Below are 72,089 nucleotides of genomic sequence, written 5' to 3'. Positions count from 1 at the left end.
TACTTGCATTAACCACTTCAATACAGGGCACATTTATCCTCTTCCAGCCCAGGCAAATTTTTAGCTTTCAGCTCTGTCACACTTTGAATGACAATTGAGTGGTCATGCAACACTGTACCCATATGACATTTTTATCATTTTTTTCACACAAATAGAGCTTTCTCTTGGTGGTATTTAACCATCACTGTTTTTTTTTTTTTTTTGCTAAATAAACTAAAAAAGACTGAAAATTTTGGAAAAAAAACAAAAACGAGTTTTCTTAGTTTCTGTTATAAAATTTTGCAAATAAGTTATTGTTCTTCATAAATTTAGCACACAATGTATTCTGCTACATTTCTTTGGTGAAAATAACCCAAATCAGTGTTTGTTATTTAGTCTGGAAAAAAAGTTATAAAGTCCACAAATTATTATATATACAATATCTAAAACTTGATCAATTCTGATGTGCTGACATCTCATTTCTTGAGGCCCTAAAATGGCAGGACAGTACAAATACCCCCAAATGACCCCTTTTTTGGAAGAAGACAGTCCAAGTTATTTAGTATGAAGCATGGTGGGCTTTTTGAAGTCGTAATTGTTTGTCATAATTTTTTTTAAGATGAAGAAATTACATTTTTTTTTCCACAACTTTTTTTTTTTTTTTACATACTGTCACCACTGTTATCATGTAACTGGTGTGGCAGTGATCAGGAATACTAACTGGTGACAGTACGAGCAAAAAAAAGGATTTTACTGAATGAAACTGAATCAGTTTGTTTCTATGTGATTAGCTGTGATTGATCAAAAGCTGATCACATGGTACAGATGGGCTGTGATTGACCCTGTCTGTACCATGTGATCAAATTGACCAGTCAAAGCTCCAAATCATTTGGTAAAGGGGGGATTATGGTGTGGAGTTGTTTGTCAGGGATTGGGGTTGGCCCCTTTGGGGTGGAGGAACTTAATTGGCATGCACAGAGTCCTGACCTAAACCGGATAGAACACCTTTGGGATGAATTTGAGCGGAGACTGCGAGCCAGGCCTTCTCGTCTGAATCAGTGCCTGACCTCACAAATGCGCAGGCCAGTTCCTCCACCACAAACTCGCTCATCCATGTCATTATGGACTTTGCTTTGTGCGCTGGTGTGCAGTCATATTGGAACAGGAAGGGGCCATCCACAAACTGTTCCCACAAATTTGGGAGCATGAAATTGTCCAAAATGTCTTGGTATGCTGACGTCTTAAGAGTTCCATTCACTGGAGCTAAGGGGCCAAGCCCAACCCTTGAAAAGCAACCCCACACCATATTCCCTCCTTCACCAAATGATTTGGACTAGTGCACAAAGCAAGGTCCATAAAGACGATTTTGGGATGGAGGAACTTGACTGGCCTGCAAAGAGTCCCGACCTCAACCCTGATAAAACACCTTTTGGGATGAATTAGAGCAGAGACTGCAAGCCAGGCCTTCTTGTCCATATCAGTGCCTGACCTTACAAATGCGCTTTTGGAAGAATGGTCAAACATTACCATAGACGCACTCCTAAACCTTGTGAAAAGCCTTCCTAGAAGAGTTGAAGCTGTTATAGCTGCAAAGGGTGGGCCAACTCAATATTGAACCCTACGGACTAAAAAATGGATGCCATTAAAGTTCATGTGCATGTAAAGGCAGACATCCCAATGCTTTTGGTAATATAGTGTATGTATGTACTTATATATACTATGTATGTATATATATATATATATAGAGAGAGAGAGAGAGACCATAACAAGGGTGGAGGGTAATGGAAATGTACTAGTCTAAATGGAATATGATTTTACTTTTATCAAATTTGTTATTTTAAAATGTGCAAAAAAAAAAAGAGATGTCTTTTTTTTTTTAATAAATTATTTTTTTTTTACTTTTGTCAATTTATTGATCAGCTGACAGCATACACAACTACAACTCTAAAATTCCTTTTGCTTGGCATCTCTGTATAAGAGATGCTGTACATTTTTGTGTTGTTTAGATCCTTTGAGCATGCCTTCCAAAATGCAAAAAAAATTGTGAGGCTAATAATGTGCTGCAGCCAGCATCGGTAGATTGCGTGTGGAGTGTAAGCATGGAACGACCACTATCGTTCCGAACATCATCAATTTTTTTTATGACGAATCGCACTGGGTGTGGCTCTTTGCTGATATCACTTTCACTTATTGAAACACACGCTGACACTCAGGGTGATGTTGGTGTAGCGGTGGTTCCTGGCTAACACAACACACGCTGTCTTCTGGTGCACACTACAGTGAAATGATGGATGTCTTTAATGTTTTTAATAAATGATATTAAGCTGTGAGAGCTCTGTTTTCTGCCTCTTGCACCTTTCTCTTCCTTGATGTTGTGGAACCTGGAGAATTCATAAGGAGACTAACAAGAGTGAATTTTGACCAATCAACTTATAAGAGGTCTGTAATAAATGGTGAGTGGTTGGTGTAGCTGGAATCATTTATTGGGCATACAGTGCTTACGGTTTGGAATGGAGAGTGTGGCACAAATTACTTGAAGCAAAGCTTACAGAAGATTACACATATATTTATATGCATTGGGAGGGCTTTTTTGCACATTGCACTTTAATGCCCCGTACACACGGTCGGATTTTCCGATGGACAATGTCTGATCGGAGCGTGTTGTCGGAAATTCCGACCGTGTGTGGGCGCCATCGGACATTTTCCATCGGATTTTCCGACACACAAAGTTGGACAGCAGGAGATAGAATTTTCCGACAACAAAATCCGATCGCGTCAATTCCGACCGTGTGTGGCCTGTTCCGACGCACAAAGTGCCACGCATGCTCAGAAGAAATTCCGACACGGGACAGCTCGTTCTGGTAAACTTAGCGTTCGCAATGGATACAGCACTTTCGTCACGCTGCAATGTTCAAAATGGTTTAATACAGTGCACTCTCTTCTTCTTTATAATGTGACAAGAATTAAGTAGTTTTGCTGCTCATATTCACACACACTTCTCACAAACTTCTTTCGTTACTATTTATCGGGATTCCCTCAATATATTTTGATTTCTCACATCTGACAACATATTTTTTTTTTTTTTGGCTTTAATGTAGATTCTTTTTTTGTGTTTCTCTTTTTTAATTTTTTTTTTTGATGATTTTGATTTGTACTCCCGAAAATGTTTGTGTGTTTTTTGTGACAAGTTCCCACAACACCACTAATATGTTGTTCTATTTAATCTGTAGGAGATTGTTTGGTGTTGTTGTCCCTTGTTAATTTCACATTTTATGTTTTTAGAAATGTACCTGAATCGTCACCAACAAACTGTCCTTTTTGGATGAAAACACACACAGGAGAGTAGAATTTACCGAAAAAATTTTATTAAGGGGTCACAACTATAAAAAAACAAAGAGGGAGGCAACGCTGGAGAAACTGCAGAAATTGGCGAAGCCTTGGACCCCCAGGGCAGACATCAATTATTTAAAAGCAAAATTGGTGGCCTGAGGAGTCCATATCTAAGGGAGGGCAGTCTGGTCCAGAAGTCCCAGAGATCCGGAAAGCAGCAGATGACATCTGTGTCCCCAGGCTGTGGTCATACGAGAGACTGCAGCTTTTGTCAGACCAGACTGAACCCAGGGCAATCACTCTTTGGTCTTCCTTCCACGCTTCCTTACAGGCTTTGGCTGTGGTGGTGGAGTTGTGGCAGCAGGAGGAGGAGGAGGATCGTCGATCTCAATGACATCCGTCTTGGGTGTCAGTTCCTCACTCTCCCCCTTACGAAGGACTTTATAAATCAGGTCCTCAGAGATCTTGCGTTGGCCCTCCTGCATGCCCTGCAATTTGGTGGCAGCCATGCAGGCAAAGGCCTCTTCAGGACTAGGGAAGGCTCTGAGGGACGCCGAAGCCTCCTGGATCAGCCTGTATGCTGAATCCTGCACAGGACTGGGAGTCATCTTCCTGGCTCGTTTATGTGGCAGGCGGAGGGGAGGAACCTGAGACTCAGTCAGGCTGCGACTTGTCCCAGGCTTCTCTTGGCTGACACTTAGCCCCGCCTCCTCCTGGCTGCCACTAATCCCCGCCTCCTCCTGGCTGACACTAATCCCCGCCTCCTCCTGGCTGCCACATTCCACAGCCTCCTCCTGGCTGAGGTTTTCCTGTGTATGAAAAAGGGACATAGTTTTAGTATTTTTTACATCAATCACACACAATTTTCACCTCCTGACTGCTGCAAATTGAATGTTAACAAGTATAACAGACTATCCTTCTGAGCCCAGCATTTTGCATTCTTGTCCCAATTTTGGGTGCCCACTACTGTCTATTGATATGTAAAACACTTTTTTTAATCAGCAATTAGTGATCAATACTAACATCTAGTAAACATCATTTATTTATTGCCCAGAAATCTGTAGAAGAATGCTATACCTGACTCCAGCTGGGCTCCTCCACTTCTTCCTGGCTGGAAGGCCCAGGTTGGACATCAGAAGCCTCAGCTGGGATGGAAGGAAGTGTGGAAGGAAGGGTGGAGAGGGATTCCCTGACTTCAGTGTGGTCTGACAGAAATCGCAGTCTCTCGTAGTACCACAGCCTGGGGACATAAATGTCATCTGCTGCAGCTCCGGACCTCTGGGAATCTGTGACCTTCTTGCGCTCCCTAAGATACGTGCTCCTCAGGCCACCAATTTTAGCTTTTAAATAAGGGATGGTTGCTGTGGGGACCACCGGCTTCACCAACTCCAGCAGTTTCTCCAGCGCTGCCTGCCTCTTCTGTTTGTGATTATAGTGGGGGTGTCTCACTTGCCACAGACAGGGCAGCTCCCTGTACTTGTCAATGAACAGGGGCAGGAAATTGTGGTCGTTGAACCCATCCATTTTCTCTGCAAGACACAACACAAGACAAACCCTAATGTCAGGCCAAACTCCCCTAATCTTGTTACAATATAGGCTTCCATTTCGAAGCAGTATAGGCTCAAATTTAGATCCTACCTTCGTTAGCACGATCGGCGTCTCCGATGCTCCTTCCTCCGCTCACAGATCGTACGTAAGACGCGCGCGTTAAGATTTATACACACTGCGCATGGGTATAACTCCGCCCGCCCCTGACATTCTTTCTAGTCTATTCCCCGCCCCTTTTCGTTCGGCGCAGTGGGGGAAGAGCACATGGCGGATAGACAGCAGGATCGTGCTAATTACAGCAACGAGGAGGAGGAGGAGAGGCCGGAGCCTGAAACGTCCCGATCCAGAAGGAGATTAAAGGACTCAAATATGTCCTTTGAGGAGATGTTGGAGATGGTGGATATCCTGAAGAAGGCCGACTATGATGGAAAGTATGGGCCTTACCCCAACCACAATGTCCGAAAGGCCAAGATCATGGCGAAAGTGGTCAGGAGTCTGCACCGGAAATTCGGGGTACGACGATCGAAAGATCAGCTCAGGAAGCGGTGGTCGGACCTGAAATTACGAGAACATGAGCAGTACAGAAAGATCCGGAGAGTGCTGCAAAAAAGTAAGTATTTGTGCTGTGTTCCTATTTTTTTTGTGTTTATTACGTTCGTGCTGCTCCATGTGCTTTTAGGAACTGTTGTACAGTTTAAAATGGCAACTTTCATGTTCATGGGCACATTATTCGTTCGGATCACACATTTTTAATTCGGACGATAAAATACCATTGTTTAGGCCATATGCATTTGGCCACCATTTTGACGCCCTATACTTGTCTTCAAAGAATTGGGTTGTGTAGATGGCTTTGTTACTAGAATGAAATGCAAACTAGATTCTGTGTAAGGAGAGGACACTCAGCAGCTGTTTTCACATCTGGACGCTGGAGCACTAGTGTGGGACCCCAGAACACCATTTTTATTAGGGGGGCCACACAGGTGCTCCAGTGTATACTATAGGGGGGGCTACATCTGTGAAGCTTATACTAAACAGGTAAAGTATTGCAGGTTGACAAAGGGCATTCCAAAAATTACAACTTGGAACTCTGCTAAAATAGATCATTGTACCCCACTTCCAAGCAATGTTTCATCTTTCTAGTTCTGCCATCAAATATCTGTGTGCTAATTATACCATTTTTGTTTTACATAGGGGAGAAAAGACTCGGAGGACACCCCTCATCCGAGGAGACCAGAGCCCCCCCCCCCCCTGGAAGAAGGGGAAATACCCCCAACACAAGATGAGCAGGAGGAAGAAGACGTGGTGGAACTAGTCACCACAACAGGTGAGTGTCTGCAACCACAGGCTCAGATAAGAGATGGATGGCGGCATTTTTTTGAAACCTAATTTATTTTGGGTTTCCTCTCTTTTTAGGTGATCGGGAGGTTGTGGATGAAGATCCTTTCACATCCGAAAGTGCCCAGATCCTGATCGGGGAGATCATGGGGTGTAATTTACAATTGGAAAACATCAAGCAAAACATCAATGATGTTATTCCCAAATATAAAAACATCATTGATGTTTTGGGGCGAGTTTAAAACCCCTCCAAATCACTTTCTTCTTTTGTGTGCTACAATGTGCGAAATGTTTTTGTGATTTTTCCCAAAGCCAAATTTGGAGGATGCACACAATGTGTCAACATTGTGCTATCTGCCATCACGGGAGATCAATGGACGCGTTTTGGTGGTGCAACCCCTTCCTCAATAATAAAGTAGCGGTGAGGAAGGGCTTTCTCCCCCAAAACACATCCCTTGATCCCCCGTGATGGCAGGTCGCACATGTTGACATTGTGAAATTGGTGTGCATCTTCCAAATTTGGCTTTTCCAGGGGTGATTTCCCCCCATCTGAACGCAATATCAAACACAGTTCCTAAATACTCATGTCTGATATTGCCTTCCAGTTCTACCAAAAGTGAACTTTGTAAGATCAAGATTTGTGTCTTTCTTGTGGGTTTTACACAGGCCTGTTTTCTATAAAATGCACATTTTGATTTTGGATAATGACACCACAAAAATTGTTATACAACAAACATGTTGGTTTGTCAGAAAAACCTTTGGTAAATGCACATGTGATTGTGCAGGTATTAAAAAGATTGTTCATCAAGAATGTGTGGATTATTGTCTCAACACTACAACACTTTTGGGGTGATGTAATTGTTGTTTTATGAAAAAATGGGGGTAATTTCCTAAGGGCAAATCCTCTTTGCACTACAAGTGCAGTTTCAGTGCAGTTGCAAGTGCACTTGTAGTGAAAAGTGTCTTTGCATTTAGTAAATAACAGCCAACAGTGCTTTGTATAAGGTTACACAATCACGACATTTTCTGCACTCCACACATTTCTGTCAGGGTCAGCTAAAACAAACACAAGCAGTAAATGTCCACAAAGAAGAGCCTGGGGGGAGATGCCTGTCGAGAACTTGAGGTCCTGCAGGCTTCTCCCTGTGGCCAAATACCGCAGGGTAGCGACGAGCCTCTGCTCCGGAGTGATGGCTTGCCTCATGCAGGTATCCTGCCTGCTGATATAGGGGGTCAGCGAAGCCAACAAACGGTAAAACACGGGGTCCGTCATCCTGAGAAAGTTCCTGAAATCATCAGGATTATTCTCACGGATCTCACAGAGCAAAGGCATATGAGAGAACTGGTCACGCTGAAGCAACCAATTCTTGGTCCATGAACTCCTCTCCACCCTGTTCATGGACTGGACTTGTGTCAAGGTCAGGACCCCAACACCAAGCCCCCGCACAGCACGAACTCTACGAGGAGTACGCATACGAAACATAGCTAGAAAACGGTCGGCTGCTCAGAACGAAGTAACAGAACGCACTGAAGAACAGCAAGGCCTGTGAAGAGCGACCTGAAAAACAGCAACGAGCAGGCAAGATCACACAGAAAACTCCGATACGAACTGACTGCACGCACTGAAGAGCAGATACAAACCCACAAGCACAAACTGAACGGCAGAAAACGATCTGAAAGCCACGAGTCTGAAAAAGCGCGAATCGTCTCTCACCAAACTTTTACTAACACGAGATTAGCAAAAGGAGCCCAAAGGGTGCCGCGCTTGGTTCTGAACCGGCCTTTTCTAGTCTCGTCGTACGTGGTGTACGTGACCGCGTGGTTGTCGATCGGAAATTCCGACAACTTTGTGCGACCGTGTGTAGGCAAAACAAGTTTGAGCCAACATCCGTCGGAAAAAATCCTAGGATTTTGTTGTCGGAATGTCCAAACAAAGTCCGACCGTGTGTACGCCCTATAAGAGCACGGTTTGATGCGGGCTTTGCACATTGCACTTTATGTTAATTGGAATTACTATAGCACTGCACTTTATAGGGACTGATGAGAAGGAGTATATTACTGTGTATAATGCTTTGCACTGTCATAGCTCTCAACTGTCCCTAATTTGGAGGGACTGTCCCTGATTTGGAACAAAGTCCCTCTGTCCCTCCTTCCTCCTCATTTGGCCCCATACACCTTTCATCCAATTTCTAAATTGCTGCATTTATAAATTTTAAAAGGCAATAAAAAGGAATAGTAGTGGTAAAAAAAGCATTTGGGGGTTTAACTGATCTTTTTTTTTTGTATAATTCTTCTTTAAAGGAGCGTGACAGGGGACGTGTCCTATGCCAACATACTTTTGCTAATAGGTGTCCCTCATTCCCATCTCAAAAAGTTGGGAGGTATGCACTGTGTACATATAAATAACTTTTGAAATCATTTGGCATACTTATTTATCCTTGTTTGATATTTTTGTCACTTCATTGTGATTTAATTGAGCACTGCATTTGTTGTTTAACATGACATTTGTGGTAAGAAAGTAGATGTTAATTTTGGGCCTACTTAATATGAACCTCATTCAAATTTTGCTAATAGGCTGGAGTTGGGCTACAAGTTAAAAAAAAGCATATCATATTGCTAGTGGGAGCATCAAGTTTGTCCTATGATGGGGTGGCATGGAGCCAGGAATTTAGAGCGGTTGTAAAGCTTAACAATTTTTTTCCAAAAAAACAAATGTCATACACCCCTGCTCTGTGCAATAGTATTGCACCAAGTGGTCCCAAACCTCCTCTTCTAGGGTCCCCTGCCGGCACTGTAGGCCAGTGGTTCTCAACCTCAGTCCTCTTAAATAAAATAGCTGTCCAAAATACCAAACCATTGACTCAGATTTAAAGCACCTGTGCAAGATAAAGGAAAACCTGCAAACATGGCCTGTTGGGGATACTTGAGGTTGAGAATCACTGCTCTAGGCTACTCCTCTTCTCAGTATGCCACCATAGGAAGCTGCTTCCTATGGGGTTGCACCTGCGGGCTCGCTCCCAAGCTGGGCTATGTGCGTCCATGGCCACACACACACTGCGGCTCGGTCCCACCTCCCGCTCTTTGTTCACAGGATTTGACTGACATCAGCAGAAGCCAATGGCTCCCTCTGCTGCCGAGTCTCCTGTGAGAAGTGAGAGTGGAGATAAGCTGTTGCAGATCGGCACAGCGCTGGATTGAGATCAGGTAAGTATAAAGGGGTGTTCAGGGGGGGGTAAGGGGGCGAAACAAACACTGGGATATGTTTACTTTAATGCAGGGAATGCATTAAGGTAAAAAATGTCCAGGCTTCAGAACCCCTTTAAGTGAAACTAAAGAAAGATCATGACAGCCAGATAGTTTGAAGAAAACAGCAGGAATACATTGTGAACGCCAACATCAATCTTATCAAACGGACTATGATTTAGAGCTGCCTGGTGTCCTTGCAGTGCTGTGGTCCTGGGTCCAGCTCATGCTTGGCATATTTGCAAATACTTTAGTTACATTAACTTTTCTGAAGTCAGCCACGACTCTTTACACAATAATAAATCCTCACAGCACAGAAGAACAAATTGTCATAACAAATTGTGAAATTTGACTGATTTCCCAGGATAGAGATTTTATTGTTTCATAATTACACCATTTTTCTATAAGAAAAAACAAAAACAAAAGTTTTATTCTGCTGTAAAGAAAATTGCTAGGAATAATCGGCTGATTGGTCTACCACCTTTCTTCCTGAAACAGCTCCAGTATACAGTTAAAAATAAGGGTGGTACCTAAAAAAAACGTAGAGCAAATATCTATTATCCTGGTGTCCGTCCTTCGAAGTCTGCGGGAAGACTGAATTGTGGACCTCCTATGTCCCCTGCAGCACTCACAAGTTACTTCCACCCACCTTCACATCAATATTGCTTCCAGAAGGAACCAGCAAGCATTGTGGGTGACCTGGGACACTGACACTTTTTTTTTTTCAGGTGCCACCTTTAGGGCCGGTTCACACCAGAATGTGGTGCGTTCCATCCGTGTTTCCCCGCATGCGGGTGCCAATGTATTGTTAACGGCACCCCAAAACGCAAACAGCATTTGAATAACACACTTCATGTTTACAAAGAATCTTAAATTTACTTCGTAAACTACTAGTCCCATCAATCTACCATGCTTTGCTTCATGTCTATGCTTTTTTAATGGTTGCAGCCATGTTGTCACACAGGTTGGACTGTTCTATATTAACCGCTTCAGCCCCGGAATATTTTACCCCCTTCCTGACCAGAGCACTTTTTACAATTTGGCACTGCGTCGATTTAACTGACAATTGCGCAGTCGTGTGATGCTGTACCCAAACTAAATTTGCCTTTTCCCACAAATAGAGCTTTCTTTTGGTGGTATTTGATCACCTCTGTGGTTTTTCTTTTTTGTGTTATAAACAAAAAAAGCGACAATTTTGAAAAAAAACTATATTTTTTATTTTTTGCTATAATAAATAGCCACAGTTGAAAAAAAAAAAAAAGTATTCATTAGTTTAGGCAGATATGTATTCTTCTACATATTTTTGGTAATAAAAAAATCGCAATAAGTGTATATTGATTCGTTTGAGCAAAAGTTATAGCGTCTACAAAATAGGGGATAGATTTATGGCATTTTTATTATTATTATTTTTTTTTTACTAGTAATGGTGGTGATCTGCGATTTTTTTTGGGACTGCGACATTGCGGTGGACAGATCGGACACTTTTGACACATTTTTGGGACCATTGACATTTATACAGCAATCAGAGCTATAAAAATGCACTGATTACTGTGCAAATGTGTCAGAAACCATGAATCAGACCGAGACAGAAGTACAGTTAAATCACACTTGTTTAATAATAAAAGTAAATAGAACAAATGCAGTCAAAACATAGTCAAATTTCGGTAACCGGAATGGATAGTCAGACAAGCCAGAAATTCAGGAAGCCAGGGAACAGCGTAGTGGAACAGCAAGCAGGATCTGGAGCCAGAAAGAATGTCAGTCATGCAAATCTTTAACAGGAATGCAGGAGTCTCTGTGATGTTGACCAGGGCGAAGGCAGAGATCATCTGGGCTGGAAGGCTTAAATAGGCAGGACTGACAAGCAGGATAACATCAACAGGTGAGTCACTGTGGAGAGATAGAAGCTGGCAATTAGCCAACAGCTGAGCGACAAAATGTCACTGGCAGGGAAGGGGTTAACACTAGGGGGCGATCAAGGGGTTAAATGTGTTCCCTCATTAGTGTTTCTAACTGTATGGGGATAGGACTGACTGGTGGAGTCAAATCGTTGTTCCTACTTAGTAGGAACAAACGATATGTCTCCTCTCCCCTGACGGAACACACACAAATCCCCTTCTTGGCACTCGAGCACGTGATAGCGGGTAGCCGGCAGCAATCGTGCCCGCCGGTCATGCGCATCGGGACCCCTGCCGGTCAGCGGGTGCGTGCCCCCTAGCAGGTCCTAAAGGGTATGACGTACCCATATTGGGTTTTGCCCAGCAGTGCAATTTTGCCGCAGTATATAGACATGAGCCGGTTAGGAACCAGTTAAAGTGGTTGTAAACCTCAGACATGAAATATGAACAAAGCATATCCCGCTATAGTGTACACTTGTCTCAGGAGCACTAAGTGTAATTTCTCTCTGCTGCTTTGTTCCTTTTCTATCAGCATGAGTCACTTCTGACAAGTTTTCCTGACACCAAGAGAAAAAAGACGACAGGGGAGGGACCTCCAGCTGATTGACAGCCCCAGCTCTATTTCTGTGTGCTGTGTGAAGGGGCTGTGGCTGTTGCCTCCAATCAGCTCTCAAAACTCTCCTCACTGAGCTCTGCAGTGTCTATTTTCAGCTCCATGCCCCCTTTTTCTGACAATTCACACATGTTTTATAAATTCTGGACTTTGAATGGATGTAGAAAAGAGAATATACAAATAAACAGGTTCAACTTACATAGGAGGATTTGTGTCATCTCTGTGAATCACCTGAGGTCAGGCATTTTACTGGGTATATGTGAGGGTGTACAACCACTTTAATCCAACTACCAATATCCAATAGACTTTAAACATGTCTGTCTTTGTTCAATACTTGGTGGATTGATGGGACTAGTAGTTTACAACGTATTCTTTGTGCTAAAGACTTCTGTATGACAGTCTAAACAACTACCAAATGCAGTTACTATGAATAAACACACAAAAACTTCCTTTGTCTTCTTGTCTGAGCCAAATCCTCATAAACTTGTGTCTCCCATACTCTCTCCCCCCTCACAGATACTGTGGCACACAGTAACAGAGGCAGTGCTGTCAGTCCAGAAAGCAGTGGGTAGGACTAGGTGTGGCCAAGGGCTGATTGACAAGCTGCAGGCTTGTGAATCAACCATGACAATGCTGATAGCAACACCCCTTGTAACATTTTTTCATCCCACTGTTGTCCAAGCAAGCACAGCCTACATGAGACTGGGAACTCTGCTCTGAGGAGCAGTGCAGCATTGTTGCCACACCATTATAGGAAGCTGCATTAGGTGGACTTCACTGGCAGGATCAACAGGTATTAGTAAAACTCTGCAGGGAGGCTAAGGTAAAATGTAATATATATATATAATTAGGTGCTGTAATATACACTATATTGTCAAAAGTATTGTGACGCCTGCCTTTACATGTACATAAACTTTAATGGCATCCCAGTCTTAGTCTGTAGGGTTCATAATTGAGTTGGCCCACCCTTTGCAGCTATAACAGCTTCAACTCTTCTGGGACAACTGTCCATAAGGTTTAGGAGTGTGTCTATGGCAATGTTTGACCATTCTTCAAGAAGCGCATTTGTGAGGTCAGGCACTGATGTTGAATGAGAAGGCCTGGCTTCCTCAACCCCAAACTCGCTCATCCATGTCTTTATGGATCTTGCTTTGTGCACTGGTGTGCAATCATGTTGGAACAGGAAGGGGCCATCCCACAAAGTTGGGAGCATGAAATTATCCAAAAAGTCTTGGTATGCTGATGCCTTAAGAGGTCCCTTCACTGGAACTAAGGGGCCAAGCCCAACCCCTGAAAAACAACCCCACACAATAATCCCCCCTCCACCAAATGATTTGGACCAGTGCACAAAGCAAATGGGTGGAGGAACCTGACTGGCCTAGACAGAGTCCTTACCTGAACCTGATAAAACACCTTTGGGGTGAATTAGAGCGGAGATTGCGAGCCAGGCCTTCTCGTCCAACATCAGAGCCTGACCTCACAAATGTGCTTCTGGAAGAATGGTCAAACATTCCCATAGACACACTCCTAAACCTTGTGGACAGCCTTTCTAGAAGAGTTGAACCTGTTATAGTTGTAAATAAAATTGAAAACCATTTATCATTTTCCTTCCACATTTTTGGTTGTAACATGACAAAATGTGGAAAATTGTAAGGGGTATGAATACTTTTTCAAGGCAATGTAGGTCCTGTCCCGCCCCCAGCCTATGACTGGACAGTGAAGTAAGCAGTATGAACTTGCCTCTCTGTCATTTTTCTGTTTCCTCCTATTGGCATGCTTCCTACACTACAACTTATTGGCTCCTTGTGCTGCTTCTACCTCTGCTGTATAGAGACTGTAAGAAGCTAATATTACATGAAATTCAAGTACTTACACACACACCTAAAAAAAACCTATTTAAAGGTGTGTAAACCCTTTCTTGGCGGTATTCCAGAGTGTGGCTCGGGGTTAAATTTCAGTACCATTAGCGGTAACCCTGAGCCACACTCGGGATTACATCTCAGGATCCAGGAAGAGGTTACTTACCTTGTCCCCGGGATCCCACGATGTACTTCCGCTGTGTCCGGCGGCCGGATCCTCCGCCCGATGCTCTGTGTCCCAGGTTCCGTTCCCTGCGAAAAAAAAAAGTATAAAACACAACACATACACAATACAGTGTAATCTTATTGGATTACATTACTAGTATCAAATCATTTGACCTCAGTTTGTCCCTAGTGCTTTGTTCAGTGCCCTGCCTGCAGTTTTACCATTCTTTCTGACATTCTTTCTGCGCAATACTGTTTTTTTATTTAAAAAAAAGTTTTCAGAGGCAGCAAACTTTGAACACACATCCAGCGCTGAGGACTTCTAACTGTCCAGATCCATGTGCCAAAGGCACCCTCCAACAGGATCATTCCACAACTATTTTTACTAGCAGCCCTGATGAAGGGAGAGTATCTAGTCCCCCGAAACTCGTTGGCCTCTTTTTATTGCTGAAGCTTCAAATAAAATACAAATGAATTATCTCTTTGATCACGGGGTGCTCCTTTATCCTCATTTCTTCTACATTACACGCAGAGTCGACTGCAAGGACGCACATCGATGTAGCAGCCCAAGCCCATAACAGGGCTCATAACCACCTTTTTCCTAACTGGGTACGGACTTCTGGAAACAAATTATTTCCCTCTGCCCACACCCTACCAATCGACAACACTGACTGATAGAGTTAGTCCCGTGCGATCTACACCCATTCTTCTCAACCATGTGAATGCCATGACAGTATTGTTAGGGTTACCATTAGGGTTAAGGTTAAAATTGGGGTTAATTCTAAACTTAGAGTTACTTTTAGGATGAGGATAGCATTCAGGTTGTGTATTTAGTATTATTCTGATAGTAAATATATGTTCATGTAATTTGGTATTCGGTTACATTTTGTCAGTTTGTTATGTATGTTCTTAGCTTTAAAGAGAGATTGTAACCTTTCCCATTGAGGTCAAAGTGACAGCATCTCCCCCAATTTAGATATACTTACCTTACCAGGGCTCCTCCACAGTTTCTTCATCCTACACAGGTGGCATTCAAAAAAATCACTCATGGAGATCAGGGTAAGGTGGGGGGGTGACATCACTCCTTTGGTGATGTGATTGCCTATTAGACCTAATCACTATCACAGATGAGGGGGTTATATGCCCCATATCCAGATGTGGAGGTTGAAGAAGTGCTAAGGAAAACATAGCTGGGTCGGGGGACAGGAAGAGGGGTCCTTTGCAGAAACACTGTCACTTGGCTGGCATGAGCATGGTGACATGGTCGATTTAGGCCCTGTTGCTGTGCAATATAGCTTTGCATTCAACAAATCAACAAATCCAGGTAATTGGCATGACGGTGATGCTAGGGTTACAGTTAGGGTTAGCATTAGGGTTAGTGCTACTAATAGGAGTGCTGATTACCACTTTAAAGCTTATTGAAAGCCTGCTGAAGCTTGCTAGTAGCTTGCTTAGAGTGACAATCAACACTCCCATTAGGATCTGTTTTCAACATTTACAAACTGGAGTGCTTTAAAAGCTTTAGACCTAGAACTAGATGTGTACTGTCACTTACCTTATCAGCACACTTGTTCCAAGTCAACCCAATGTAATAAAACAAAATGGTCAACAGTGCAGCCAAGCAACTAACATTTTCAGAATGGAGAAGCCAGCACTGGCATCCTCCATGTTTGTTTTCTTTAGCAAAAAACTCTAGGTGTGCGCAAAATGTAATTACTTATCTTTTTTACCCTTATGCTATACCTGTATGATAGAGAAAGAGAAGAGAAAGGCCTGCTTGAAAGACAAAGCTTTTTGTTTGCATTTATTCAAGCTTAGCCAGTGGCGGTTGTGTAGTCTGAACCTACAGTGAGCACACCGAAAATCAGCAACTGCAAATTAAAATAGCTTCTCTGAGCAATAAATTCCAGGAACTACTAAAGCTCAAATGTAAAGATGAACGCAATAGACTAGAGATGTAGAACTACAGCTGATATCTGTCCTGCCTGGAGTTCTCCTTTAGATTATAATTTAATTTATTCCTTCAAATATACTGTGTGTGTATATATAACTCAACACACAGCCATTAATAATGAAAAAGAGGAACCTTGCGCCAAACAATAATTTGTGAAACAATCCTAATATATATAGCTGTTCCCCAAAACAATAAAAAAACACTGTGCCATTTGAAAAATGGGTGATAGGGGGCGCTGTGTGATAATAATATGTGCCTTATCTCAAAGACCATATGACTTGGATAAAGTGACATGTGCAAAAAAAGTGCAGATAAGGTAATTAATACCTATCTGAAAAAATGCTATAAACCATATATGAATAAATCAATTCAAATATAAAGTGCAACAATAAATATGCAAATAAAACATAATATTTTTTGTTCAAAAAATATAACAGTGAAAATGTCCATAGTGAAAATTAATGATGATTAAAATCTTGATGGCAGAGAGGAAATCCTTCACCGTATAACATAAAACAACACCAGAAGTGCTCAGATATGAAAGCTGCTCATCAGATGGCTATGACCTCTTTACTTGAAAAGATGGTCTAATGCACTGTAGGGAAATCCTGTTAGGAACCCTTAGTTAATGGATGAAGCCTCTGCACTGTGTCCTCCTCTCCTCCAAATGATCTCATAAGGAAACAGAAAGACAATCCATAGCGCATACCTCACAACTGTCTCTGATTTCGAGGGACTGTCCCTGATATGTCCCTCTAACCCTCTTTCCTCCTCATTTGTTCCTCATTTTGGTCTGATCTATATATTTGTATACAATATGAATGTTTTATCTTTCAAAAACTGTTTCCCAGTGCTAAACCTTTCATCCAATTTCTAAATTGCTACATTTGTAAATTTCAAAGCCAGTATGAAGGAAAAGTAGTGGTAAAAAAAAGCCCTTGTGGGTTTAACTAATCTTTTATTTTTTATTTCTCCTTTAAGGGGGCGTGGCAGGGGATGTGTCCTATGACTACATACTTTTGGCAATAGGTGTCCCTAATCAAAAAGTTGGGAGGTATGCATAGCGCAATGCTGTTTTTTTATTTAAAAATATACAAACAAAAAGCGGGGTGCCTGATTACATTGGTGGGTGCCTTAGCCTGGCATTGAGGATAGTCTGCATGAATTACGATAGAAGAGCTGTTCACCGCTGGGCTCACGTCCAAGCTGGCGTGCGTTCCACTCGGGCTAGGAGAGAAACCGAAAGCTGGGATCCAGAAATGGCGTGACCGGAAGCATCTCCTTAATGTCTAAACCGCTGGCAAGAAAAGTGAGTACACCCCTAAGTAAAAATGTCCAAGTTGGGCCCAAAGTGTCCACCATTTTGTGTGGCCACCATTCTTTTCCAGCACTGCCTTATCCCTCTTGGGCATGGAGTTCACCAGAGCTTCACAGGTTGCCACTGGAGTCCTCTTCCATTCCTCCATGAAGACATTACGGAGCTGGTGGATGTTAGAGACCTTGCGCTCCTCCACCTTCCCTTTGAGGATGCCCCACAGATACTCAATAGGGTTTAGGTCTGGAGACATGCTTGGCCAGTCCATCACCTTTACCCTCAGCTTGTTTAGCAGTGGTCGTCTTGAAGGTGTGTTTGTACCACGGTGACATAAGGAACTTCTGCCTTGTATTAGGGTCTTTGGTTTGAATCCTAACAAGGACACTATTTGTATGGCGTTTGCATGTTTTTTCTGTGCTTCCTCTGGGTTTCTGTGTTTCCTCTGGGTAGTTCTACACAACTCAAAGACATGCTGTAAGTTTATTTATCTCAGCTGATTGTACCCAAGATGACACCTCACCTCGCCTGCTTTTAAGCCCCCCGGGAGAAAGGTGTTGTAGAAATACAAGTTCTAAAAAAATGTAGTATTGGTGAATTATCCCATGTAATGATTGTATGACCTAAGGTGGTGACAAGGCTACATCTAATCCCACAGAAAGTTGAGAACTATAGTTCTGTGATTGTATTGCTCTTTCTGTGTGCAATTTTATTCTTGAATAATTGATTACTGCACTTTATTCTGTAAATTAAGCACTAGGTGGTGTCTTGAGGTTGTGTGCTATGCACTAATTTAGTTGGAGGGCTTTTTGGGTATTTTAATCCCTTTTTACTATAACCTTTAGTTATATTCTCTCTATGGTCTCTAACGCAGCCCATACACTGATCTTTTTTTTTTCCTTCAACTGGCGGGTTGAAAAAAATAAATAAAAAATGATTCCCCTATCCACACATTTGAGGTGGATGGGGGAATCCCTCCTGCTGTCATATTGCATTCTGACAGCGGGGAGCTATAGTCGCCCACACTGATGGTTCAGGAAAGACCCAACAGGCTGGTTGTACACCAGTTGATCAATAGATCGACTGGTGTACAACTAGCTTACCCATACATGAATCAAAACTTGGCTGGTCCCTGCTGAACAGGCCAAATTTCGATCCATGTATGGCTGGCTTAAAGCCTACTCAAGAGAAGCCATGGTTTCCATGCACTGCACTGATACTGACCAACAAGTCTAGAACAGCAATAAGCAGTTTAGAAAATAGGGCTCAATAATATAAGGGTCCTTTTACAGGGGCTTTCTGATCAGGATGAAAATGAACAGAAGGTCCGTTTCCACCCAATTTCCACATAGAGGAGAGCGGCACTGTGTCGGTGTCCGTTCTGCACAGCGGAGCAGCAGGACATGTCATCCGCCTGCTCCGTGGGATCAGCGGAGCGATCCCCCGCTGAGCAAGGGGAATCTGTTCCAGAGAGGCGCCTGTGTGAAAGGGACCTTAGTCTTTATATGCACTGAACACCAGCGGTTCTGAATATACAGTTGGACATAGGTGAATAAAGGAGTTATTTGCATGGTTTCACCCACTATCCTGCAATGAGGTATCCTGTTACTTTGGGATACATGATAGAATGTAACATGTGAATACCTATTTCTCTAAGAAGGTCCTACTGTGCTATTCGTGGGTTGTTAAAATGTTTTTTTGATTAAATTATTACCCCCACACTATACCCATACCCATACTGGTTATTTTTTTGTTTAATGCTGTGTTCTGCAAATTGAGCATGAGAAAAGTTCCCACCAGTGATCTTTTTAACTATCTGTAAGAGGTCATGACACTTAAAGCGGGGTTCCCATTTAAAAAAAAAAAAATTTAAAAGTCAGCAGCTACTAATACTGCAGCTGATGACTTTTAATCGGACACTTACCTGTCCCAGGGTCCAGCGATGCGGGGGATCGAAGCCCCGCTCGCCCCCCCTCCGCTCGGCGGCGCCGGCATTTTAACTGTGGGCGCCCGGCTGTGGCTGCACAACTGGGCACCCACTTCGCAGGCTCGAGCCGCGCCACGTGCTGTCACTGGCCCCGCAATCATCTGGGACTGGTCACGTGTCCCAGATGATTGACAAGAGGGAGGGTGGAGAGGCGATCTCCCTTCCTGCGCTGAGGGAAGTGACGTCAGGAGCCCAGGCACTGAAGGAGGCAGACTACGAGGGACCCCCTAGCAATAGGCATTTAGAGGTGAGTAAAAAAAAAATTTTCTCCAAATGTTTTTTTTAATTTGTTTTAAACACATTACTAATTTTTTTTTTTTTTTTGGGTTGGAACTCCACTTTAAGTTATGTGAGCTATAGGTATAGTAACTTTTAGCAGGGGTTCCCTAAAACCGGAAAGCAATGATTCCTTCATGTTAAAGTGGAACTTCACCCAAAAGGGAAAGTTCCACTTGTTTTCCTTCTCCCCCCTTCTCTTTACCATTTGGCACTTCAAGGCTACACTGCTGTTGTACCTTATTTATAGCGGAGTTCCACCCAAAAGTGTAACTTCCGCTCATTTGTCTCCTCTCCCTCTCCGGTGCCACATTTGGCACCTTTTGGGGGGGAGGGGGGAAAGGATACCTGTCTTTGAAAGGTATCCTGTTCCAACTCCAGGGAGTCCGCGCCGCGACCCATGACGTTACCGCAGGGCTCCCTCTTCCTCCTCCTGTCGCCGGGCCAGTAGAAGAGAGGAGTGGGGCCTCGCGCATGCTCAGTAGGGATCCCGGCGTGAAGACGTAAGGCTACACTGCCGGGTTCACTTACCCGCAATGTCGGCGGCAGCACCCAACAGCTGATGGAAACATCTGATAGAATCATCAGCTGCAGTTCTGATATCACTGGACTCCAGGACAGGTAAGTGTTCTATTATTAAAAGCCAGCAGCTGCAGCATGTGTAGCTGCTGGCTTTTAATTTTTATTTTTTTGGGCAGTCCTCCGGTTTAAGATTTGGCTCAGGTGGGGACAGCGCTGGACCCCTGGACAGGTAAGTGTCCTTATATTAAAAGTCAACTGCTAGAGTATGTGTAGCTGCTGACTTTTAATTTTTCAGGGGGAGACTGGATTTCCTCTTTAAAGAGGTTTAGAAATGCTGCATTAGATGGTGGAAGTGCATTTTGTTCTGCAAACTGAGCACTAGATGGCAGCAGCATTATGTTGTATTGTATATTTAAGACAGTATTAGCAACAAAGAAGATGTGTGCCAGATATACTGGACTGTAGGTGTCATTTCTTGTTGTGCCTGGATAGGAGAATAGCAGCCACTACTCTCAAAGAAATCAAAATATCAACTCTGCCTCACTGTCACCCTAGCAAAGTGGCCTATCATGGTTTTATATCTTAATTACATGTACAGTTTTTATATATATATTAAATGTTGATCCTAGGAGAAGACACTCTTAAAACCCAGCTTTTTTTTTTTTTTTTTGGCATGAAAGAAATGATAGAGAAAAAGACAAATTCTGTCAAAGACCAGTATCATGTCAATATTTACTTGAACAACATGGAAGAGGTTAAAGTGTTATTAAAAGCAACATTTTTTTGTCCTAAAATAAAAGGACGTTATACTTACCTGCGCTGTGCAACAATATTTCTAAGTGGGCACCCGTGTGCGAGTGCTCCTGAATTGGGCTGTGTGCATCCATAGACACACACAGCATGGCTTGGTCACTTCCCTTGCTCCCTCCTCAAAGGATTTGTCTGACAGCAGCAGAAACCAAATGCTCCAGCTACTATCAGCAAAGGCCGTAACCAGAAGAGGAGAGAGAAGACTTGCAACTGGGCACAGCACTGGATTAAGAGAATTTACATTGGAACCAGAGAGTATATGGAGGTTTTCTATTTGTTTTTTTATTGTTTGAACTAGAGGGTCCTGTGTCTTTTTTCAACCTGACTATGTAACTATATAAAGTGTGAGCTTCCAATTTGAACTAAATACAGTTTCAATTTAAATGAAACATGCAAGGTTTTTGGTTTGTAGGCAAGTTGCCTATTTCAACTTAGCTAGGTGCTGCCCCAGTCGGGAGAGATAGAGTTAATTATGTTTCCCGGGTTTTTCTTGATGGACTTCTTGGGTCCGACCCATAGGTGTGAGCAGCCTATTGCATTTGGGTGTGCACCCCAAAGCTCATACACACATGCCTTTCTATACAGCCTCCAGCTGCACTGGACAGTCAATGAATGGGAAGTGCTCTGTGCTGGGCGGCTTCCTGTTTATTCACAAACCGAAGCATAGTAAACACAGTTTACTATGCTTCAGTTATGAATGAACACAGTGAGTGAGTGTGTTTACTGTGTTTACTTAGAAAAGTAAGGTGCTGGTAAATTACATATTTACCAGCCCCTTCCCCCATTCTCCATCCTGAAACATCCCCTGCAGCAGCTGGAGGGAGAGGAGGGAAGCAAGCAGCATGGCCTGGGCAGTAGGGGGAATTAGCACTGCACAAAGTGATTAGGGTGTGCCCAGGCACACCTGGCACACCCCCTGCACAAGCCTATGATCCGACCCACTGGTCGGAGTCTGGATCCTGGGGGTCGCTGCTGCTGTTATCGTTCTCACTGCTGATGACATTGCCAGAGTCCATCCCGTCAGCCTGCTGTGTCATACCAAGTCTGGAGTGCCTGCGAATGATCTGGCTTCAGGAGCCTTCCACAGCGTAAAGGGATTGTCTGGACCTGCAGTCCGCCCTGTAGATACCAACCCTGGATACTGCCACCTTGGACTTTGCCAAAAATGGACACTGTACAAGTATGCTGGTGCAGCCACATGCCTGAGTTAGGGACTAGGGACATTAGGGAAAGACTGTGCACTTTGTTTTGGAACTGTTTCTTGTATTTAGACAGATGTAACATGATGCACTTTTTCAAGTAAAGCTTTTGAAACCTTGCTCCCGCCTGGTCTGAAGTTGCTAAAGGGGTATAATGCAAGTAACTGGCAACTTTCTACAGATCACATCACTAAGGTACTTGGGGAATGAAGACATCAGAACAAGAGTTAATACAGTGTGCAGGTGCAAGTGGTTACCTAGGGTAAGGGAAGGTCACCAAGCAGCCTGTGTGCCCGAGATAGGTGGGATAGCCTCTTGCAGGAGGGAGTTGTCGGCACTCTCTACGTGAGTGGTCCATCTCCCATAGCAACAGGAGCAGACTGGCGCCCAAGAGATCCCCAGCCTGTGCCCTGGTGTGGAAGAGTTAAGTGAAATGAATGCATCGAGTTGGCGATAGTTGCACGGCGGGACCCCATACAATTACTGGGAATGAGGTAGAGGTGAAACTCTGGATGGGTGAATGTGAGCAAGGCTCAGTGTGTCCCTCCTAAATGCAAATTACATATAAGGTGTACATTGTCACGGGGACCCAAGGAGTTAACTGGAGGACAGTTATAGTGCAATGGTACACGATGTACGTTCATACTCAGAGTCAAGTATTCCTGCATGGCGGCCTCAGCCTTGTCCCAGGGCATTGATGAAGATGGCCCAAAAGTAAAGGTACCCCATGTGTAGTAAGTGATCCTGCTACAGGTGCCTAGTGTAGCCATCCCGGGGTAGGCCTCTCATATGACCCTTGTCCAATAAGAAGGGAAACATGGAGAACGTGACAATCACCCTGTCGCCCTACCCTTACAAGCGTTTGCATGGAGAGAAAAAACCATCATCAGCGCGTTCAGGAGAGGAGCTTTTTTTGGCAGAAAAAACACAGAATACACATAAATGCTAGACATTTAGGCGCGTTTATGCGTTTGCTTGTTGATGCATTTTAATGGCCAGAATAAATTTGTTTTTACCAGGTTTTTTAAGCAGCTTTCTACTGACAGGAGAAAAGGTGTTCAGAGGAGCTGAGCGAACATTTATGATGTGTTCACACAGCAACAGAGACCTGCTGCAGTGCTCAGTTGCCAGCGGTGGTAGGGCCGTAGGGGGCAGTGTGGTGTACGATTCAGCATATCACACGACTCCCTTTTAGTTTTGTACAAATTTTATTTAAAGTATACAAAATGTACATTCACGAAAATGTACATCAGCGGGATGTGCTGCGTTGCTGTACATTGCCGCGCGCTTCGGCCTAATGAACTGAGAGAAAACGCAGCTTTTTATCACAGCACAGCCATAGGCTGCGTTGCAGTGTGAATGGGACACATAGGAAACAATTGTTTCTTGTGTGTCCCTGCGGTGACAGACATTTTACCATACTGTAAAAGATCTGTCATAGTATACAGTGTGAATTGACCCTCACTGTGCATGAGGCCATAGGCTTTATAGGCTGTCAGCAGAGGGGCTGGATGACGGTGTGCCTGTGCCAGAGGCCAAATTGTATTAGGATCACCTGTGTGCATATTACTCCCTGTTCAAACAGAGTTAAGCCCTGCCCTCTCTGCAGACTATAAATCTCTGGTCAGGGCTGAACCTCAGCATTGTACAAAAAAAAAAAAAAATGTTTTATTCCAGGGAAGGAGTAGGGCCAGCACTGCTGCTTTGGAGTTTCAGTTTGGCATGGCTGTTGTGTGATGTCAAAGGCTATTGGGATAATTCATCTCACCTCCACTGTGCTCCGAATAAAATGGAGTTGTCGTTTTCTATCTCTGCTGAAGATGTTGCGTTTGTGCTTGGTAAGTTGTTTTAAAAACTGCGTTTGCTTCACTTTTTGTGGATGAAGGTGTGTTGCCAAGCATAGGGGTGTTGTGTATAATACAAATCTTCTATAGAAGACTTGGTAAGATTTATGAATTCAGCTGTGGGTGGAAAGCCTTATATAAAGAAATGAGGCTGCCAGTGCACACTATTCTCCTGCATTAATTAATTTGTTGCTAAATGCAGGTGTGACTGAGTTCTGTATAGCCAGCCATACACGGATCAAAATTCATCTAGTTCAGCAGGGAGCGGCCGAATTTCAGCATATAGACACAGGCTGCTTGTACAAGCCGGTGGTACAGAAGTCAAGCGGCCTATTAACTTTTGTAAAAATTTCTGCACACAATCAGCACTGCCGGCTATAGCGCAGGTCTCCCTGCTGTCAGAACACAATAGCTCAGCAGGAGTGATTTCCCGAATCCACCTTCAATATGTCAATTGTGCTTTTTAGTTTTGGGTAGTGGAGAGGGATTGGAAATTCCTGTCAGTTTTTATTGCTGTCTCCTCATTAGGGAGATTCACCCTTTGTCCTGTCTTACCACTGTCACTGAAAGTAAAAGAATCCCAAATGCGGTCTAGTTCTGGGTTCCCTTAATCTACAGGAATTTCCTCACTTCCTGTTTTGGCTATAGGACAGGAAGTGAAGGTTAATCTCTCCAATGGGGCACAGATGGCAAAAATAAACCTTACAGGGGTTATAAGCCTCCCTTGCTTTATCCAAAATGGGGGGGGGGGGGGGGGGGAGAGATATGTATGTGTTACACAAGTTTGCCCCACAATCCAGCGATGTGGCCGCCCGAACCCTCGCATTTTGCCAGGTGCATATTCGTGAGTTGCGATGTGCCTCCTCAATAGTCGGGCAATCTTCTGGGATGTGTCCCAAAAGATTGCAGGGAGGGGGAGAGGTGAACTTCCGCTTGAGTCGCCTAGGTGGACCCCCCCTTATGCATGTGTGGATAAGACCTTGGGCTACATTGTAAAAGTCTGCTGATTATAATTTATAATCTACTCATTTTAAGGCCTTGTTCAGACAAGCACCGACACCTGTAGCACATTAAGGAGAACCTTATGTGGCTTCAGTAACCAGATGCTGTATGCAGGCAACCCATTTATGTCTATTGGGATGCTGGCTGGACACAACTACATCTCCCACCTTGACTTTATTTTATATCTATTTGCATGCTGTATAGTCAGCCACTGGTTCCAATTTGACAGCCATGCAGGCACATGTCCTGATTGTACAGTCTTTGGTTGGGGACACACCCACATCTGCATGGCTGTCCAGTTGGGACCAGTGGCTGTATCCAAATGCTGACATGCAAACATGGGCCTTTGCGGCAATGTATGCCCATGTAAACAAGGCCTAAAGATGTGATTTGGGGGAGACTGCAGGCATGGGTTTGAGGACTGAAATACTGTGGAGGGCTCCTTTACAAGTCTTGGACTTTTCAAGTGTATGCGAGAAGACCATAGGTGTGCGCAGCCTATTGCATTAGGGTGTGCACCCCAAAGCTCAAATACATATGCATGTGTATATGTACTGATGGTGTCAGTAGGGCAGTGGACAGTGTCAGTAGTTTTATTTTTATTCTTTAAAAATTATTTTATTTTGTAACTTTTTTTTTTTTTTTTTTTATGAAATATCAGTGGTCTAAACAGGGGGGAATATGCACCACACAAGGCGATTAGGGTGTGCCCAGGCACACCCTGTGCGCACGCCTATGGAGAAGACACTGGTGCTAGTTGGCCTTTATGTCAAATCATAATTGAAATGCATCTTGTTAACTGGCATGTTCTGATCAGATTTCCAGGATGAATTTCAGCGTCTAGAAAATGATTCTGCTTGTGGGCTCTGGATAGGACAGAGACCTAATAACACAATGGTGATTGGTGCTGCCTATGATGGATGCTACGTAAGAGAAGTGGTAAGCATTACATCTTGTTTTGGTTTTTTTTCTGTCGTGGGCCAACTCCACTTTTGAATACATAAAATTGGCCAGTGATCCTAATTAGAATTCAGAAAAATTGTTAACTTGTTCTGAGCTATGCTAGTTAGTAACCTATTAAACTAACCTTTTTTGTTTGGAGCGTAGAAGGTACTGAACCCCTTTCATGTATGTTGCAGTGACCATTTCCATAAGTACAGTAATGGGAGAGACAATTTAGTTGTCACCAGATCAGTTGTTTCATTTTCCTCTTTGGTGAAAATGTCATAAGGAACCTTCCTTAGGAAGTATACATTTCTTCACTTCTGTTGTGTCCAGGATGTAAAAGGGAATATCCCATTGCTAATGAACTTTTGACTCTTCCCTACTCAAACTGAAATTTTGTCTCTATCTACACGCATGGCGATATAATGTCCGGGGGGGGGGGGGGGGGGGGTGTAAAATAATTGTGACTTGCCCAATACAAGTACCTCATGAGTCCGTGGTGGATGAGGAGGCTTTTAGGCCTAGATCATCGGTTTTGAGCAAACGGGCTGAGACTCCAGAGATGACTGAGTTTAGTTGTGTAGCGCTACCCCTGCAGGAGCTGCTTGTGAATGAAGGTATCTCCCACCCTGCACAGCCAGGCACACAATTTTCCACCACACACTGGAGTCAAACGGTCCTTGCAGCTTTGTTTATGTATTGGGGGAATTGAACATGGATGGGGTTGAGGGTATAATGGGATGCCCACTTGATCAAAAAACAGAACTCTTCAACTCTTCAGGGACAAACTATATGCAGCCTTTATATACACTTCTCCCTTTAGCACAATCTTGCTTATAGAATAACTCCCAGGACCAGCTGGCACAGTTTTAGATGGTCTAACAAAGCCTTCCTTAGACTTGTAGCAAATGCCCTTTACAGGCGAGGACTGTGGGCCCCTTTGGTTGTGTAGCAAAAGTCCCAGTGCTCAGCTGTCCTGATGCCAGCCCTCCTGGCTGCAGCTGGCCCCCTGGCTAAGACTCAAGTCTTCCCAGACTGCTTGCACCCAGTCCTCTCAGGTATGCCTCTCGATCATCTGACTGCAACACTCACCAGCCCTCCTGGCTGTCTTCCTTCCTGGAGATTTGCCCGGCTGTCCAACACCTTGCTCCTGTACCTCTGGTCAGGACACTTCTGTGTGTTATAAAGGAGATCCATTCTGCATCTCGCACCCCCCCCCCCAGACTAGGGGCTCCCTCAAGGGCCACCAACTGCCTAACCCTGCATCTCCAGCTTCCACCCAATCTCCACTGCCCCAGCTGGGTTGACCCTGAGTATTTGAGGGGACCTGCTAACCCATCTATTGGGGGATTGGTCAGGGCCCTCAGAATACTCTAGGCAGCTCCTCCACTACAATCCTTCTAGAATCTTCTACCAGTTTCTAGAAGTAGGGGGAGGTACCAGAGGTGCTGCCTGAGTCATACCAGTCTCCCTGAGTCACTCAAACCCTGACCCAGAAAAAACCCTGACAATTTACCTACTCTATACAGAGACTCTCTAGCACACTAACTAGAGGGAGCTACAGTTGGTTAATTGTATAAATGCTTGCTCAAAAAAATTGTTTTTTTTTTTTTGATAGGATGAAGAGTATATGATGGTCCTGCTTCTAGAAGAAAATGGGAATGATACAATTGAGCAGCAACACAAGATGGAGAAAAAATGCCCAATACAGAATGGTAACATAAATCATGTCCTGTTCCCCTGAAATGAAGAGCTGTTTATGGCTTGCTTTCCCTACCTTGAGTGGTCACTGGGACACAGGGGAAATCGAGAACAATCTAGTAATTTAGATTCTTCCCTTCTATTCAAAACCAAAGCTTTCCTGGACTGTGGGTGCATAGAAGATGTACTGGTCATTGTTAAAAGCTGTTCTTTCTTGTTTAGAAGCTATGGATGCCCCAAGCCCTGACATCTGCTCTGCTGTCAGTCAAGCGAACAAACTGGCCTGTGCTGAAACTCCTGTAACCAGAGACATCTGTGAGGCGATGGGATGTTGCTATTCCCCAAATGATGCTACAATGCCCTGTTTCTTTGGCAACAAGTGTAAGTTAGCTATTGCCTTTTACACTAAAGATGTGTGGGTGGGGATAGTATGCCCATGGTCAACTTGTAGAAAACTTTATTGATCCATTCTGGCAGGTAGTTGTTAGCATCTCAGCCTTAGCTTAACAAATTATTTGACTTGAAGCCCACTCCAAAACAAGCTTGATTGGCCAAATATTGGTTTAAGTTTTGCAATTGTTAATTTGTGCTATTTGACTTTCTAATGTATTTATCTTTCCCTGTTGGTAACTAACCCATACTTGTAGGCCTTTCTAGACTCGGTATAAGACTTTCCTTTTGGGCTGTTCTGGGATACCACAATTGGAGGTGGATTCATCCATTCAAAATAGACTAGTGTCCAGAATAGTCAGACTTATGACTTGCTTGCAAACCTGATCTATATGCTGACGCACATCTGTTTCCTACAGTGACCACACAGTGCTCAGTTGATAACAGCATGGTGATTGCAGTGTCCAAAGATCTGACCAAGCCATCTTTGCTTCTGAACTCAGTCCATGTGATTGGTTTGGACAAGTCTTCCTGTTCTCAGCTTTCAGTGGCTACAAGTGACTCCTTTGCTGTGTTCAGATTCCCGTTATCCTGTGCTAATGCATATGAGGTGGGTATTACAATATATTTAAATCAACTGGAGTTTGTGGTCATAAAGTCAGTCATGGTACCCGCAAGACTAACTTTTTACATGTTTAATCATAAAAAGAGGGATTGAGATTGGAGGGTCACTGATTCTTGTAACTTTTTGGGCCAAATATACTAAACTGCATTTCTAATTGGACTGATTTCACTTGAGCTGTGACCTCACTTGGTGAGGCTGAAAATGGGTTGCTTCACTACCAAAAATGAGGATAATCACTTTAATATAAAATTTTGGTATTGTGAGATGGCTTCTATAGGTCATACTAGTTATGTTTAAACTTTATAGTACCTAATATTGTACAATCAACCCTACTCCTCTGGTCAACTAGAACATGCTTGCTTGAAACATTGAACTGAATTCTTGGGGTGTGTGTGTGTATCCTCCGAATCTAATTAGAAAAATATTCTTCCAAAATTTGAATTTCAAAAAGAATGTATAAACTTTCCTAAGAGGTCCCTTTTTTGACTTAAAATGAACCGCATGTGTCTAAATACTTGCATACAAACAGGATTCACACCTTTGCAAGTGTTACATGTGATGCCTAAAGGAGGAATTTGCATAGTACATTTAAAAAAAGCTCACTGCCTGCCTATTGTATTTCCTCCTAACTTCATACCAGGTGCCTGGTAGTCCAATGACCTATGAGACGACTATTGAAGCTGTACGAGGAATACAGACATGGCAGGGATCTTCTATCACTAGGGACAGTACAATGAGGTAAGATGAGTAAACCTGTAAAGCATAGTAAAGCCTTGGTATCTAATACTCTACTGTGTTTATCTAGGGTGACTGTGCGCTGCAGCTACATTCAGACAGGTACCATACCGCTGGCTGTGACAGTGAAAACCTTGCCACCACCTCTTCCTGTTAGCACATCTGGCCCTCTTGAGCTAGAAATGAGGATTGCACAAGGTGAGATTCTGGCCAGTTAAAGCTCTTGTTGACCAAAATGCCATGAGCAAGCCAACATGCTGCTACTAGTCTATTGTCTGTGTTGGTGTAATGTAGAATTAACCATGTATAGAGTTCAGTACACGCAGCATGGCAAAGTGGATCTTTCAGTAACTTATCTCTATAATTTGTAGTGGAAAGGTGTCACATACAAAAAAATAACTTTTTAAGGTGCCTTATACACAGGTCAGTTCTCATCCATTTATGTCAAATCAATGCTCCAAATTTAAGCAACTGTGTTAAAATTGGGTTAACGGTCCAACCTCTCCACTTATGCCTCCCTCAATAGACACTTCTGCATACAAATGACTTTCATACAGTTGACAAAGGTTCAGCCTGGTGCCTTTTCCACAAGGGGATAGGCTTGATGTGTTCCCCAGAAGTCATAAAGACTGGCACATATTTTGTAAGGGTCTTGCACATTCTAAAGTGGTGTAACATGCACCAAATCCATGTATCTGTCTAGAACGTGTACTTGATTTTTGGCACAAGTCTTGCACACTTTCTAAATGGACATAACACTTTCATAACATCTGCCCCAGTTCTCGCTGTACGAGAGGTTGGTTTTAGTTAGCTCCACTTCATAAGCTATGAACTGTTAGTGTGACTTTTTTGGTGCATTCAATGCACTGCAATGAGAAAATGGCTTATTGTAGAACTGAATTTGTTGCACAAGCCACTGTCAGAACTAAATGTTTCGCAGATCCTTCATGAATTTGGCAGAATTAATGTCAAACGTGGCTCAGGAGCTTGGTGGCGGTTAAGGCGCATCTAAGTAAGCACAGAAGCTGTATCGCCAACACTGGCATCCTGACCTCAGTCTTCCAGCAGATAATGGCAGCATCCCAGGGGGACCAAAGCCCACCCTTAGAATGGACAGATGTCACTTGGTATGGTTTTGGCCAACTTTATTATAACAGATTATTAAAGGCATCCTATGTGAACTAAAGAGTTCAAAAGCAGCTCTCCCAATGGGAGCACTATTGTGTTACTCACTCAGCAAATTGAGTGAGTGCCTCATATCATTCCAACCCAACATTCAGCCGCTTCCAGTTGCAGCCTACAGTTGGGAGGGGTGAGAATTTGGATTCTGAGGTTAACGTTAACTCTAACCTTCAGCTCGCCGTTTTTATTAAGGTCTGAAAACTGGATGGCCCCTCCAGGACCTTAATGGGCTTCTTGGGCCACCCCTTTGTTGCCATGGCTGTGTGTTTTGGGTCATTGTCATGCTGGAATACCCATCCACAACCCATTTTCTCAAATCGTCTTCCAGGGCAGCATCTGAGACAGGAAACATTAGTCCACCATTAAATTTCAGTCTTACCTGCGTGCCTCAGTAGTTTCCTCCGGACCCACAGGAGCTGCAAAAGAAACGTTTGTTATTTTACTTCAGTCTCTGTGCTAGTTGCAGGAGACTCCCTGCCAGCATCCCATCCAGCCCAGCCCCCAAGCTGCAATAATGCACTGACATTTCCCCCATGCCGCTGCTCAAGGGACCTGCTGCAGTTTTTTCACCAGGGAACTCCATGTGCAAACTCTGGCAACATACTCCCAGACATGAAGAGCGTACAGTGGTGTGGGTGCATGGATGCCTTACCCCCTGATTACAGCCGCTGCCGCGCCAGACCGGTAGGTGCCTCATGGCTTATTTTTCCCCATTCATCTTTCAGGACAGCACCATAGAGAGACACCGGCTCCTCCCCTCTTAGGAAACACCGCCTTCCAATTCAATATTTAAATCTCATCCTCCCAACGGCCCCTCAGTTCAGGTGTTTCCTCCGGTGGGGAGACACTGCTTGGGAACCGTGGCGGATCAGTCAGGGAGACTGAAGCCAAAGATTTTGTGTGAGGAAGAGGGGGAGTCGGGTCTCTCTAGCTCTTTCCCTCTACTATTGTTTGTTCAGTTAGGTAAAGGCTGGGGAAGCCTTACTTACCTGTTTTTAAAACTGAATTGGCGCGCCTCAGCCTCTCTTGGGGAAAGAGACAGCTGAGGAGGTCCGTGTTTCTTCTGCCCAGGGGGGCGCTGTGGGAAGTGCCTGAGTCTCTCCTGCTTGTTCAAGCAGCCAGCGTTTGAAGCTCTATGGCCGGGTCGGATGACGGGTGACGTCAGTTCCGGCGAGGGCGGGCACTTCCGACGATTCCGCGTCTTCCGGTTCCGGACGCGGGGAAAGAAAACGGACCGAGCGTTCGGCTGGTGCGACCCTCTTGCTTTGCTGTAGAGTCAGCTGTCGGGGGAAACGATCGACCACCATCCTCAGCGGACATGTCTGAGACAGAGGTCTCTAGAACTGCTCCAGGAGACAGTAGCACCAGCCATGCTAAGGTAAGTGGAACCCTGGGGTGGTGTTCCCTTACCTAAATCCCGATAGCTTCACGGGTGTTCTCCCCTCACTGGTGGTCGGGGGGAAGGGGAGTGTGTCTGGGACCCTGGTGGTGGTTGGTCCTGGGGGGGGCACTCCTGGTGGTCCTCTGTAAAAGCACTGGTGGGATTGGGCATTTATGGCGACTCTCTTTCTTTTTCAGAAAGCCACAGAGAAAAGCAAGTCGCCTCATGGTTCAAAGAAAAAATGCCCCTCTTGTAGAGTTAGTATGGGGGAATCCTGGACCAAGGCACTTTGCAAGGAGTGCATTGATGGATTAGTCAGGGAACAGGCAGCAGAACAGGGTACAGATCTTGCTGCATCCGTCAAAGAGCTTTCTAGCACCTTTCAGTCCTTTAAAGCACTCTTTTCTAGCTTCCAGTTGCCGCAAGCCCAAAGCAGTCCTTTACCAGTGCAGCAGAGTGTTACACCTAGCCCAGTGGATACTCCCTCTGTTAGTGGAGAGAGACCAGGGGGCTCCAGAGTGGAAATTGAGGAGGAGCCAGATAGCACCGCTTCAGATTCTCAAAGGGAATCGGATGTGGAGGAGGTGGATGGGGAATCCACAAAAACCTCTCGCTATAAGCTTTCCCTGGACGAAGTGGAGGAGCTCTTGGGAGCTATTCACACCACTTTGGGAATTCAGGAAGAAAAGAAGGTGTTATCGCTCCATGACCAAATGTACAAAGGTCTTGGGGAACAAAAAAGGAAGGATTTCCCAGTCCATGATGTATTGGTTGAGGCCATAAAGAATGAATGGAAAGATCCTGAGAGAAAACCTTTCTTTTCAAGGGCTTTGAAGCGAAGGTTTCCTTTTTCAGAAGGGGAGTCTCTAGTCTGGAATAAGACCCCTAGGCTGGATGCTGCTTTTTCTCAGGTTTCCAGGCAAACAGATCTGGCCTTCGAGGACATGGGGGTTCTTGCAGACCCCATGGACAGAAGGATGGACTCTCTCTTAAAGAAGTCCTGGGATTCGTCACAGGGAAACCTTAAGCCTGCCATGGCGGTCACAGTAGTGGCCCGCAATATGGAATATTGGCTTACGCAGATAAAGGCGCATATTGAGGCAGGAACGCCAAAAGACTATTTTGGCTTCCTTTCCCATGCTACTTAAGGGTGTAGCGTATATTGTGGACGCTTCCGCCGAATCAGTGCGCATGTCCGCAAGGTCTTCAGCCCTCACTAATTCGGCTCGAAGGGCCCTATGGCTTAAGACGTGGCAAGGAGACAGCGCGTCTAAAGTTAAACTCTGTGGAATTCCCCTCACAGGAGATCTCTTGTTTGGCCCAGGTTTAGAGACCGTTTTAGACCGGACGGCCGATAAGAAAAAGGCCTTTCCCATTAAAAAGAAGTTTGGGGAGCAGGCTAAAAGAAAGTTTCGCCCTCAGAGAAAGTTTGAAACCCCAAAAGGAGAGCGGCAGAAAAAAGCTTGGGGGCAGAAGGGCAAGGGGCGGGGAGGGGCGATTTTTCGCCCTCCTGAACAGCCCAAGAAGACCCAATGACGGGGTAACCACGGTGGGAGGAAGATTGGGGGCCTTCCTCCCACAATGGGAGATGATCACCTCCAACCAGTTTGTGTTAGGGATCATAAGAGGTTACCAGCTAGAGTTCTCAGAACCTCCTCAGCACAGACTTCTGGTCACCGAGCTGCCAAAGTGTGCAGAGAAAGCGTCAGCTCTTCTATCCTCCCTACAGGAGTTAGAGGAACAAGAGGTGATAGTGAGGGTTCCTGTAGAGGAGATAGGCAGAGGCTTTTACTCCCACATTTTTGTGGTCCGCAAGCCTTCGGGAAAATTCAGGCTTATCATGAATCTGAAGCCTCTGAATGTATCAATTACCTACAGGAAATTCCGGATGGATTCTGTCTATTCGGTGAAAGCGCTTCTTCCCCCAAATTGCTTCATGGCGTCAATAGACTTAAAGGACGCTTATCTGCACATTCCAGTCGCAGAAAGTTACCAGAGGTTTCTCAGACTGGCGGTGAAAACTGGGGAAGGAACGTTTCATCTACAGTTCAAAGCACTCCCCTTTGGACTATCCTCTTCCCCCCGCATCTTCACCAAAGTGATGGTGGAGGTCCTGGCTTTCTTGCGGCTCAGAGGCATCTCTGTAGTCGCGTACCTGGACGACCTACTCCTGTTTGCTCCTTCCCCGGAGCAGTTGTACCAGGATCTTCAGGTAGCAAGAGACAGCTTAGAAAACCTGGGATGGCTCTTGAACCTGGAAAAATCCAGTTTGGTTCCGGCCCAAAAGGTCACCTTCCTGGGCTATGTACTGGATTCGACAAAACAAAAAGTGTTCCTTCCAGCAGAAAAAATCCAGAAGGTGGACAGAGCAATATTACTGCTCCAGGGCAGCAGTCAGATCTCGGTAAGGAAAGCAATGTCAGCACTGGGCTTACTGACTTCCACGCTTCCGGCAGTTCAGTGGGCAGGGCTGCACTTTCGCCCCCTACAGCTGTTTATTCTGAGTGTCTGGGACCACAGTCCAGCATCTCTGGACTCCCTTATATCTGTGCCAAGTCAGGTCAAAAGGTCCCTCTGGTGGTGGAGGAAAGGGTCCAATCTCTCACAGGGCCTGGAGTGGGTTCTTCCAGTGTCCAGAACGGTTACGACCGATGCGAGCGGCACAGGGTGGGGAGCACACCTAGATTCCCAGATGATGCAAGGCACCTGGGAAAAGACGCAAAGAAGTCCTCGAACTGGAGGGAACTGAGAGCAATAGAGTTGGCTCTCAGAGCTTTTCAGAGAGAACTCCTGGGGCAGCATGTGAGGGTCCGTTCGGACAACTCATCAGCAGTGGCCTACATCAACAGGCAAGGGGGAACCAGGAGCAGATCCTTGTGGGGTCTGGCAGAATCCATCCTCAGGTGGGCCGAAGGGAGCATTCTCTCTCTCTCTGCAATACATCTGAAGGGGGAGCAGAACCACGTAGCAGATTTTCTGAGCAGAAAAATGCTGAAGGAAGGCGACTGGGTCTTGAACCAGGACATCTTCGAGATGATTACTCGGAAGTGGGGGGTCCCCTCCGTGGATCTCTTCGCCTCAAAGGCGAATACGAAAGCTCGTCTGTTCTTTTCCCTAAACAGATGGGACGGAGCAGCCGGGGTGGATGCACTAGCTCAGAGCTGGCGTTTCTCAAAGTGTTATGCCTTCCCCCCTCCCGTAATGATCCCAGCAGTTCTGAGAAAATTTCGGTCAGAAGACACAACCCTCATTCTGATCGCACCACACTGGCCAAGGAGGCCGTGGTTCTCCCTCTTGAAGAGTCTGACAGTGGAGCCTCCCTGGATTCTGCCTATCCGGGAGGATCTTCTCTCTCAGGGTCCAATCTGTTGCCCTCAGGTGGAGCGATGGAACCTCGCAGCGTGGCTACTGAGGAAGAATTGCTAAAGGGCAAAGGTTTCTCGGATCGGCTAGTGACCACTCTCCTAAATTGCAGGAAAAGAGAGACGCAAGCCATTTACCTAAAGGTGTGGAAACGCTTTAACAGTTGGTGCACAGAAAGCTCCTTCGATGTACGAAGTTCTGTAGCAGTATTAGAGTTTCTGCAGGCAGGAGCGGACAAAGGATTAGCCCTTAGCACCTTGAAAGGACAAGTATCGGCACTAAGCGTTTTCCTGGAAAAGCCACTAGCTATAGATCCTTGGGTAGCTAGGTTTTTTAGAGCTTTAGGCAGACAGAGGCCTGTTAAAAGTTCCCCATTCCCAGTGTGGGATCTTTCCTTAGTTTTACAGTCTCTTACAGGGGATCCTTTTGAGCCATTGGAATCCTGTACCTTGAAGTTGATCACCCTCAAAACTGTTTTTGGTGGCGATCACCACAGCAAGGAGAGTAAGTGAACTCGAAGCCCTTTCTATTAGGGCGCCTTTTTTTCAGGTTTTTCCGGACCGTTTGATTTTTAAAACGGATCCGGCCTTTTTACCAAAAGTGGCCTCTAGTTTTCATAGGGACCAGGAAATTATTTTACCTACCTTCTGTTCGAATCCTGTGAGGGAACAGGAGCATATTTTTCACAAACTGGACGTTAGAAGGTGCGTCCTTCAGTACTTAGATAGTACAAAACAGTTTAGGAAATCCGATTTTTTTTTTTTTTTTTTTGTATTGTTTTCAGGGGCTAGGAAAGGGTTCAAAGCCTCTAGACGATCAATAGCCAGATGGTTAAGGTTGGCCATTAGCCAGGCCTATGTAATCGGGGGTTTGGAGCCCCCGGAGGGTATTAAAGCACATTCCACCAGGGCAGTGGCAACTTCTCAAGCAGAGTGGGCTGGTGCTTCTCCGGAGCAGATCTGTAGAGCAGCAACGTGGTCCAGTTTTTCCACGTTTGTGAAGCATTACAGATTGGACCTGCTGTCAGCCAAAGACCAAGCCTTTGGGCGTAAGGTGCTGCAGGCAGTAGTCCCTCCCTAAGGTAAGGTGCTCGCTTATCCTCTCTATGGTGCTGTCCTGAAAGATGAATGGGGAAAAACGGAGTTACTTACCGGTAACATCCTTTTCCAGGAATCTTTCAGGACAGCACTAGTACCCACCCAGGTTTTTGATTGTCTATGAGAACTCATCGCATGAGAACGTCAGGTAAGATAAAGATTTGTATGACGTATTCTTGTGTCTCCCCAGCTGGCCGGAGGAACTCGTGAAGAACTGAGGGGCCGTTGGGAGGATGAGATTTAAATATTGAATTGGAAGGCGGTGTTTCCTAAGAGGGGAGGAGCCGGTGTCTCTCTATGGTGCTGTCCTGAAAGATTCCTGGAAAAGGATGTTACCGCTAAGTAACTCCGTTTTTTTGTTCCTCTCCTCTCCTACCCCCGTGATGTCTGCACCCGCCGCCCACTTGATTGCTGTGTTTTTTTGTTTTTTTTTTTTTTTGTTTTTTTTTGCCACAATTGGCGTCCTCCACACTGCAAAACAAGCCTCTCCTCATGGAGGCTTGGTGGGGTGTACCAAGATGGCGCCGGAGACACTTCCGGGTTTTGCTTCCAAAAACTATGGCTAGCGAAAAGAAACACACTCACAACAAACACAACGTAGGAAACCTGCTTCGAAAGAACGAAGGATTGGCGAAGAACGACCTCCCTTTTTTGTCCTTTATGCAGGAGTCAACAAAGGGAAACAGGCTTCCAAGAATACCATCAGCAGATGGATAAGAATGGCCATACAGACGACCTAATGAGGCATAAAGCCTCACTCCGCCAAGCGGGATCAGAGCACACACAACCAGAGCCTGGGCTACCTCGGTCGCAGAGAAAGCGGGGGCAACTCCAGAGCAGATCTGCAGGGCAGCGACATGGTCAAGCTTCAGTACCTTCGCAAGGCTCTACCGCATAGACCAGCTGTCTGACCAAGACCAGGCACTTGGTCGCAAGGTACTCCAGTTTCTATCCCCACCCTAGTAAGTATTGCTTGATACATCCTCTCAGATGCTGCCCTGGAAGACGATTTGAGAAAATAGTTAGGTACCCGGTAACTCTTTTTCTAAGAAGTCTTCCAGGGCAGCACTAGTTCCCACCCTTGAAAAGACAAATACCAGGTACAACGGGGGAGCTTTTAAAATTTACTGAGATTTCCTTCGGTGCTTTAATACAACTGAGGCACGCAGGTAAGACTGAAATTTATAATGGTGGACTAATGTTTCCTGTTTCAGGGAGGAGGAGCCTATCTCTCTCAGATGCTGCCCTGGAAGACTTCTTAAAGAGTTATCAGGTACTTAACTCCATTTTCAATGCCCTGGCTGAGGGAAGGAGGTTCTCAGTCAAGATTTGACAGTACATGGCCCTGTTCATTGGCCCTTGATGTGGTGAAATTGTCCTGTCCCCCTTAGCAGAGAAACGCCCCCAAAGCATAATGTTTCCACCTCATGTTTGGTGTTCTCGGGGGGGGTGGCCATTCCTCCTCAACACGTTGAGTTGATGCCAAAGGGCTTGCTTTTGGTCTCATCTGACACAACCATTTCACCCAGTTCTCCTTTGAATCGCTTACATGTTCAATAGTAAACTTCAGACAAGCTTGTACATGTGCTTTCTTGAGCAGGGGGACCTTGCAGGCGCTGCAGGGTTTCAGTCCTTCATGGTGTGGTGTTACCAATTGTTTTCTTGGTGACTATGGTCCTAGCTGCCTTGAAATCATTTAGAAAAAGGAGGGAATTGAGAAATTCCCAAAAGCAATTCTTCAAAGAGGAACAGGCAATTTTCTCCAAAAATATTAAGTGAATTTTGTACAATAAAATCATTAACGCTAGTCAAAATTACACTACCAACAACTTATTAAAATTAGACAACGTTGTCTACAGACTCAAATGGCCACCACACATACACCCCCCGAGACTAGCTTTGACAGTTCCTGAACGTCCTTCATTTTTCTTAGGATATAAATGGTGATCCTCCAGGAGGTGGTGTATTAATGTTGAATGCAAGTCAAACTAACAAAGTCCTTCCATGATATTGGATAATTGTAGGTGCAGATGACTGCAATGAACAGATGGAAAATTTCATGAGCGGTTCATGGTATCCGGGTGGGGGCGGGAGGTGTAAAACAGGGGATCTCACCGCTTTCCCGACCACCACAACCTCTGCACGGATGAAAGGCTGACACTGCATTTGCCAAAAGTTCATAGGATAATTTCCCGCAATTACTTAATTCCTCCTGGTCTCCAAGGAGCAAGCCATTGGTACTCCGGTTATCCGCTAATAAAGCCTGCAAGGCTGTCTGAGGGTTCTGCTGGCTCTACCGAGTGTCATGGAAATGTCCGAAGGGGGTTCGTTGGCTTATGGGTGGGTGAGTCCTTGCTACAGAGAGGGTAATGGCGTCATGCTAACGTGTTTCACTCGTGACCCGAGTTTCTTCAGAGCATGCGCAGACACCAGTCGAGTATCCTCAAATAGTGCAAGTGCCATTCCACGCATTGACGTCAACGCTTGGTTACACAGGTGTCCGCGTAAAGAATTGGCAACCAAACAAAATTGTAAGTACAACAATAATTAATCGGGCCATATATACCAAGTGGTTAGATGTTTAGAAATAAAAACAAAAGGAAGAAAAAAGGACTAGTTAAGAAAATATTAGTAAAAAAAAAAACAGATGGTATGAAACAGCTGATGGGAGACCCTTCTGTTGAGGGTCCATGTGTCCCAGTGTGGTAAACCATACAAGATACCAGTAACACTGTTGGAAGAAAATGTGAAATATCTCTCCAAAGGAAATTCCTATTTTAAAGATATGAGGACTGTACAGGGCCAGGGCCTATTGACTATGATTTAACAGAGGTTGCATTCATTTAACCCCAGAGGTTGCATACTGTTTAAATTTGTATATCCACATTTTCTTCTGACACAAAATCCTGTCAAAGTCACCCCTTCTAAGAGGTAAATTCCACCTATAGATGCCCTTAAAGGATAATCCGGTGGGATCACTGTCATGGAAGTTGATTAAGTGGAGGGCAAGTGGACGCTCATCCCTTTTGATAATGCTATGGATATGCTCGCCGACTATAAATTTGTTTTGTTTTGTTTTACCACAAGGGCAGGTCAACATGTAGACCACCCTAGTGGTATTGCAGTTAATGAAATTTTCTCCCTTTTGCCTTTCAGGACAGCACCCTTGGAGAGGGCGCAGCTCCACCTCTTAGACAGGAAACACTGCGTGACAACGCCTCTTTAAAAAGCAGCTGCTTCCACCATGCCGTCAGTTTTAGTGTTACCTCCGCCATGGTTGAAGCACTGCTTGGGGAACCAGAGGGGCTGTGCTCTCTCCAAGGAGAGGGTTTTGGCAGGACCTCCACGTTTTGGGTACTCAGACCAGCCCAGTTCCTTCCCACACGTGAGGGGGGGGGGGGTGCTCCGGTGTCCCTTCCTTCTCCGGCTCACAGGAGTAATGGTCTGCCGGAAGTTTTCCACCCGGGGTGTTCTGGGGGCTGCGGTTGTGCTCAGTAAGAGTGGCCATGCCAGGCCTCTGCATGGTGGCGCCGAATCCCGGACAGCGGATGACGCCAGTTCCGGTGGGCGGAGACTTCCGGCGGGGCGTAGCAGCAATTGGTTCCTGCTGCTGGAACGCAGGAGGAAGGGGCGGGTCCTCTGGCCGGGACTTCCTTTTGTTTGGCACATGGAGCCTAGTAAACAGTGCAGCAGCTGCAGATTTCACTATGGAGACAGTGGAATCGTCAGCAGAAATGGCGGATGCAGGCGCCCAGGTTCCTGGCCAGGCCCAGGTAGGAGAGGTGCGGTGACACCTTTCCTTTTTATATCACTGGGTGTTTTTACACTTTTTTTTCTCTTTTTTTTTTTTTTTTTTTTTTTTATGGTTCAAAGCCTGTTGCTGTCTGCTATGGGGTAAAATTTTTCCATTAGCAGTTCAGCAAAGGAGTGAGACTCTGGACACTTGGGGTGTTGGCTGGAGGTACTACTTTTCTCTGAAGCCTTAGTTCTAAGGACCTGGCTTTTTCTTGTTTCTCTGTTTCAGAAAGCTACTGCCAAATCAGAACAGGGAGAAAGTGCCCCTCATGCAAAAATCCTTTAAGGGACTCTTGGCCCAAACCACAGTGCAAATCCTGCATTTTTAGATTTAGTAAAAGAATCCTCACAAGAGTGCAAAGAACACTTATCTTCTGTGAGGAAGGAATTAGCAGAGGCCCTAGAGACAGTGCGTTCCCTTGTGAAACACGGCCAGAGTTCCAGCCAAGAACAGAGTTCTCACTCCAGTTTCCCTCAGTCCACTTCCAGAGAGGAGGAAAGGGAAAGCATTCCACCCTCAACCATTGATTCGGAGGAGGTGGAAGAAGAGTCAAGATCATCTAGATATAAGCTTTCACTTGAGGTGGATGAATTACTCAAGGCAATTTTATACTACCCTGGAGATCCAGGAAGAAAAAGCTCAGCTGTCCGTGCATGACATGTACCTGGGGCTGAAGGAAATTAAACACAGGGTGTTCCCTGTGCATAAAGTGTTAGCAGACACTATTAAAAGAATGGAAGGATCCAGAGGTGTGTGTGTTTGTGTTTTTTTTTTTTTTTTTTTTTTTTTTTTTTTTTTTTTTTTTCTAGAGCCCTCAAAAGGAGGTTTCCTTTTGAGAATGAGGAACTGTTGTGGAATAAAAAACCAAAGATAGATGCTGCTTTTTCTCAAGTATCTAGGAAAACTGATTTAGCTTTTGAGGACATGGGTATTCTCAAAGATGCTATGGATAGAAGGGCAGATGGGCTACTGAAAGCCTGGGACTCATCTCTAGCTAATCTTAAGCCAGCAATGGCAGCTACAGTTGTGGCTAGGAATCTGGAGTGTTGGTTAGATCAACTTAAAAATCATGTAGTTGCAGGTACCTCCAGAAAAGACTTATTGGAGTCCTTCCCTACCCTGATTAAGGCAGTAAAAATATATGGCAGATGCCTCTACAGAATCTATCAGGATGTCAGCCAGGTCCTCTGCGCTTGTTAACTCAGCAAGAAGAGCACTCTGGCCTGGTCAGGGGATTCAGCTTCTAAAGTAAAACTGTGCGCCATTCCCTTTTCAGAAGACCTGATGTTTGGGCCAGAACTGGAGACTGTCCTTGACAGGATGGCAGATAAAGCTTTCCCACAGAAGAAGAAAATGGTACAGCAGAGGAAAAATTTTCCTCCCTTTCGACAAGCCGATAAGGAAAAGGATCACGCACAGAAGACCCTGGTCTTCTCAGAGGAAGAGGTAGAGGTGGGGTACTCTTTAAAACCCCAGAACAAACCCCTCAAACAATGACCATCTAGTAGGGAGGAGACTACGGGACGACTTACCAATTTGGGGAAAAAACAAGAGTCCTTTTGTTCTGGGGTTAATCAAAAAGGGGTTATCAATTGGAATTCTCACAAAGCCCCCCCCCCCCCCCCAATAGGTTTTACATCACAAACCTGCCAAAGGATCGGGAAAAGGCTCTGGCCATGAAGTCTGTTACAGGAACTGATGCAACAGAAGGTCATTTCCCAGGTTCCAAAAGATCAAGAGGGGAAGGGGTTTTACTCCCACATTTTTCTGGTCAAAAAGCCATCAGGAAAGTTCCACCTGATTCTCAATTTCATCTTTCCTCCTCTCCAGGATATTCACAAAAGTGATGGCGGAATCTTTGGAGCCCCTGAGGGCTGAAGGGGATTTTCAATAGTACCCTATTTGGACAACCTGCTACTGTTTACAGACTCAAAGGGTCAAGTAGAGGTCACCCTACAGACAGTTCAAACACATCTAAAGTTTGGGATGGCTTCTCAATCTTCAGAAGTCAAACTTTAATACCATCTCAAAGGGTAAGGTTTCTGGGGTACGAAATAGACTCAATAGAACAGAATTTTTCTACCCCAGGAGAAAATAAAGATGCAGTTGACCCTGAAAAACACTTCAATCCAACGCAGAGATCTCTGTAAGGCAAGCCATGTCTGCTCTGGGACTGACAGCGGCAATTCCTTCGGTACAGTGAGCCAGGTTGCATGCCCGTCCTCTGCAATCGATATTCTGATGATTGGTCATACAGGAACCACCTGGAGAAGAAATTCAACATGGGGGCAAGAGCAAAAAGATCGCTCTGGTGGTGGAGGAACCAAGGAAACATTTCAAAAGGACTTCCTTGGGTCTTTCCGGTAACCAGAAGGCCGACTACAGATGCCAGCGCATAGGGATGGGAGCTCATCTGAAGAAAACAATTCAGGGAGTTTGGACCAAACCAGAAGTGAAGATCTTCAAATTGGGGAGAGTTAAAGGCTGTTCACCTAAACCTCCTCTCCCTCCGGGAATTTCTAGTGAATCACATGTCCAAATATTGTCAGATAATGACGGCAGTATTTAACATGGCAAAGGGGCACAAAGCAGAACCCTAATGGGTCTAGCTCATCGGATCCTAAGATGGGCAGAAAACAATGTGGCCTCTCTATCAGCAGTCCATCTGAAGGGGACGGAAAACACCTTAGCAGATCTCAGCAGGAAAGAAATAAGGGAAGCAGAGTGGTCTCTCAATCAGGAATTATTTAAAACAATTCCAGGAGTTGGGGTTATCCCCAGGTGGACCTCTTTGCAAAACAGGAAAATGCAAAAATACCAGTCTTCTTCTCTCTTCAGACAGGATCAAGCTCTCGTGGTAGATGCATTAGCTCACAAGTGGGACTTCCATCTCTCCTACACTTTTCCCCCGTTTCAGCTGATACCAAAGGTGTTAACCAAATTCAGATTGAAGTCCACGGCGCTAATATTAATAGCTCCTTATTGGCCAAAAAGACCTGGTTTTCAACCTTGATGAACCTCTCAGTGAAACCTGCTTGGAGATTACCAATCAGGGCAGATCTGAGTCAGGGCCAAATTCTCCATCCAGATCCAGCTTATCTCAAACTAACAGCTTGGTTTCTGAAGAACAAATCTTAAGACAGAAGGGTTTATCAGAGAACCTTTTATTTCTACCCTTCTTGCAAGTAGAAAAGTGACAAGACATTTACTTTAAAGTCTGGAAGATCTATAATTCTTGTGTTCCAGTAAAAACTTTGATTTTCGTACCACATTTTCAGTTTTGGAATTTCTTCAAGAGGGATTGTCGAAGGGGTTAGCAGCAAGTACGCTCAAGACGCAGGTAGCTTTATCAGGTGGTGTTGGGTTTTTTTTTTTTTTTTTTTTGCAATGGCAAGTAAAGCCTAGACCTGTTTTCCCAAATGGGATTTATCCTTTAGTTCTTCAGGGACTAAGGCACAGTTTTGAAGCATCATTAAGTTTCTTGCGTTAAAGACTGTTACTGGTAGCAGTAACTTCTGCACGAAGAATTGGTGAGTTACAAGCCCTTTATGAGATGTCTACAGGATAGGGTAGTCTTAAGGACGGTTCCAGCATTTCTACCAAAGGTGGCTTCGGTTTTTCACCGTAAACAGAAAATCCTTCTCCCTACTTTTTTGTTCTTTACCTTCGGGGGCAGGAGAAGAAGCTTTCCATACTCTTGATGTCAGGAGGTGTCTGCTTAAATATCTGGAAAGAACAAAGGAAATCAGAACATCATCTTCACTTTGTTTTAATGGAAGGTACTCACAAAGGAGGTAAAGCTTTCAAGAGCACCTTCGGAAGATGGTTAAAGCAAGCCATTAAAGAGGCATACAGATCTTTGGGTCTGGAACCTCCGGAAGGGGTATTACCTCATTCTACTCGTGCAGTGGCGGCATCATGGGCAGAAAGGGCCGGGGCATCTCCTGAGCAAATCTGCAAGGCTGCCACATGGTCCAGTTTTTTGACCTTCATAAGGCACTACTGCTTGGATCTACTATCAGCCTCGGACCAATCATTTGGTAGGAAGGTTTTGCAGGCAGTAGTCCCACCCTGAAGTAAGTTTCTCGGTTATCCTCTCCAAGGTGCTGTCCTGAAAGGCCAAGGGAGAAAACCTTAGACTTACCGGTGACGGTATTTCTATGAGCCTTTCAGGACAGCAGCCTACTTCCCTCCCTTGGTTATCATATGTAAAGTATAATTTTATAGGACCTGGTAATTGTCTGATTATATTTTCCAGTATGTCAGAGGATTGCTCGTAGAAATACCGTCACCGGTAAGTCTAGGTTTCTTCCCCCCCCCCCCCCCCATCTTCCCATCAGTCAGCGAACACATTCGACATTCAGATGTGGCAAATCAAACAGCCAGTTAGAGATAGCTGTTCTCTGGTATTCTGAATGGGTGAGACCACCCCCTCCCAGAGTCTGAGATGTAGGCATGCATATGAGGGGGGGGGGGCAGGGTTTTTTTTTTTTTTCCAGGGGACCATTGATGGCAGACACAATGGGTCTACCGGGTGGGTCTGTTAGGGATTTGTGAAGCTCGGGTTACAAGTGAAACGCGTCAGAATGACACGATTGAGCTCTGTAGCAAGGACTCAGTCCCACCCACAAACCAACGAACCCCCTTCAGACATTCCTGTGACACTCAGTAGAGCCAGTGGAAGCCTCAGACGGCCTTGCAGGCTTTTTTACCGGAGTACCAACAGCTTGCTCCTTGGAGAACAGGAGGCATTGAATAATTGCTGATAGCTCATAGGATCGCTTCCGGCAAGCGCAGTGTCAGCCTTTCGTCCGTGCAGAGGTTGCGGTGGTCATCGGGAAAGCGGTGAGATCCATTGTTTTACACCTCCCAGCTAGGAGAATAGTATACATACTCGCCTGCACCCTAGACATGTACCAACCCACCAGCATAGAGGTTTTATGGCTTAAATCTGCTGCCCTGTAGTTTCAAGCTCGTAAAGGAACCTCCCACACTATATTACCTGTCTACTCTCCTACATTGTAATTCCAGGGTCTGGTCCTCTTACCCCCCCCCCCCCTTCCCGTGTCAGGGTACCATGAACTGCTCATGAAATTTCCATTTACTCATACTTACAAGTATCCAATATCATGGTTATACATATTCATGGAAGGACTTTTTGACTTTCATTCAACATTAATATACCACCTCCTGGAGGGTCACAAATTTTTTTTTTTTTCTAAGAAAAATTAACGTTCAGGAACTATCAAAGCTAGTGTTGGGGTGTACGTATGTGTGGTGGCCATCTGAGTCTGTAAACAGCGTTGTCTAATTTTAGTGAATTGTTGGTGGTATTGTCTATTTTTGATTAGTGTTAAGTGACCTTTGTACAATAATCATTTTATATTTTTGGAAAAAATTGCCTGTTCCTCTTTGAAGAGTTGCTTTTGGGACATTTTTCTCAATTCCCTCCCCTTTTTTCTATATGCTTGACAAATTCAGAGGAACACCTCCCAGTCTGCATTTGGGGTGTGGGGGGGTTTGTTTTTTTTCTGCGGTGTGAGTATTCAGTGAACCTTTAGCAGGTGCTGTTAATTTCAGCTTCCTGCCCTGGGCCATGATTACAAAGGTTAGAGCCTCTCAAGTCAATTTTACCTCATTTTTCTTTTGTATATGCCTTGAGATCATTGTCCAAGATTCTCCTGTGTAGTTCTGGGCTGATGCCTCACCATTCTCATGATCATTGAAAGTCCACAAGGGGAGATCTTGCAGGGAGCCCTGGACCCAGGGAGATTGGTGTGGGGGTGTCCCCCCCCCCCCCCCATTTGTGAATAATCGCACCCTCTCACCAAGCTGATTGGTCTTGTAGCCCATTCCAGCCTTGTGTAGATCTACAATATTGTCCTGGACAGCTCTTTTTGGTCTTGGCTGTGGTGGAGAGATTGGAATCTGATTGCTTCAGCGGACAAGTGTCTTTTTATACCGCTAACAAACTAGGGGGTTTCTCCCCCCACTCCTGCACATGGCACGCCTATGCACTTATACAACTGGACAAAAGTAGCAACCGCCCCAAACCATAACCAGCCTTTGCAGTAAGGGGCACATCACAAACCATTTTACCAGCTAGCCTGCAAAAACAACCAAATTGACCTTGCCTAACAGACGCTGTGGCGCACATGTGAAAACACTCTTTTAATGTGACTTGTTAGATGGGGTCAATTTTGGTGTGGTAACATGGATGTAAACCCAATTCATGACATTTTGAGCTTGGCACATGTTATCTCTCCAAAGCACCAGTCCCATGTTTCTTCTGTTCTGTAGCTCTTATCAGCCTGATTAACTTCTGACAAGTTCTCCAACACAGATAAAAGCAGCCTGAAGTTTGTTCTGGGAGGTTGCTATAGATTAATGGAGTTCTGCTTGATTCTGAGCAGACTCGAGCTCTGCACATTGGCAAAAGTTATGTGGAGTGGGGGTGTGTGCCTTTCCTCCAATCAGCTGTATGCCAATCCACTCCCAGAGCTGACCAGGAAGAGAATTTGTAACATGATGTGCCCTTTCTAAAGAATATATAAAGCGGAAGAAGGCAGATATGCATGTAAAACGTATGCAGGGAGAATTGTTTCATCTCTATCATCTGAGGCTGTTCACTTCACTGGGTATATGGGGATTTGCATGCACTCTGAAGTGACACTAAAGGTTTAGGTGCGTGTTTGTCATTTAAAAAAAGTCATACTTAAGGCAGCTCCTCCCTGCAGTAGATAACCCCCTCTGGGAAGCTTTCTCCTGAGGGGGTTACCCTGCGGGCACGCTCCTGTGTCATACTCTGTGTCCATGGCCGCCGAGTATATGACATGAGTATATGTCGTTGGAGTTGACTGACAGCAGCAGGAGCCAATGGCTGCGCTGCTATCAATCTATAGCCATGGAGAGAACGACGCAGGATCGCGCCCACGGAAATTTGGGGCTCAGGTAAGTAAAACTGAGGGGGGCTGGGGGGCCAGACACTGCAAGGTGTTTTCCACCTTAATGCATAGGATGCATTAGGGTGAAAACAAGCCTTTGCCAACCCCTTTAAGTAAGATGCACTTCATACAACTTGCATGTTTCAAATCTTAAGTGGGGGGGGGGGGGGGGGGGGAGACGCTTGTGGTTCTGCATATGTAACTGTTCTTTTATGTAATGCAGATCTTGCCTATGGATCATACTACAGTGAGGGGGACTATCCTGTGGTCAAAGTGCTCAGAGAACCAGTCTACCTGGAGGTCCGTATCATACGGAGAACAGACCCAAACCTGGTCCTTGTCTTAGATGACTGCTGGGCCACTAACTCTGCAGATCCTACACTCCTTCCTCAATGGCCCATATTGTTTGACAGGTGGAAAATCTGTAGTGCAAAAAATGATTTAGAATACCTTTTATGCGGAACTCTATTCTTTTAAATGTATTATATTGCAGTTGCCCTTTTGATGGAGACAACTACATTAGCAAGCTGATTTCTGTTGGAACTGCTTCACAGGCTGTACCCTTACCAAACTACTACAAGCGCTTTCTTGTAAACACCTTCACATTTGACTCCAGTACCCAGCTTGCCCTTGAAGACCTGGTAAAAAATTCTGGGGGGTTTGGGGGGAGGAAAGGGGTTGGGTGGTTTCTTTGTGGTTTAACAGTGTTAACTTGTCTGCAGGTATACTTTCACTGCAGTGCTTCTGTTTGTCTGCCCTCTACCATGGACAACTGTGTGGCTTCTTGTGGGCTAAGGAAAAGTGAGTAGCTTTTTATACAGAGCCTAAAAACAATGTGTGGTTTTTGGGAGACCTTTGTTCTTTGCAACCTAAGATCTAATTTGTGGGGTGGATTTTTTTTTTTTTTTTTTTTCCCTAAAATGCTGTTTCAGGGAGAATGGCTAAACACCAGGATTTGATGTCTCTGAAGAACACGGTGACTTCTCAAGGACCTGTTGCATTTATTTCTGAGCATAATGTAGAAATGCTAAAACTGGAAGGTAATCTTTGTGTGGTTGTTTTTAGTGTGTGTGTGTGTGTGTGTGTGTGTGTGTGTGTGTGTGTCACTAATACCACTTCTTTTTTTTTTTTTTTTTTTTTTTTTTTTTTCCAGGTACTAATCCCTCACAGTACTCCACATTGGACCTGGTTAGAGCACTAGTAACTGCTGGTGTTGTTGGGTCTGTAGCTGTTCTAGGTTTATGGATGCGTTGCAGGAGACAAACTTGCACTTTTAAAACAAATGCTTAAATAAAAAAATTTTCCTAATATGCCTCTACTGTCTTTGTTCCATCATGTCTCTAGAAAGGCATGTAAAATGTCTGTCTTGAAGAAATTTAACTTGGGCAGAAATGAACTACCTCCTACAAATAGGAGGGGGAAGGAAGACAAGAAAGAAGTCATGGCTTAGCAGTTGACTTTAAGTCATTGTTTTCAATGACGGTTGTTCACATACATGCGTTGCGATTCCTCTACGAATGCAATTAAAGTCTTGTGAGTTTACTGTGTTGCGAATTTAGTCTCCATAGACATCAATGTAAATCATTCTTGAATCGCATTGATGGTTCACATATGTGCGAATTCCACCAGGAATTTTAACAATATTAGGGTGTTTCCTGGCACCCCCTGTGCGCATGCCTATGCAAAAGGTTACGAAAGGACAGCAAAAATGGTCAGGTATCTTTCTCATGTACAAAAAATAGGAGGTTGTGACCTCCACTAGAAGTGAGTGGAACACGTTTTGGGACTGGGGGTTCTCCAACCAGGACACTAATATGTCCCCAGGCCTTTACCAATCACCTGGGCTGCCTCAACTTTGTGATGGCTTTAAAATTCTGCAATTCTTGGCTACTGGTTGACAGGAAGCTACTCATTTGGCTGCAAAGGCACCCCATTTATTTGCCACTGGGATAATGGGGGAGGGGGGGGGGGGGTTGGGTGGTGTATTGCTGAGTGTGAAGCCTGCACTCTTGCCTATCCCTAGTCTGCCTCTAATGCAGGGCGTCTGTAAATTACAGGTGTAGGAAACCATGAGCAGCTGAAAGCTCCATGCCCTTGTAAGGAGCAACCTAAGAATATTTTTATCACCTTCCAGGATGGCATAGGAGAGGCTCCTTCCCACAGGAAACACTGTCCTTCCAGTATCGGGTTTGGGGGGGGAGGATCCAAAGATTCAGATGGTAACCATGTGAGGCAGGTTGAGGGCTGCACACTTCATGCTTCTCACAGGTCACCTCATTTTGTTGCACACGCGGTTCAGGCGGTGTGGTGATTCTCTAACGCAACCCCTCCCTGTGTCCAAGAAGGATACGGGTGGCCTCTGAGAAACCGCCCTATACAATCGCTCCACTAAGAAATGTGGAGAAAGGTTGCCCAAGTCTCACGCCAAGCCATTTTGTTACACTTGTTAAAACCTGAAGCCTCTTTTCCAGGTTAACTAAAGATTTTGTATGGACTATGGGCGTACCACATCATAGGAAAATTGTTTTAAAAGTTGGAAAAACTGAGTGGACTTTAATGGTACCAGTGAAGGACAGTCATAGCGTAATCTAAATATATTTATTACAAAATTAAGTTTACACATTCTGAATAAAATCAATTATATGGCTCTAATCAATTTGACCACTTAGTTGACTATACAATAAATCTCTGTTGCAATTTAGGTCGATGCGTTGACATCTACTTCCTTAGGACCTTATTTCCTTGACTATGAACAAATCCTGTTCAAGAACAAAAAATAGGGGAACATTATAATTTGATGAGAAATGCAGCATATCCACTTGTACATGCCATCCTTGTACATATATACATAGAGGTAAAACATGCGTGGAGGGCCACTTGCATATTAAGCAGAGCCCTCAAGAAAATAGCATGCCAAGCATCATCCAGAAGCAACCCAGTAACCAATGTCTACAAAAAGTAAATGTACAAAGAAAAATGACCGGGTAGTCCTATTCTGAAAAAAAAATGGGCTTGGTAAGCTGCCATAGGGAATGCAGTGGGTGCTAGGTTATACAGTAGCTACAGAAATATATAGTACTTACTGTAGGATCCCAAAAGAGAACCCCCCCCCCCCCCCGCAAAAAAAAAAACTTTACTCTTAGCATACGGGGGGGGGTCTCACACAATCTGTTCACGAGAAAATGTAATGTTGGCCACTATTCACCCCTCTGTAGCTCTACCTCAGGTGACAGACCCAGATGAGCCAATCCCAAGAGTGTCCATCTTCACGAGCCATCTCCAAGGGAGGACTGAGTGCTTTTCTGCCTGCCTCACAGGTTAGGGAGGGAGGCAGAAAGGCAAGATCAGACTCCAGCTCGGGAAGAGGTTGATCTACACCTAGATAGTGAGGCAGAAGGGGCCAAGTTAAACAGACATCTTTTTGGTCTAGATGACTTGGAGGGACTCCACCAAGCAATCTATGACACTGAGAAAATCCCTGAACGGACGAGAGACATCAGCACAAGATGGGGGGGGGGGGGGGGGGGAGGGATTCACCTCCTAGATGTAGACTGTAAGCATTTAGTGATGCCTGTCTTTCTCTTCTGCATGTTTGGATTTTTGCTTCCACTTCCCTTACAAGGCTGGCCCTGACAGTGGATTGTTTTCCCTTTTACACAGAGCTGCTTGCTCAAAGGATTATTCTGATGGACGTGTATGTATATTCAGACCCCCTTAAATTTTTCACTTTGTTATATTGCAGCCATTTGCTAAAATCATTTCAGTTTTTAATCTGCAAAAATGTCAACAATGCTGTGGTTTTTCTGTCAATATGGGGTGCTATGTGTACATTAATGAGGGAAAAAAATGAACTTAAATGATTTTAGCAAATGGCTGCAATATAACAAAGAATGAAAAACTTAAGGGGGTCTGAATACTTTCCGTCCCCACTGTGTGTGTGTGTGTGTGTGTGTGTGTGTGTGTGTGTGTGTATATATTATACACATTTTTACACACACTACTCTGGCTGCACCACTATCCAATCCTTTTGATAAGATTGGGGGGGGGGGGGTTTAAAAACCAATCCAAAGTATTCTCTTTTCCGCAGTCTTTCAAAGATTTGTCAAGTGTGAGATGTATCTGAAAGGAGATTGGTCAGACCAAAAGCGTGGAAAAGATTCTCCAAGATTTGTCTTTGCTGTGCACCTGGTTCTAGGAGGGGAAATCCTTTTAGATGGTCGCCAAGTTTTGTGATCCCCTAGTAAATTTGCAATTGTGACTATTTGACTTTAGTAAATCCTTTCTCAGACTAAGGCTGGGATCACACTGAAGCAGAGTGGCTCACAGCAGGGATCCGGTGCGTCCCTGTTCACCGTTTCAGGTCTGATTTCAACTTGAGATTTTGGCTGAATTCGGACCTGATATGGAACAGAAGACACAAAGGAGCCACTTCAGAGATGTGTGAACTGGCTCTATAGAGAGCAGGTCACAATCTCCTGACATGCGAATTGGATGCGTGGAAAACTGCATCCAATTTGCAATAGTGTGAACCCAGCCTTAAAACAGTCACTAATGCACGGGAGTGAGACCATTTGCCGACTAGGTGCTATAGTAAATCAACCCCTGTGATGTACACAAACTTCCTTTTACCTTCAGTCTGAACCAAATACTCATACACGTGTGTGTGTGTGTCCCACATACTCTCTCCCCCCTCACAGATACTGTTGCACACAGCAACAGAGGCAGTGCTGTCAGTCCAGAAAGCAGTGGGCAGGATGAGTTATGGCCAGTGGCTGATAGACAAGTTACAGGCTTGGGAATCAGCCATGACAATGCTGATAGCAATACCCCTTGTAACATGTTTTCATCCCACTGTAGTCCAAGTAAGCACAGCCTACATGAGAGCGGCAACTCTGCTCTGAATTTAGGAGCAGTGCAGCATTGTTGCCACACCATCATATTAAGCTGCATTAGGTTAACTTCACTGGCAGGATCAACAGGTATCAGTAAGACTCTGCAGGGAGGCTAAGAGAATGTGTAAATGCAGATTTATAATTAGGTGCTGTACTTAATATACAGTCCTCAAATTTTCCACCTGCATTTTGCAAGTGGAAAATGACTGCTGGCAAGTGTGGGGGTGAGCACCGCCGTCAGGTGGGGAGGAAGAGGAGAGCCGGCCGGATCACAGAGCAGGAATTGCCCTCTGTAACAGCTTACATTTGGATCGCCGTCCACTCGCCGTCACACACAGCCCTGCCTCCTGATCCGGCGCCTGTAATAGAACACCGTTCCAATGCTGTCACAGGTGCTGGGTCAGGAGGCGGGGCTGTGTGTGACCACAAGAGTGGAGTTCCCCTTCAAGATCATCAGAGCACAAGTCGCATGTCAAAGTCGGATCCGTTTAATATGGCGATCCGACTTCAGTGATATTCAATGGGCTGAAGTAGTAAGACTACTTTGAAGTCGTACTAATATGAATGGTCATTGGAAATCATGGAGAATGACTTGTCATGCAGTCCCAAATCGTAGGACAAGTTGTACAAGTGTGAAAGGGGCCTTAGTGTAGACTAGGAATGAGCTTTCTGTTCGGGTCGAACATTGACATTCGTTAAAAACCGAACATTATGGGTCGTTCGCGACAAATTTGAGTGGCGCATAACGGCCCATAATGCACTGCGAGATAATAGGCCAGAGCATGCACCATGACCTGCATGCTTTGGCCAATCACAGCGCCCTCAGATAAGAGAGCCATAATTGGCCAAAGGCAGGGTGCCTTTCGCCAATCATGGCTCAGGGGGACTAAATCCACACCCACACTATATAAGGCTGACTGCACGTCGCCCTTGTGTAGTGTGCCGTGGACTGAGAGAGGGTCATTTAGATTGAGCAGGCAGATTATTCAGTTAGCTGCAGTGTAATATACACAGTGAGTCGTGTGTGTGTGTATATATATATATATATATATATATATATATATATATATATATATATATATCACTGCATACAATTTTTAGCTAGATCTCACTGCGGTCTGTTCCTGGTGGTGTACTGTTTCTACTATACTTCTGGCAGGCACCTCTTCACCCGTAGTTTCACCAATACCAGAACTTAGAGTCCATGTTGAGCTTTGTATCTGACAATGTAGGCACCAGTCACCTTAGTACTTTTCCAATGCTTTAATGGGAAATAACTGGAAGGAGTTGCAGGAAAGTTCAAATACCTTTTCTTTGAATCACTGAGGAGTTGAAATCTTTGCTTTTCCAACACTGACCTATGGTGACAACGACACCTACAGGCAACAGTGTGGAACTGCACGCAACACAGCCAATGCTGGAACACAGGCTAATTTAGCCATAGATTAACTCTGAACTATATACAAAATAGATAACCCACTAAATTTACAAATAAGCACCTGATCAAAAATTTGTCAGCGCTACATACTCCCCCCACTAGAATAGAAGTTGTCCTCAACGTCTGCCAAAAATATGACTCTCAAGCCTGAGAGTAGGTATGTGAACCAAAAACTTGGATAGGGAAGAAAAAAGGCAGTAAGAAGAAGGTTACTATAACAGCATATTCACATCAGTCATGTTACAAAGACTCCGCTATCTATCTAACTGTAGCACCTCTAACAGCTTGATAGGAGATCTGATTTTTCCTGAAAGAAACAAAATTGAACACACACAAAAAAAAAATGTACATTAGCATCACTAATCAAATTGGGAGCAAAGCCTCACTCCCAAGAGAATGACACTTTCTTCCACACACTTCTTTTTCTTACTTTTAGTTCACCTTCTTTTTTTAGCAAAGAATCTAGAGAATAAAATGACGATTGTTGCAATATTTTTTATCACACGGTATTTGTGCAGCGGTGTTTTAAACGCAAATTTATGGAAAAGTGACACTTTCATGAATTTTAAAAAATCCAAACAGTAAAGTTACCCCAATTTTTTTGTATAATGTGAAAGATGATGTTACGCCGAGTAAATAGATACCAAACATGTCACCCTTTATAATTGCACGCACTCGTGGAATGGCGACGAACTACGGTACCTTTGAATTTCCATAGGCGACGCTTTAAAAAAATTTTATGGTTACCAGGTTTGAGCTACAGAGGAGGTCTAGGGCTGGAATTATTGCTCTCGCTCTGACGATCGCGGCGATACCTCACATGTGTGGTTTGAACACCGTTTACATATGCGGGCGCGACTTCCGTATGCGTTTTCTTCGCTGCGCGAGCTCGCGGGGACAGGGGCACTTTAAAAAAAATTTTTTTTTTTTATTTAATTTATTTATTTTTGTACTTTATAAATTGTGTTTAAATTTTTTTTTTTTTTTTACTTTTATTGCTGTCACAAGCAATGTAAACATCCCTTGTGACAGTAATATGTGGTGACAGGTACTCTTTATGGAGGGATCGGGGGTCTAAAAGACCCCCCATCCCTCCTTTACACTTCAAAGTATTCAGATCGCCGAAAACGGCGATTCTGAATACTGTGTACTTTTTTAAATTCGGCGCCATTGGCAGCCGAGTAAACGGGAAGTGACGTCATGACGTCGCTTCCGCATTTACAAGAAGAAGGCTGGAACGAAGCCGCTCGCAGCTTCGTTCCAGTCCGCCCCCAGCCGCCGAAGGCAGCGGACCGGACACCGGGCCTCCCGATCGCACGGGAGGCCCGGTAACAGCGGCGGGAGGCGGCGGGAGGGGGGGGATGTCCCCTCCCGCTCCTCCGGTATAACAACCGAGCGGCTTTTAGCCGCATCGGTTGTTATATACGGGTAGCCGATCGCCCGCTGAAAACAACGGTACCGGGATGATGCCTGCAGCTGCGGGCATCATCCCGGTATAACCCCGGAAAGCCGAGGACGCATATATGCGTTCGGTCGGCGGGAAGGGGTTAAACACTGTGAAAAAGTGATTTCTACACTGAAATATCTTTAAAAGTCTGAGAAGTGAAAAATTCCCCGTTTTGGACAACTAGGGGCCAACACAACTGAGCATGCTTAGACCTGAAACTAACTTTCATTTTAACTCGTGTCTTTTTTAGCCGGCGCTATAGTAAATACCAAAATAAGAGCTAATTAGAGAGCATTTTTTGAAATGAAAATCTGCTCTATTCTAGTCCAAATCAAGTATTAGCCATTGATTCTAATGGAACAATTCTAACTTTCACAAAAAAAAAAACCTTTTAATGTTGAGATGAAATGTATCTTTCTCTGAAATAAATTTTCCTTTGCAACATTGTTGCTTCTACTTAAAATATTTTGATTTTAAGAATACTAAAATGTGGAATGTTTTGATGTTTTGGTAAAATATATTTTTCTCTGTCACTTTCACTTGTTACTCTCCATCTCACATCAATCTTTACCCCAAACTCACACAGGTGTCTTTACAATCCACAAACAATACCATTGCTGATGCAAATTTAAAATGAATCACAATTTTTTGTGCTTTTTTATTATCTCCAAATATTCATAATTTGAGCCCAAAAAATGTGATATGTGTACCAACATCAGAAATCAAAATGTAATCCCCAAATATTTGAGGGTAATATTCTACTCTCACCCACAAAAAAACACCAAATATCACAGAATAAATCAAGAAGAATAACTCTTGAGTAATGTAATTCCATCACCTGTATGTCCATAGAAATGCAGTATTTATGTGTAGTTATGTGTAGGAGGTTCTCACATGTGGCAGCTCTGTGGCTTAGAGGTTAGAGCTTCTGCTTAGTATCCCTGAGGGTCTGGGTTCAAATCCCAACCACGTTGCTTCATGTAGAGAAGTTGTTTCATCTCCCAGGTCCTATAACTATGTCTAAATGTAGTATTTGTGTGTAGGAGGGTTCCACCACCATTGTAAGTCTTTTCCAGATACACTATTTAGCCAAAAGTATTGGGACGCCTGCCTTTTACACACACATGAACTTTAATGGCAGCCCAGTCTTAGTCCATAGGGTTAAAATTTGACTTGGTCAACCCTTTGCAGCTAGAACAGCTTCTGGGAAGGCTGTCCATAAGGTTTAGTGTGCCTATGGGAATGCTTGATCATTCTTCCAGAAGTGCATTTGTGAGGCCAGGCACTGATGTTGGATGAGAAGGCCTGGCTCGCAGTCTCTACTCTAATTCAGCCAAAGGGTGTTCTATCGGGTTGAGGCCAGTCAAGTTTCTCCACCCCAAACTTGCTCATCCATGTCTTTATGGACCTTGCTTTGTGCACTGGTGTGCAGTCATGTTGGAACAGGAAGGGGCTTTCCCCAAACTGTTCCCACAAAGTTGGGAGCATGAAATTGTCCAAAATGTCTTGGTATGCTGACGCCTTAAGAGTTCCCTTAACTGGAACTAAGAGGCCAAGCCCAACCCCTGAAAAACAATCCTCCTCTTCCTCCACTGATGGGAGGCACTGATAGGAGGCACTGATGGGCCACATTGATGAGCACTGATAGGCGGCACTAATATGCACTGATAGGCTGCACTGATAGGTGGCATTGATGGGCACTAATAGGTGGTACTGATGGGCACTGAGGAACACTGATAGGCAGAACTCAGGCAGTATTGATGGGCTTTGATGGGCAGAATTGAAGAGTACTGATAGGTGGCACTGATGGACGCAGTTAGGTGGCATTAATGAGCACTGATAGGTGGTGCTGATTGGCAGAATTGATGGGCACTAATAAGTAACACTTGTAGGTGGAAGTGATGGGCACTGATGATTGGGGCACTGATTATCAGTGTAAACAATTTACTGACATTCTTGACAGTTAATGGCAGTCCTTTCCTAACACAAACACAGCGTGTGAGGAAAGGGCTGTGGATAACATGTGATCAGCTGATCACGTGGTAAAGGGCCGGTGTGATTGCGCTGGATGCATGTCCCAGGGGTCATGTGGGAAGCACGGTTTTGGGAGGATGTCCATGGACACCCTCCCAAAATTGGAAGCCCGGGGCTCGGATGGAAGGGGGGCCCATCATGGTTTCTTGCACCGGGGCCCTGAAGGTTCTAGTTACGCTTCTGCGCCAGACACACACCTGTCTTATGCAGCAGCAAGTAGGTGTAGCTCCTCCCACTTGCTCCTCTGATCACGTAGCTCCCGGGCTTTTACTTCTCACCCGCAGCCTACGCAGTCAGAAATGTGATCCTGCAGTTTAACCCCTTCTTTTCCTGGAGAAAGTGACAAAGTCCAGAAACCTCTTTTTAGCATAGACTCTCGGTGAAATACTTCTCAGAGTTGCTTAGGGCAACGGCAAACAATCCCGGATGACGCCCCCACATATAGCACTAACCCCCGAAGGAGCTGCTGATTTATATCGGGCTGTTAACGTCACCTCTTCACCCGTAGTTTCACCAATACCAGAATATACCTTCAGTACAAGATTAAATCTTTGCCCACCCGGATAGGTCTCTCTCACTGACCTAGCAGCCGGAGCGTAGCACGAACAAAAAGTCTCTGCCACAGACTTGAGAAGAACAATTTTACTGTACGATCCTCTGCCACAGGACGTAGTAGTTTTAGATGAACAGCAATACAGTACCAGAACCTTTAAGCTGACCCGGCAGTACTTGTGCGGTAGATTAGGTTAAGATGCATCCTCCAATTGAGTCACCAGGCCCCTCTTGAGACCAGCCTTCCGCACGGTCCTCTCCAAGATGGGTCCTCCCCTGGGTCTTCTCAATTGTCCGGCTTCTTCCCACAGGACAGACAGCACAGGACCATCTCTGTAGTAGTAGGCCCCAGACGACTTCTGGTCCTACTTGCACAGCTGCAGCAACGCAGCCCTCTGGCCTGTGGGGACGGAAAGTATTCAGACCCGCTTAAATTTTTCACTCTTTGTTATATTGCAGCCATTTGCTAAAATCATTTTTTTTCCTTATTAATGTACACACAGCACCCCATATTGACAGAAAAACACAGAATTGTTGACATTTTTGCAGATTTATTAAAAAAGAAAAACTGAAATATCACATGGTCCTAAGTATTCAGACCCTTTTCTGTGACACTTATATATTTAACTCAGGTGCTGTCCATTTCTTCTGGTCATCCTTGAGATGGTTCTACACCTTCATTTGAGTCCAGCTGTGTTTGATTATACTGATTGGACTTAATTAGGAAAGCCACAAACCTGTCTATATAAGACCTTACAGCTCACGCATGCGCGGTGCGATGCGGGACTAACGCTGCTGAGCTGAGCTCCGTCTGACGAGGAAGGCCAGGCAGGATTCCTGGGGCTAATATCACAAAAAAATCAACCTGATCACCCCCGCGGGACATCCCTGTGCATGCCATCTTGCAAAAAGGGACAAATTCGCCGCTCCCAACACAACTTAACAAACTTCCTCATGAACCTGGAGAAGTCTATTACAGCAAAGAGGATGACCCAAAATGGCGCCGGCCATCATGCGGCCTCCAGCGTTCCTGTGCAAGCTTCATCTAAAAGCAGTGAGTACACCCAGCCCCTCTCCAAAGCTGATCTCGATGCAAGCTTGTCAGCTATATATGATAGATTTGTGGACAAATTAGAACAGGAGATACACGAATCTACGAATGCACTCTCACAGGAGATTGCTAATATAGGAGGCCGCACTGACTTACTTGAAGCCAAGCATGATGAACTAGCCATTGCACACAATGACCTCAGAAAAGATTATGAGACATTGGCAGACAGCTTTTCTTTCATGCAGGCTCACATTGAAGATTTGGACAATAGAAACAGACGAAACAATATAAGAATACGTGGCATCCCAGTCACAGACTTAAATTATGCCATCACAAAGCTATTCCACAATCTGGTAACCAATCTCTGCTTTCGCTTGTGACAGAATGCATAGGGCAATGCGCCCCAAACCAACATCGGATAAACCCGCTAGAGATGTGATAATGTGCATGAAGGACTTTGTCACTAAAGAGGATATCATGAAGGCCGCCAGAAATTCTCCAAACATTGAATTAGATGGGGTAAGGCTGCAGATCAATCCTGACATCTCCCCTGCGAGTTTAGATCGAAGACGCAGGATGAAAGAAGTCACAAACATCCTTCAAACAGCCAGAATTAAATATCAATGGGGCTTCCCATTTAAGTTATCCATAATGCACAATGGCACAACATACACTGTATACAACGTCATTGAAGGTAAAGATTTGTTAATCAAGCTGGGCCTTTTGGAACCACAACCATCGCAACGTCTCCCTGCAACCCCCAGATCTTCCCCTATATGATCTACACCCTCTACCAGGCGCAATCCGAGGGAACAGAGAAGATGGCAGCAACTTTCTCTTCAAGACCATGCCGCATAGCCAGTTAATATCACCCGTGATGGGCGAGTTCTTCATTGCTCCTCCTGCATTTTGATGGACAATGATCTGTAATAGGGATGAGCTTCGAGTTCGAGTCGAACTCATGTTCGACTCGAACATTGGCTGTTCGCAAGTTCACCGAACAGCGAACAATTTGGGGTGTTCGCGGCAAATTCGAATGCCGCGGAACACTCTTTAAAAGTCTATGGGAGAAATCAAAAGTGCTAATTTTAAAGGCTAATATGCAAGTTATTGTCATAAAAAGTGTTTGGGGACCTGGGTCCTGCCCCAGGGGACATGGATCAATGCAAAAAAAAGTTTTAAAAACGGCCGTTTTTTCAGGAGCAGTGATTTTAATAATGCTTAAAGTCAATCAATAAAAGTGTAATATCCCTTTAAATTTCGTACCTGGGGGGTGTCTATAGTGTGCCTGTAAAGGGGCGCATGTTTCCTGTGTTTAGAACAGTCTGACAGCAAAATGACATTTTGAAGGAAAAAACTCATTTAAAACTACCCGCGGCTATTGCATTGCCGACAATACACATAGAAGTTCATTGATAAAAACGGCATGGGAATTCCCCAAAGGGGAACCCCGAACCAAAATTAAAAAAAAAAAATGACGTGGGGGTCCCCCTAAATTCCATACCAGACCCTTCAGGTCTGGTATGGATTTTAAGGGGAACCCCGCGCCAAAAAAAAAAAAAAAAAACGGCGTGGGGTCCCCCCAAAAATCCATACCAGACCCTTATCCGAGCACGCAACCTGGCAGGCCGCAGGAAAAGAGGGGGGGACGAGAGTGCGGCCCCCCCTCCCTCCTGAACCGTACCAGGCCACATGCCCTCAACATTGGGAGGGTGTTTTGGGGTAGCCCCCCAAAACACCTTGTCCCCATGTTGATGAGGACAAGGGCCTCATCCCCACAACCCTGGCCGGTGGTTGTGGGGGTCTGCGGGCGGGGGGCTTATCGGAATCTGGAAGCCCCCTTTAACAAGGTGACCCCCAGATCCCGGCCCCCCCCCTGTGTGAAATGGTAAGGGGGTACATAAGTACCCCGACCATTTCACGAAAAAAGTGTCAAAAATGTTAAAAATGACAAGAGACAGTTTTTGACAATTCCTTTATTTAAATGCTTCTTCTATCTTCCTTCATCTTCTGGTTCTTCTGGCTCTTCTTCCGGCGTTCTCGTCCAGCATCTCCTCCGCGGCGTCTTCTATCTTCTTCTCCTCGGGCCGCTCCGCACCCATGGCATGGGGGGGAGGCTCCCGCTCTTCTCTTCTTCTTTTCTTCTTTTCTTCTCTTCTTCATTTTCTTCTCCGGGCCGCTCCGCAATCCATGCTGGCATGGAGGGAGGCTCCCGCTGTGTGACGTTGCTCCTCGTCTGACAGTTCTTAAATAACGGGGGGGCGGGGCCACCCGGTGACCCCGCCCCCCTCTGACGCACGGTGACTTGACGGGACTTCCCTGTGACGTCACGGGGAATGCCACAGGGAAGTCCCGTCAAGTCACCGTGCGTCAGAGGGGGGCGGGGTCACCGGGTGGCCCCGCCCCCCCGTTATTTAAGAACTGTCAGACGAGGAGCGCCGTCACACAGCGGGAGCCTCCCTCCATGCCAGCATGGATTGCGGAGCGGCCCGGAGAAGAAAATGAAGAAGAGAAGAAGAGAAGAAGAGAAGAAGAGAAGAGCGGGAGCCTCCCCCCCATGCCATGGGTGCGGAGCGGCCCGAGGAGAAGAAGACAGAAGACGCCGCAGAGGAGATGCTGGACGAGAACGCCGGAGGAAGAACCAGAAGAACCAGAAGAGCCAGAAGAACCAGAAGATGAAGGAAGATAGAAGAAAGAAGAAGCATTTAAATAAAGGAATTGTCAAAAACTGTCTCTTGTCATTTTTAACATTTTTGACACTTTTTTCGTGAAATGGTAGGGGTACTTATGTACCCCCTTACCATTTCACACAGGGGGGGGGCCGGGATCTGGGGGTCACCTTGTTAAAGGGGGCTTCCAGATTCCGATAAGCCCCCCGCCCGCAGACCCCCACAACCACCGGCCAGGGTTGTGGGGATGAGGCCCTTGTCCTCATCAACATGGGGACAAGGTGTTTTGGGGGGCTACCCCAAAGCACCCTCCCAATGTTGAGGGCATGTGGCCTGGTACGGTTCAGGAGGGAGGGGGGGCCACACTCTCGTCCCCCCCTCTTTTCCTGCGGCCTGCCAGGTTGCGTGCTCGGATAAGGGTCTGGCATGGATTTTTGGGGGGACCCCACGCCGTTTTTTTTTTTTTTTTTTTTTGGCGCGGGGTTCCCCTTAAAATCCATACCAGACCTGAAGGGTCTGGTATGGAATTTAGGGGGAACCCCACGTCATTTTTTTAAAAAAATTTTGGCCGGGGTTCCCCTTAATATCCATACCAGACCTGAAGGGCCTGGTATGGAATTTAGGAGGACTCCCACGTCATTTTTTTTTTTAATTTTGGTTCGGGGTTCCCCTTTGGGGAATTCCCATGCCGTTTTTATCAATGAACTTCTATGTGTATTGTCGGCAATGCAATAGCCGCGGGTAGTTTTAAATGAGTTTTTTCCTTCAAAATGTCATTTTGCTGTCAGACTGTTCTAAACACAGGAAACATGCGCCCCTTTACAGGCATACTATAGACACCCCCCAGGTACGAAATTTAAAGGGATATTACACTTTTATTGTTTGACTTTAAGCATTATTAAAATCACTGCTCCTGAAAAAACGTCCGTTTTTAAAACTTTTTTTTGCATTGATCCATGTCCCCTGGGGCAGGACCCAGGTCCCCAAACACTTTTTATGACAATAACTTGCATATAAGCCTTTAAAATTAGCACTTTTGATTATTCATGTTGGTGTCCCATAGACTTTAACGGTGTTCGCATGTTCGAACAAACTTTTTTCCTGTTCGCATGTTCTGGTGCGAACCGAACAGGGGGGTGTTCGGCTCATCCCTAATCTGTAAATACAGCTCATCTTCACTTTACATACAAGTGCTGAAGAAATATCCCACTATAATGCAATGTGATGTCAATTTTGCAAGCAACCCTGGATATGAAGCACTGAACAGAGACTCAATCTGCTTTTTCTTTTTCACTAACACTTTTTTATTTTATTTTTTTTAGACATAACCCTTAAATTTTTCCCCATACAGGTTGCTAACGCCTTGGTTCTTCTGATTCACAGTCATCCGCCCTCCTATCTGGGAGGACAACAGACACTCCACACGAAACCGTTATGGAACCAAGTATCTGGTGGCTGCACTCCTGAGAACTGTGAGACTTTCTATACATGTCATATACCACCCTATAGACCCTAGTTTCCCCTTTTGGCTCCTAACATTACTTTATCAGTCCCCACTGTATTATGGTTCTCCCTGTTTAACACAGTTGTTATCTACCCTTTTGGTAGCCTGCTATGGTCTGTTTGTAAACTTACATAATCATGCACAATCTTCTTTTCAAATAAGTTATTTACTATTGGATTTGCCTGGCTCATCCGCCGTCGCTGGTTTGACCCCCATTCTGCCTGTGGGGCCTGCTACCCCACTTCCTATTGGAGTGGTGTGGCCCACCCCGCCGGCAGAAATTGGACAGATTTGTCCTATTATGGTCTTTAATAGGCTGGGCGACTCACCGTCCCCCAACCCCCTTATGTTGTTCTTTTTTTTAGTTACTGTTATTTTTGCCCTTATAGCAACTTATGCAAGAATTAAATGTCCTGGAAGACTTATTCTATTACTCAGTTCAGGTTTTCTCAGATTGGGTATCTTTATACGGTTATCTCATATGATATACAGGAAGCATTCCCTTAACATAGTTATTACTATTGCTTCGTCCTGCTCCTATCAACTTACAAGTGTTTTAACAGATTATTGTTATATTGTCACTTATTGTTTACTAGACTCCCATTTGATCTCCCTCCACTCAACTAGCATTTTCTTTCTCCTTAAAAATGGGACTTAAAATATTTTCACATAATGTCTAAGGCTTCAACTCCCCCAACAAACGGAAAAAAGCATTCAGACAATACAAAAGATTGGGAGCTGACATAATCTTGATGCAGGAGACCCACTTTTCTGCCACCAATCACCCACAATACTTTGACAAATCATTCAACCAATTCCACTATACCACCTTCTCCAACAAATCACGTGGTGTTGCAATCTTTATTAAAAACTCTATAATTTTTGAACCACACATCATTTATAAAGATGATGAAAGTAGATTTATTATTATAAAGGGTAGTATAAACAGACGAACTGTCACAATTGCCTCTCTATACGCCTCAAATGAAGCCCAACCAACATTTTTCACCAAATTCTTTAACATGCTAGAACACTACATATCTCCTCATATGATAATTGGAGGTGACTTCAATCTATCTGCTCATCCAGCTCTAGATAGAAGTAGGTTAGTCCCCTCTTCTAAAGTGTTCAGCAAATCTATAAACCGCTCACTTAGTAAATTACAGTTAATAGACTCCTAGAGAGCACATAATGTAGGAATTAGAGCATATACCCACTATTCCCACCCTCATGATTGCTTTGCCAGACTGGACTATATTTTTTGCACTCCTATCCTTTTAGCGAACTCCTCCACAGCGAATATCTATCCTTGTCCATGGTCAGATCACAACATAATAGCCTTTGAAACTTCCTATATTGGCATGGTTCCCACTTCCTTTAATTGGCGTCTTAATGATTCACTTCTTTCAAATCCCTCCACAGTTCAACTCATCAGCACCCATATTGAAGAATATTTCCAAACAAACACCACAGAGGAGGTTCTTCCTACCTCTGTTTGGGCCGCTCACAAAGCAGTTCTAAGAGGGCACTTGATTAACATAGCTGCAGCAAAAAATAAAGCTAAACTTACTGAAATTAAATGCCTTACCAAAAAACTCCACGAGTTATATAATAAACTGAACAACACCATCTCCCCGGAATTAACTGAACTCATTCAAATTAAACGCAAAGCACGAAAACGAAAACACATTACTTTCTGAGGACACTGAAAAATCGCTAAGATTCTCTAAAGCTAAAGCTTTTGCTGCATGGCAACTCTTCATCAGCAATGTTTGCCAGAAAATTGAACCACGACACTAAACCCCCTCACGTTTACAAACTACGTGGCCAAAAAGGAAACTTTTTACAAAAACCTTCTCTTTGGCCCTCAATCACATACCCAACCCACTGATTTAGACTGGTTGAATACTCTCCAACTTCCAAAACTTAGCCAACAGCAAACCTCTTCTTTAAATGAGCCATGCACTGACGCCGAAATTATAAATATAATAAAATCCCTTAAAACTTCGACAGCACCAGGCCCAGACGGCTTTACAACTACATATTATAAAAAGTTTGCTCCCCTATTGACCCCTAGCCTCACCAAGATGTTCAACCATATCTTATCGGGTGGTCATTTTCCTGAAGACATGCTGCTGGCTAACTTATCCTTAATACCCAAACCCCAAAAAGACCACACCCTACCACAAAACTTCCCTCCCATTTCGGTCCTTAATAATGACCTCAAACTGTTTGGCAGATTGTTGGCAAATAGACTGGCCACAGTTATCACTTCCCTGATCCACACTGATCAAACGGGTTTTAGCCCAGGCAGACAAGTAGTCGACAATATTAGATTGGTCACAAACCTTGTCCAAGACGCTAACCTTCACTCTCGCCCCCTATACCTACTTAGCCTTGACATTCACAAGGCCTTTGACAGTGTCAATTGGTCCTACCTGAATCACTTATTACCCAAATTTGGCATATCAGAAAAATGTATACACGGCTTTAATGCTCTATACCACCTCCCCCAAACCAGAATCAGAATCCCAGGTAATAACTCAGATTTCTTCCCCTTGAGTAGAGGAACCAGACAAGGCTGCCCACTCTCCCCCCTCCTCTTTGCTTTAGCCATAGAACCCCTAGCAATTGCCATTAGAAAAAATTCTAACAAAGGATACCACAAAGACCCATCTTACTTTAAACTCAGCCTATATGCTGATGATGCCCTATTATTTTTAACAGACCCACTTATTTCAATCCCTAATCTCCTTTCAGAACTCCATTCATTCCACAAATTATCCGGTCTATACATCAATACAAACAAATATTCTATCTTGCCAATTAACTGCCCTTCAAGCTTATTATCTCTCTTGGAAAAAAAACTTTAACTTCTTATGGTCCCCACACTCATTCAAATATCTAGGTGTATACATCACAGCCTCCCATAACATGCTATACAAAACCAATTATCTTCCCCTTTTCTCCCACATAAGCACATTGATAAAAACTTGGTCTTCTTATCACATTTCCTTCCTCGGAAGGATATGTGCCTTTAGGATGACCATCCTCCCTAAACTACTTTATTATTTTAGGGCTCTTCCTATTAACGTCCCCAAAACAAGATTGGAATCCCTTCAGCGTGAAATCAATAGATTCATATGGAACAATAAAAAACCCAGATGCAGTTATTCTCTCATGCACAGATCTCAACATAGTGGTGGACTGGGACTCCCTAGCCTTTGGCTCTATTTCTTAGCGGTCAGACTAGTACAGCTGGCCCAATGGTTTTCTTCTGACACAAATATTTCCTGGTTGAACTTCGAGTCCACCTCTATTCTTCCTCTAAACCTTAAAGGCATCCTATGGTCTAATATGAAATCACATCATACCCTAAATAAACGTAATACAATAATTGCCCACATTATTTAACTATGGAATAGAGTCAAAGATAACTTCAAACTTTCCTCAGAAACCCCTCCATTAGCCTCATACCTAGGTGATCCTAGACTCCCCTCAGCATCTTTAGATAATACTCTTTTTAATAACTGGACTAAAAATAATCTCACCACATTAAAATCACTCACACTCAGGGCTTTTTTCAGGGGGAACTTGGTGGAACTCAGTTCCACCACCTCTTGCTCAGACCCTTGGGGGGGCCTGCTCACCACAATCACTTGTAAACACAGAAATCCGGTTTCTGTGTTTACAAGTGAGAGCTCTGCGATCTGTGTGTAACTCCCCTGATGCACTCTGTATGTAATGCAATCCTGGTATTTAATGCCCCTTTAAGACTCTCCTACTATTCGTGAAATTTGACTGGCCACACCCACTATTTGATGTTATTTGGAGGGTGTGTGTGGGTGGAGGAGTTTTGGGAGGTTGTGGTTGAGTTCCAGCACCTATTGTTTGACAAATAAAGCCCTGCTCACACTCAATATGAAATTCCCTTCTTTCACTTCTATACAATCTAGGTTTAATTTCCCCCCGTTCAGAACTCTACCAATATAATTTAATCCGAGACTTTTTCTCAACATACTACTCTCTATCCATCAAACCCCCAAGTACATTATTCAAACACATTTGCAATTCCACCTGTAGAGATAAAGGATTGATCTCTCATCTATATAACTACCTCAATAACCTTCCCCAACCCGAGAAATCTGGCCCAATGATTCGATGGGAAACAGAAATAGTTAGTTCATTCCCCATAGATTCATGGTCTAAAATGATAGAAAACCTTCTCAAAAGCAACTGTGCTGCTGCATTCAGAGAATCCCCACTGAAACTTCTTATTAGATGGTATATGACTCCGGCTAAGATTCATTCTTTCTATCCCATGGCTTCCCCTGACTGTTTCAGGGGATGCCCTGAGGAAGGCAGTTACATCCATATTTTCTGGAGCTGTAAACACCTGGAACCAATATGGAATGCAGTAATCACTAGACTAGAAAATCCTCTCAAGAAGAAAATCTCTCTCTCACCACAAATATGCCTCCTATATGCCTTGGTTCCAGATGTTTCCCTTCCTTGCAATAGATTAATCCACTCTCTAATCAGCTCCATCCAATGGATGATAGCATTTAACTGAAAATCACATAACTTACCATGGCCCCAGGTTGAATCCAGAATGGAAACACTCAGACTCTCAGAAAAGATCCACCATACTCTATCCGATAGCATGCATATCTTTAACCATAAATGGATATTTTGGTCCTTACCTGAAACTGCTCTTTGAATACTTCTTACTATGTCTTGGAAATTAGCCTCTTATATTGTATATCTACTCCTCAGATATTTCTCCCCTATACCACAATAACTTACTGTATAACACAGTAGGGTCAGGAGTAAAACAAAATCATTGTCCTAAACCACTAAGCACGTAGGAACACATAGGAATACATATTTTACACAATTTTAAAATTTTTTAAAAAAGTAAAGAATTATTTCAATGAATTTAAACCTATGCGTAAGAGAATCTGAAACTGGTGGTTGACGCCAGCGCATTCCTTTTTAAGATATAGCCCTCCGGTGACTGGAGAATAAATAGAGAAGCAGCAGACTGATCAGCTCATCTCTCTATCACTTTGTTCTCTCATCAGCATTATCTGCTGTACAGGGACTGCAAAGGGCTGATACCAAGTCAAATTTAGGAACTTACACTGCTTACATTTACAATAATACAATTAAAGTGGAGTGTAACTCAAAAAAAGTGAAAATTTGCTATGTTATATGGAACATTTAAAATTGTGCCTAAGAAGTACCCTGAAAATGTACCTTTTGACTGGAATGTGAATGAGCCAAGGCGCTCCAACACCTACAACCACCATAGCTGTATATCTGTAGTGCTGACTGCTAGTCTTGAGATTTGGTTGCTCTCCTTTCCTCTACAAAGATGGGCATCTCCACTCTGAGACACAGTGCAGAAGAAGGGATGGAAAGTCAGTAATGGGAAATATATTTTTTGTTACTGTTAGAAATGCCCACCCCAAGTAAACTGTGCAATAACTTCACACTAACCAATCAGAAACACAATATTATAACCCAACTTATTGTATCCCCTGTAACACTTCCCATACCTGTACAAACCCTTTGATATACATGTAACTGTTTTATTTCTTGTCTTCCAAATAAACTTTTGTAAACAAAAAATAAGACCTTACAGCTCACAGTGCATGTCAGAGCAAATGAGAATCATGAGGTCAAAGGAACTGCCTGAAGAGCTCAGAGACAGAATTGTGGCAAGGCACAGATCTGGCCAAGGTTACGAAAAAATTTCTGCTGCACTTAAGGTTCCTAAGAGCACAGTGGCCTCCATATTCCTTAAATGGAAGACGTTTTGGACGACCAGAACCCTTTCGGAGCTGGCCGTCCAGCCAAACTGAGCTACCGGGGGGAGAAGAGCCTTGCTGAGAGAGGTAAAGAAGAACCCAAATATCACTGTGGCTGAGCTCCAGAGATGCAGTCGGGAGATGGGAGAAAGTTGTAGAAAGTCAACCATCACTGCAGCCCTCCATCAATTGGGGCTTTATGGCAGAGTGGCCCGACAGAAGCCTCTCCTCAGTGCAAGACACATGAAAGCCCGCATGGAGTTTGCTAAAAAAACACCTGAAGGACTCCAAGATGGTGAGGAATAAGATTCTTTGGTCTGATGAAACCAAGATGAACTTTTTGTCCTTAATTCTAAGCGGTATGTGTGGAGAAAACCAGGCACTGCTCATCACCTGTCCAATACAGTCCCAACAGTGAAGCATGGTGGTGGCAGCATCATGCTGTGGGGATGTTTTTCAGCTTCAGAGACAGGACGACTGGTTGCAATCGAGGGAAAGATGAATGCGGCCAAGTACAGGAATATCCTGGATGAAAACCTTCTCCAGAGTGCTCAGGACCTCAGCCTGGGCCAAAGATTTACCTTCCAATAAGACAATGAACCTAAGCACACAGCTAAAATAAGGAAGGAGTGGCTTCACAACAACTCCGTGACTGTTCTTGAATGACCCAGCCAGAGCCCTGACTTAAACTCAATTGAGCATCTCTGGAGAGACCTAAAAATAGCTGTCCACCAACGTTTACCATCCAACCTGACAGAACTAGAGAGGATCTGCAAGGAGGAATGGCAGAGGATCCCCAAATCCAGGTGTGAAAAACTTGTTGCATCTTTCCCAAAAAGACTCATGGCTGTATTAGATAAAAAGGGAGCTTCTACTAAATACTGAGCAAAGGGTCTGAATACTTAGGACCATGCGATATTTCAGTTTTTCTTTTTTAATAAATCTGCAAAAATGTAAACAATTCTGTGTTTTTCTGTCAATATGGGGTGCTGTGTGTACATTAATGAGGAAAAAAATGAACTTAAATGATTTTAGCAAATGGCTGCAATATAACAAAAAGTGAAAAATTTAAGGGGGTCTGAATACTTTCCATCCCCACTGTATGTATATATATACATCCACTGCCTACAGCTTAGCTATATCTCACTGCAGGCCGTTCATGGTGTACTCTTTGTAATATACTTCAGGCAGGCAGGTAATTCCGTTAGCTGCAGTGTATTTTTTATATATATATATATATATATATATATATATATATATATACACACACACACACACACAGTCAGTCTTGTGTGTATATATAAATATATATCCACTGCATACAGTTTAGCTATATCTCACTGCAGGCTGTTCCTGGTGTACTGTTTCAAATATACTTCAGGCATTGTACATAGTACCGTGCACCTCTGGTGCAGTTGATACTACTTTTCTGGTGGTGTAGACAATACAGTGTAGTGTGGTGTTGCAAAACAAAATCCCATCATGTCCGGAAGGCCACCAAGGAGAGGCAGACGCTCACAGGCCACTAAAAGAGGGCAAGCAGGCGCTATGTCTACAGTCCATAGTGCTGGTCATGGACATGGTGCATCTTCTGCAGGTGGCCGTGGGGCACGCTTGTCCTTTTTTTCTACTGCAGAGACGGGGCAAAAAAATTGGGCGTTTGGTTGTTGCTGCTGATCCAAGACTGATTCATTTTTATGAATGTGAGCCTATCAAGGGAGTCTGTGGACAGGCGCACTCTATGATCCATTACAAACCCTCCAGCAGCACTGAATGTGCGTTCATGATGCAGTACAGGCCAGTAGATCAATTGCATATTGATCTAGTTCTGGCCAGTGGTCCATCCTCAAGACCCAGTAACCCAGTGGATGCTCTGTTGGAAAGGTCTCCAAGTCTGCTCTTGCCCCTAGATATTCCTGAACCATGTAATGCAGACGCTGGTGATGGTTGCTTGAACCGATCAGACCTTGGCGCAGAGGAATGAAAAATTGTCTAAAGGCATCGGTCAGCTGGCCACCTTCTCCACTGCTCTTCCTCTGAACGAAGCTGTCATGGTTATGCAGTAATCTTTGTCTGTCAGCTTACCTCTCCTCCAAGGGTTCACCTTTAGAGGCCAGCAACTCTCACCCGGCTACTTAAATAATCTCTCCTCAAAGCATGGCTCCACCCCAGCCCCTATCAGGGAACTTTATATTAACCTGTGCACTGCAAGCCTGCCTTGCTGATCAACCTTTGCGTGTTTAGCTTCCGTGTTCATCTTGCTGTGTCTTCTACGTCTGATTCCAGTTACCGATCTTGGCTTGTTCTCAACTATCCCTGCCTGCTTGTGACCCTGACCTTTGGCGTGTTCTATGTTTATCCTTGTCTGCTACTGCTAGTCGCCCCGAACTTTGGCTTATTCCCTTACTATCTCTGTCCTCCTGTAGCCTACAGTGGGCGTGAGTTGGGAGACCCTGGGGGTCGCGACCTGGAGCCAGTTGCAGCCCAGTTCATCCTCACCACTAGAGGCTTTGGTGAACACCTGCTGGCTCTTAGACTCCGTGCCCTGGGGAATCTTACGCTCTAGCCCCTGTGGGATCCGTGTTGGTGTTCCAGTGGACCTGCCTTCCTTAACCACATAGACTCCCATCCTCAGCAGTCAGCCGTAGGGTCCACTACCTTTGCGGTGGAACTCCTGACCCCATCAGTGTGCATCTGTCACCTGGCCTCAGGTGACCTGACAGAAGCCTCAGCAACATGTTGTCCAGCACCAGGAAATTGTAACCTCACAGGGTCTGGAAATGCATTGCACAAACCTTTCTTCAAGGCCTCCTGAAGATGTTTCATCCTCTGCTCCCTCTGCAAAGGCAACCTTGCCCTTGTAACGTGGATAAAGAAGGGTTGCCAGCCAGTAATGATTCCTTCTCTTTGATACCACGAATCCTAGGGTCCTTACCAGTGGCGGCTGGTGAAGTTTTAAGATGGGGGGGCGCCAGACCCTGCCCCTCCTTTTTGACCCCTCCCACTTTTCACAAGTCCCACCCCTTATAGAATCCACCCACTCCGTCTCCTGTAGTACATCATATACCAGGCTGTACATTATACACAGGGCTCTGTACATCATATACTAGGCTGTACATTATACACAGGGCTCTGTACATCATATACCAGGCTGTACATTATACACAGGGCTCTGCACATCATATACCAGGCTCTAAGAAAGACAAAAAAAATAAAACAAATACAGTCATCACATTTAGGGACTGGAATAATGCAATATCTTACATGTTTGCCTTTGGGTTCAATATCACTTGAATCCATAACTCAGAGCAGATCTACAGAAGGTATTATCACTTAAAGTGCATGTTCACAAATAACAAACCTACGGTGTTCTGATCTCTGTGGAACTACAAGTCTCAGGATGTCCTGTCTATGCCTATGACAATGGTTCCTCAGTCCCTCAGCAGCACAAACAGTTCAATGCTTGAATATTATCAGACATGTTGCATATATATATATATATATATATATATATATATATATATATATATATATATATATATATATATATACACACATACACATACATACACACACATTGTAGCGCCCTGCTCCTGTTGATCAGGCGCTTGCATGTAAATTTAGGGGGTTATCTGTTCTGTATATAGTTCAGAT

The 72,089-nt window shown here is 44.5% G+C and overlaps 1 protein-coding gene across 1 annotated transcript; it reads left to right on the top strand.

The window, feature by feature from the left end:
* Nucleotides 1–23,486: 23,486 nt before the first annotated feature.
* On the top strand, nt 23,487–48,325 carry LOC141133985 (zona pellucida sperm-binding protein 4-like). The gene is made up of 12 exons (XM_073623583.1): nt 23,487–23,868; nt 25,694–25,815; nt 27,440–27,536; nt 27,745–27,903; nt 28,332–28,522; nt 29,178–29,275; nt 29,343–29,470; nt 47,259–47,448; nt 47,529–47,676; nt 47,758–47,836; nt 47,968–48,075; nt 48,189–48,325. The coding sequence occupies exons 1-12, from the start codon at nt 23,694–23,696 to the stop codon at nt 48,323–48,325; spliced, it is 1,632 nt and encodes a 543-aa protein (XP_073479684.1). The 5' UTR covers nt 23,487–23,693.
* Nucleotides 48,326–72,089: the final 23,764 nt, after the last annotated feature.

Source organism: Aquarana catesbeiana, linkage group LG03, assembly GCF_042186555.1.
Source record: "Aquarana catesbeiana isolate 2022-GZ linkage group LG03, ASM4218655v1, whole genome shotgun sequence".
In the NCBI taxonomy this organism is placed as follows: Eukaryota; Metazoa; Chordata; class Amphibia; order Anura; family Ranidae; genus Aquarana; species Aquarana catesbeiana.
Note: the sequence above shows the minus strand (reverse complement) of the source record. Positions and strands in the feature narration are given on the sequence as shown.

What these genes read in the sequence shown, in the direction of transcription:
- LOC141133985 (XM_073623583.1), top strand. Translation starts at nt 23,694, where the DNA reads ATGTTTTATTCCAGGGAAGGAGTAGGGCCAGCACTGCTGCTTTGGAGT. An exon ending in TGGCCCATATTGTTTGACAG is followed by an intron (nt 47,449 to 47,528) that starts GTGGAAAATCTG and finishes ATTATATTGCAG; the next exon opens with TTGCCCTTTTGATGGAGACA. An exon ending in AGAAATGCTAAAACTGGAAG is followed by an intron (nt 48,076 to 48,188) that starts GTAATCTTTGTG and finishes TTTTTTTTCCAG; the next exon opens with GTACTAATCCCTCACAGTAC.